At 42.4% G+C, this 71777-nt stretch overlaps 1 protein-coding gene across 2 annotated transcripts; it reads left to right on the forward strand.

Annotated features, from left to right (window-relative positions):
- Positions 1–10590: 10590 nt before the first annotated feature.
- On the forward strand, positions 10591–57136 carry KDR (kinase insert domain receptor). Of its 2 annotated transcripts, none has more exons than XM_058722562.1 (30): positions 10591–10972; positions 15406–15499; positions 17500–17696; positions 20927–21057; positions 21288–21456; positions 22047–22186; positions 22863–23040; positions 24468–24582; positions 24675–24838; positions 26988–27144; positions 28015–28138; positions 28679–28787; positions 29854–30195; positions 32282–32428; positions 32755–32886; positions 36545–36651; positions 37085–37220; positions 37592–37696; positions 39028–39141; positions 39718–39806; positions 40840–40993; positions 42895–42992; positions 45391–45513; positions 45665–45776; positions 45935–46034; positions 46435–46540; positions 47642–47793; positions 52872–52971; positions 53700–53785; positions 54907–55604. In XM_058722562.1, the coding sequence occupies exons 1-30, from the start codon at positions 10906–10908 to the stop codon at positions 54911–54913; spliced, it is 3855 nt and encodes a 1284-aa protein (XP_058578545.1). In that variant the 5' UTR covers positions 10591–10905; the 3' UTR covers positions 54914–55604. The 2 variants fall into 2 exon arrangements, with proteins under 2 accessions (XP_058578545.1, XP_058578544.1); XM_058722561.1 differs by having other exon boundaries at positions 10592–10972; positions 55559–57136.
- Positions 57137–71777: the final 14641 nt, after the last annotated feature.

Raw genomic sequence — 71777 nt, forward strand, 5'->3', positions numbered from 1 at the left:
AAATGTAAATATATACCATGTAAATGGTACATTTACTGTATACAAATAAATGTAAATATATACCGGGCAAAACCTCCCGGTATGGACATCTTGGGAAGACTCTGTCACAGTCACATGCTAGAAGAAATTCTGTGTTGCCCAGTGTGGCTGTGGAGAAGCACATGGCTCAAGACGCACATACAAATCTCTCTTTAAAAGTTCATGACTCATTGACTGAAGATAGGAGACTGGGTTGTATAATCTCTTGAGGGCCCCCATTGCTCTATGGGTTTCATCTCACAAGATGAATGGCATTAAGGAGTCAACTGACACACTGTCCCATAAGAATTATTGTTAGAAGGAACTCCAAATATGACCCAGCATTATTTCCTCATGGTTCTAATCTCTCATGGTTATGAGCTGAAAGACATGAAACATTTGATATTGGACACTATGTCAGGAAGAAGAGTCTTGAGGCACAGAGGATAGTTTGGGGTGAACATCTGAGATTGATTGACCCTCAAATATATTTTTCTAGAAGCCTAGTCAAGAGATGGTCAAAACTTAGATGGTCGATTTAATATAAGAACAAACTAGAAAGAACAGATATGTTAGAAAAGAGTAATCGACAAGAGTGTGAGATGTTCTGAATGGGGGAGTTGAAAGACAGGAAGTAGCTTTTGTGACTATTTACCCAGGAGGTGTATTTTATTGAGTGATGAACAAGTGTAAGAGTCTTCTCTTATGTGTAACTTTGGATTCATTCTGCCCTCACTCAAGCCCTGGTTCTACCACACAAGCTACATGGTATTGGGCAAGTTATTTAACCTCTCTGAGCCTTACTTTCCATATCTATGAAATAAAGAGAGTAATAGTACCTACCTTGTAGGTTGGTGGTGAGGATTAAATGAGTCAACACATATAAAGTGCTTACAACAAGGCTGACACATGGTAACTTAGTAAATGTTGATTATTGCTATGATAATACCATTGGATGAGGGGGATGTATTTCAGTGCAAGAATGAAAAGTCATGTCTTCAATTAATTGGAAGTTTAGAGAAAACAATTATGAAAACTGCACTAAGCCTGACCTCTATCTCACAATATGTTGGGGAAGACAAGACACACATAACCCAAATAAATCTGATGTAAAGTAGAGTATCACATACGCTACAACAGATACTGAATAATGGGTTCTTGGAGCATGAGGAACATTGTCATTTGGTTGGTTGTCTCCTTAACAACCATTCCCCCTTGCTCTTTAAAAATCCTTGAGATTTTTCTTTCAGAAATAATCCCTTCTCCATTTAAATGATATGTTTTGATGTTATCAACCCCACTCTGAATTGCAGGGGTGGACTCTAATTGATCTAAGCCTGCTGGCATTCTTCCTGCCTCCTCCGACCTGAATGTTCAGGTCCTCCCATCCCTCCATATCCATATGTTGAAATTCTTACTTCCAAAGTTGATGGTATTGGTAGGTGGGGTCTTTTAGGGGTGATTAAGTCATGGGGGTGGAGCTCTCATGAATGGGATTAGTGTTTTTATAAAAAAGATCCCAGAGGGCCCTCTCAACCTCTTCCACCCTGTGAGGTTGTAGCAAGAAGATAGTTCTGTATGAAGCAGGAAGTGGGCCCTCCCCAGACATCAGCATCTAGAACTGTGAGAAATAAGTTTCTGTTGATTAAGAGCAACCCAGTCTATGGCGTCTTGTTCTAGTAGCCTGAATGGGCTAAGACATGGTCCCTGGTAACTGGTGTAGGGATGTAGGCAAATAAGATGCATGGAGACACTTGCTGAAGACAAAGAGTCTCCTCAGTATTTCTCAAGCACTTCTGGCAAAGAACTTTCTCTTTCTACAGACAGTGTGTTGTGAGGATGTGCAACCATTTTTTTTTTTCCCCGCAACTATGACGAGACTCTGAGAGTAGGATTGAGAAAATCACAGAAAAATGGCAGGATGACACGCTGAGACTCTGAAAAAAATATCTGAAGCCAGTCTAACTTAATGCAACATGATCCTATACATTTAAGCTAGCTCAGGTTGGCTTCTCTGTTGCTTGCAACCCGAGAAGTCTTACTGTTTAGGCAAAGAGACAGTGATTCACATGGGCAGGACAGGAAAGGAAGGAATGGAGGAAACTTTCAGGGCCTGGTTTTGAAGGGATGCCAGCCTCCTACGGGCAGATACCGGAATGCAGTACATTCCAAGAAAAGAGAACACCTTGGGCATAATAAGCCTGGTGGAGATAAGAGACTATAAGACATTTTCTGGAAGTAGTCAGTGGACCCTGTCTGGCTGGAATATACAATATGTATGTGGTATACTGGAAGGTAACCTAGAAAAACAGGAAGCAGACAAAGAATGAAGCCTTTGAACACCAGGCTTAGGGTTTGGGGCTTTATGCTGTGTGTAAATGCCAACTGTCAAAGATAAAAGACAGCTAAACCTTGTGTTTTAGAAAGATAACTCTGGCAGCAGAGTGATGGATGGATTGGAATATTCCAGGACAAAGAAAAAATGGTCATGAATTCATGAATCAGGGCAGTCTGATGAACAAAAAGTGGGGGTGGAATATGAGAGACGTAAAGAATGCAGTCCAGATTGAATTTGGGTGGAAGGGGAAAGGCAGGGGAATATTCATGCCTGCAAGATATGAAGTATAAGTGTCTAGAAGGACTCTGCACTTGAGAAAGCTGGAGTAGAGAGACAAAGAGTTCAGTTTTGAATACATTGAATTTTAGAGACCAGTGGAACATACACTTGGAGATGTGTAGGAAGGGTTGGAGATGAGAGTCTGGAGTTACAGCAGGAAATCAGAGCTGGAAAACATAATTTTGCAAGTGATTCCCACAAAGGAAATAACTGATGGCACAAAGGAGGATGAGATCCCTGAGAAAGTCATGGAAAAGCACACAGGACAATGACCGAAGTAGATGTGGAGATTCCCTATGTTTAGGGTGGAGCAAAGGAGCCCACTTTCCTGAAGGGGGTTGGATGGAGAGGTAGGCATGTACAATATTAGGAACGTCCAACAAAGGTGGAGCTTCAGCAGGGGGTGGACAGGGGAATGGATGGTGTGGAGATGCTGGGCAAGGTCAAGACCTAGAAGAAGCTATTGTGCTTGAGGAGAGAAGGTGAAGGATGACCTCTGCTCTTTCGAGAGCTTCTCTGATGAAGGAAAGGTAAAAGTAATAGACCACAAAGTAGCTTTAGAGAAAAACAGGGTCAAGCTGTCTTAGGGTAAGAAAATGTATGTGTTTTTTGTATACAATCCAAAGACCATTTTAATGTCTAATATTTTCGATGTGTTGCTTTGTTACTAGACTCATTTTCTCCACATCTGGAACTTCTATTTATATTATGTGGTCAGATGCATGAAATGACTCCCTTATGGCCTTTCATCTGCCTATAACCAGCCTGACCAATTTTTGGATGATTATCAGTTAGATCTGAGTTTGTATTTTTTATCTTATTTAAAAATTTCCCTCTGTGTGAGGTTTTCCTTGGTGAGTTGTTTCTTTCTTTCCTTCTTTTCCTTCCTTCCTTCTTTTCTTTCTTTCTTTCTTTCTTTCTTTCTTTCTTTCTTTCTTTCTTTCCTTTCTCTTTCTTCTTTCTTTCTTTCTTTCTTTCTTTCTTTCTTTCTTTCTCTTCCTTCCTTCCTCCCTCCCTCTATTCTTTCTTTTTCTTTCTTTCTTTCTTTCTTTCTTTCTTTCTTTCTTTCTTTCTTTCTTTCTTTCTTTCTTTCTTTCTTTCTTTCTTTCTTTCTCTTTTATGTATACCAAGGTAGTGAAGTATTAGAAATGAACATTCAGAAACACTGTTCAGAGAATTTTTATTTGTGTCTCAAGGGACTACTCACCAATGTTTTGGAAAGTCTAGAGACTATATTTATATACAAAGAACATAAAACTTTTCTGCTGTCATGGACTAGCTCTTAATGCTGGTGAGGTGACATTACTGGGAAACACTCTCTTCTGTCAACATGTGAATAGGATTTTTCACGTTTGCAAACACATATAACTAGGTTGGAAGTGTATACATTTTTCCTGTGAAGGATGAGTGACTTGTAACAATTCTCTGGGAAACAAAGGCTTTTTTTTTTTAAATTCACTCTTCAGTTCTTGAAAATTTCGATAAGCTTTCAAAGGGGGAGATGGTCTTAATTCACTGGAAAATGGTTACAATCTGCAAAAGGCACAGACGTGAAATTCAAATCACACATTTCTTGCACAGAACATGCAAATCTAATAAACACTTTTTTTCTTTCCCTCATTACTCAAAATCAAAAACGAAACTCCAGTCACCACGGCTTAATAAATTAAGACCTTTTTCATTCTGTTTGTGTCTATGCTGCCGTTGTAGAGTTCTCCTTATGTCAACGACTCACTCTCTGTAAAGATAACTGTGATGGATACCCAAGAGGCATGTGATTCTAGGGAGGGGGAAAGCAAAGCAGAAACAAAGACCACCAGAAAAGAAAATGACAAAAATTATTTGGAATTTGTCCATGTTATGAGAAGTGAGTATGCACAGATGCTGTTAGGTGCTGACAATGCAAAATGAATTTGATCTAATTTCGGCTTTTGAGGGAGAATCATTCATATAAACATATGACTATATTATGTATGATATATCATATCATAGAAGTGCTGTGTGTACATAGGACAAGGAAAGAAATTTCCTAGCTCTGTGAATAACAAAATATTATTTTGTCTAGGACAAAGTATAAACTCAGTATAGCTCTGGATATATTTATTAAATGTATGACCATTATTTAAATGTGAATTTAAGGGGCACCTGGGTGGCTCAGTCGGTTAAGCGTCTGACTTCAGCTCTGGTCACAATCTCACGGTTCATGAGTTTGAGCCCCCAATCGGGCTCTGTGCTGACAGCTCAGGAGCTGCTTCGGATTCTGTGTCTCCTCTCTCTGCCCCTCCCCCACTCATGCTCTGTCTCTCTCTCTCTCTCTCTCAAAAATAAATAAACATTAAAAAAAAAAAATAAATGTGAATTTAAGAATTATCATGTAAGATACATACTACATACATAGCTAGCACATACAATTTTCACCCCATAGTTTCTTTGACAATAGCTCTATTTAATTAGACATATCACTGTAAGTCTGTAGTAGACAAGATATATTTTATTAAATAAGCATCATCATCATGGATTTCACCATTCTTATTAAAACTTAGCAACCATTCTTTTAAAGTTTTATTTTTAAGCTTATTTATTTATTTTTGAGAGAGATAGAGCGTGTGGACATGAGCGAGCAGGGTAGGGGCAGAGAGAGAGAGGAGAGAGAGAATCCCAAGCAGGCTCTGTACTGTCACAGAGCCCAACGTTGGTCTTGAACCCACGAAACCATGAGATCATGATCCGAGCTGCTTAATAGGCTGAGCCACCCAGGAGCTTCTTAACAACCATCCTTTTAAACTCAACTACCTGCTCAGGTAAGATTTAAACCCTGCCTATTTCTTCTGGGAAGATTTCAATCGAAGAAAACAGCTGAACAAAATACTAAAACATACCACTTGGGAAGGACATTTGAGCTGCGTAATGAAGGTTGAATAAAGGTTTCCTAGGAGACTAAACGATAAAAAAAATCCATGATGGAAAAGAAGTGCCCTAAATGCACAAATGGTTATGTATATAGGAATAGCTACCTTTCTTTAGAGGAAAAGATCAGTGGTACAGAGGTTGGGTAGAAAGTGAAGATCAGCCAAGCTGGGACTCCTGGGGTGGGTGATGGGGAGATCTAATTACCTGCCTTTCATTCTTTCTTGGTCATTTGTCTGAGAGTGATTCTCTAAGTCACCCTTGGCTTTCCATCTGCTCAGGAAAATGGAAGTGATCATCCTAGAGAGGCTGAGGAAGCCACTGGTGTTGACTGACTCAGCGTCATCCCTTGGAAGGGACCTGCCCTCAGTAAGAAGCTGTATCTATGTGCTTGGAGGGGTCTGCCTTAAATGTTTAATACCTCTCTGCCTTTCAGTTCTGATTCTATCATTTGTTGTCAAATTATAGAAGAGTTAAACCTCGTGAATCTCACTCCTCGCCCCTGCCACAAGCCACTATGAGAATAATTACAGCATCTTCTACATTGAGATGGCCTTCTTACTGTGAACATTAAAGTAAGATAATCCAAGGAAAGTACCTGGCACATAATAAGTGTTCCCCAAATCTCTTTCTCCTTCTCTTCTTTTAAAAAAATTTTTTTTTTTACGTTTATTCACCCTTGAGAGACAGACATGGCAAGAGCGCTGGAGAGGCAGAGAGAGAGGGGGACACAGAATCTGAAGCAGGCTTTAGGCTCTGAGCTGTCGACATAGAGCCTGATGTGGGGCTCGAATTCATGACCTGAACTGAAGTTGGACATGTAATTGACTGAACCACCCAGGCGCCCCTCCTTCTTTAAAAGCCCAAAAAACATCTTGACTTTTATCAGGTCATTAACTAATGGTGAGCAAACTATGCATCAATTGTTTGCAAACAAATAAGACAACTTTTTTGGCAAGACTTTTAGGAAGGCAAAGGAATACTCAAGTAGTTAGTTAAAAATAAATGATTTCTTGTTTTTACTTTTCTTCTTCACTAAGAATTGCTAATAGTGCTTGCTGCCCTCTTGGGAAGTTGTAAGGATAAAGCAAGGGATGAAGTATTCAGAACAGTGCCTGCTCAAAGGATGTGCTCAATGAGTGTTGTCAGCTTTTGTTATTTTCTAACTTCCGTCTCCGTGCTGTGTGAATTTTCAGTTAATTATTTGAATTCCCTGCATGCTTTCTACATGTAAAAAAAGTGTTGTATTAATCCTTATGTAAGATCTAATAAAAAACTATATGGGATAGTTTCAGGAGTGCACATAGACATCTATATTTAACTGGGATTTTTCCTTTGCAGGTGACAACTAATGAAATTCTGTTTCATGTTTCACAAAAAGGATGAGGAGTTTGCTTTATTTTATTAGGATGTAAGACTTTACGAATAAAGCCAACCACTGATAGGAATATGCAATAGGATATTGCATATTGCATATCCACTGATAGGAATAGCCTGCTTTGTGGTGCCATAGCCTTTTTCCCTCGAACATACAAGTTTATTTTGAGTTTAAGTTAAAGATATAAGTCACACAGACAGTGAAATAAATATAAGTGTGTAAGGAAGGTGAATGAGAGATGAAGGGTATGATAGTCATGAGTACTGACAAGCTATGAAATCAAGCCAACATCTGGCAAGGTCGTCACAGGCTCTGGTAAGTTACAGCATAAATGAATATTGGAAACAAATTAAATGAAGTAAACACGAGAAAGTGTTATGCAAATATGTAATCGACAAATGGCAGTATTTGAAAATAGAACATAGAGTTGATCTTGATTTATATTTTTTATCTGTAAAAGTAACACTTTCTCCTTTTGACAAAGTGTTATAGAAACATACGAAGTAAAAAGTGCAAATTCTCATCCATCTGCCTCTTTGCCTCAACCGTTTCCTAGAAGTAATGTCAAGACACCGACAGTGGAAAAGTTAGTGATAATGTAATAGATCAGGCATCAATTTGGTTATAGCTACTTAAAACAAATTTTTTTTATCACAGCAAATTTTAAGTATGTAAAAGTAAAGGCAGTAGTAAAATGAACTCATACATACTTGGCATCCAACTTCCACAATTATTAAACTTTGGTAGTCTTACTTTAACATGTGAAGTCCAAAATACTTGTGGTGCCAGAACCAAATTTGGCATCACAGAGTATAATTTATGTAGGGTGCTCTGGTGATACGAACAATGTATATTCTGTGTACACAAAACCCAAAGAAGTGGCTGGAATACAGAGCACTCCGTGATTAAGTTAAATTTGCCCTGGATGGAGCTACGTGATGACCGCTCATTTATGCTCATATTGCCTTTATTTTCACCATTGTCACTCTAGTCTCTATTATAGTGCTAGCACATAGTAGGTGCTCAAAAATGGCCATTGCAGATTAATGAGCCTTATTTGCAGTGTAGAGCTCTGTAGCATGATGGAGGCCACGCACTGTGGTATGACTGACCTTCACAGACTGCTTCCCACTGTATCAGATGCTGACTATGTGCTAGGTCTGGGCTCACCAGCTGTTAGGTCCTATTCTAAGTGCCTTACATGCAGTAACTCATTGAATTCTTACCAAAAAAACCAACAAAGAAGGTACTATTATCATCCTTCATGTTTCATAGGTAGGCAACCAGTAAGTGGGTCAAGATCACATGGATAGTAAGGGGGCTTAAGTCCAGTTAGTGTGGCCCCAGGGTCTGCACTTAGTGACGCTCTGCTGCCTCACTCCCAAATGTGTCCGAATCCCATCTAGGAGCACTGAATACACTTGGGCACTTTGATAGGGGGGTGGGTGTACCTGTACTGCAGGATTAACTCACAAAATCACTCCAGTGGTACCACATAATGGGAGGGTGTTGCCCAATGACTAGACCTTTTTCAAAAAAAAAAAAAAAAAGAGAAACAAAAAAACAGATTTTGTCATTTTTCATGAACATAAGGCACTTCTAAGTACTGTGTGGGAGGGAATGTGGTAGACTGATTTCATTGCAACCCTGCCAAATTCTGGTCTTGTGACCATCAAAGACGCATCATTTCCTCTAAGACTGCTAAAGGGGGCTATTACCATGGGCCTGCAGTTTCTGGTTTGCATTGGGAGGAGACACTATCTTCCTAAGTGAGACCTGGAAGAGGAAGTGTCATGAATTGTAAATAAGCCTGAGCCTAAAGAATTGTTTGGAGATAGAAATGGAAAGAAATGGCCTCCTTCAAACCAGTTTCCACCCCCCCTCCCCTTGCCCTCCCCCCACCCCCATCCAGCTTTGTCAGGTCCTGCTTTATTTGCTAAGTTTACTAGCAGGAAGGGAGGGGATTCTTTAAGGATACTCCTGACTCTGACAAATATAATTACCTCCTAGATTAAATATGAGTACATCTCTACAGTGGAGCATCGTGTCACTATTAAAAAGAATAAAATGGAACCTTATGGGTCAATGTAGAGTGAGCTTCAAGTTCTAATTTAAAGTGAAAGATGTCAACATGGTATTTATACCAGGGCCACCCTTGGCGATACACCTATACCTATATGTGCATAACATTTGCTTGGGAAAAAATAAAAAGGTGAAAGGCTTGCCTCTGCTGAAGAAGGGCTTTTCAGTCTCAACTTTTTCATATGATAAGAAATCTTAAGCATAGACATTCATTGTATTTCAGAATTAAAGTGTTTCAGTTGTGGAGTCTGCAAAGCAGAAGAGTAACTACAGCAAATATAAACATAGAAGAAGAAAAGCAACACTTCACGGTGTATATTTCAGGAAGCAGGGTTTGGCCTAGATGCAGAAATAATAATTCTACCTCTCCATCTCTCCTGAAGGATGGTGCCTTAAGACAGAGGGATCTGCAAGATCCCTATTTAATGAAGTTGGGGGTTGTTCGATGTCACTTGCTAAGTATGGGGAGGCATGGAGAGAAAAGAAGGAAAAAAATGTCTAAAGGAATCTGCCTTCTCCAAACAGCTCCACAAGGAGTCGACACATGCAGAGAGAGTCGTGTGAGGAGAGGTTTGGTAAGCTGTTCTGGATGCCCCGGGTCTGGGACCAGGGAGCATTCTCTTCATTGCTTCAGTGAAGCCGCCCTTCTTCTCCTGGGCCTATGGGTATTTTGGCTAGGAGCTCTGTTCTGGAAAGGGGCCTGCTCAAAAGCCCAGGAGGAGTCATGTAGTCCTTGTCAGGTAACACGGTGGACAAAAGCCCTTTCTCAAGGAGAACGTCACTCACTCACTCACTCACGGATGGGTGGCTCTCATGCCACGATGCTAGGGCCCTGGCTACCGACAGCTCCCTGGAGTCCTGATGCAGGTTTTTGGTGAAAGCCAGGGTCTCAAATTTAAATGCCTTTGGGGGCTAGGCTGGTAACTTAAAAACATTTGAAGCTGCCAGGTATAAGAGGAAATAGGGGGAACTTTGGAGAACTGAGCATGTGTATATTCTGACTACAGACATTCAGATTCAGATTTTTAAACTACAATTTTGCTGGCCAAGCAAAACACTCAGTACTGGCTGGAGTCACTGCCTGCCGGTTTGCGATCCTGCATTCGCCTGGGTTCTGTATCTGCTTTTCCCTGGTTGCTTCAACCTGCTGCTGCTGATCCACAGCCTGTCGCCCAGTCACCACCGGAACGCGCGGGCGCTGAAGACGGTCCCAAATTCTGGCGCGCCTCCTGAAGGCTCGGTGTCCCTCGCCTGCGCTCACGGCGCTGTCCCCTCCTTCTGCACCCCTACCCTCATCTCGGAGGGCCTCAACCTACCGAAGCTTGGAGTTTCTCAGAAGCCGTTACGGGCTACATTTTATCTCTACGGAGATAAACAACGGAGTTGTTGCACCTGGGACGTTCTGCCTCGGGCGACCCGGGGCCAGATGCAGTCCCAGGCCAGCGGGGAGACGGGGAGATGCAGTGGGCAAGGGGAGCCGGGGATACAGGCCCGGTACCCGGCTGAGAGGCGGGACCTGCGGCAGAGGGGAGCCCCGCCCCGGCCCCGCCCCTCAAGACCCCGCCCCCAAGCTCTAGAGTTTCGGCCTCCGCTCCCACCCGGCACTGAGTCCCGGGACCCCGGGAGAGCAGGCGGTGGATGGTTGTGTTTCCTCTGCCCGCGCGGGGCATCACTTGCGCGCAGAAAGCCCAGAGCTGTAGCGCAGCCGGGATTTCCTCTCCTCCTGGCACCCGCAGACGCCCCTGCAAGTCGTGGCCGGAGCCAGAGCACCCGCCCCTTTGCGCCTCACAGTCCTGCGCTGCGGCGCGTGTTCCACCTCCGCGCCTTCTTCGCCCGGCAGGCCCGGGGAGAAAGAACCGGCGCCCGAGTTCTGGGCAGAACCTCGCTCGGCGCGAGGTGCGGGATGGAGAGCAAGGCGCTGCTGGCCGTCGTTCTGTGGTTCTGCGTGGAGACCCGGGCTGCCTCTGTGGGTAAGGAGCCCACTCCCCAGAAGGAACACGGAGAGGTCGGGTGCGGGCGGAGAGATGGGGATGCGGAGAGGTCCTGGAGGCCGGATCTAACTCAGACTCAGAGAGCTGGAGAGTTGGAAGTGACTTGACACTTTGTGGTTTTTCATTTACCAATGAGGAAACTGAGGCTCTTTGGTGGGCCCAAGATGATCCAGAGAGCCGGTAGTCTCCGGAGCGCAGTTCCTTTTCCACGACTTTGGTCTGCGACAGGGGCCTCGGCTGGAGCAAGTCCTGCGGAGCCGACACACCCTCGGGCTTTCGGGAGGCGGGAGTGGGAAGGCGGGCGCCCTGGGCTGGCAGGGGAGAGGTGTTCCCGCAGGCGGGAGCAGGCGCTGGAACGCTGTCCGGCTGGGCGCACCGCACTAGCCCGGACTCGGGGAAGGAAGCCTTGCAGGGAGCGCAAGCCGGTTCGCTCGGATCTAATCGTGCACTAGGCTCTGCCTCTGTAGGAGTTGAGCAGGGACCCCGGTGTGCCGTTCCCTTCTGGCTGGAACCCACAAACACACCCACTTGTATGAGCTGCATTTCGGGGAGGGAAACTTTTTCCTTGCTTGGTGCGGGATGCCGCTCTCCTTGCAGAGAGAAGGTGAAATTGGGCTCGGACTCGGGATTGTGACAGCTTCCCAAAGTGTCTCCAAGAAACACTCACCTTCTTATGTAAAAGAGTGACATCTTTTAAAGCTTTGGTCTTTGGGATAAGCGCATGATCAGAAGTTCACGATCTGAAAACTTACTCTGCGGGACTCCGTACCTGGATACAGCGCCACTCGCCACTTTCCTTGCCACCTAAAATTTCAGTCCCCTTCAGGATTAGGAACACACATGCTCTTGGTGCAATGAATGTCTGTCTTTCTCTCTTCGCGCTCCCCGTCACTCCTGCCCGCTCTCTTCTGTATCTCTTTTCTGTAGCCACAGTTTGCGGATTTCCAGATTTCCACTCTTTGGAGGGTGAGAAAGGAGAGAGGGTGGAGAAAAGGAAAAAAAAGGAAAAAGGTCAAATGATTCAGGGAAAGTTCCTTATATTGAAATAAAAGAGTCTTAAAAAAGACACACTCGTACACTGTTAAGATCATCTGTCTATAGTTATTGAATTTTCTTGATAATGACTTGGTTCACCAGGGCCAGCTTCGCCGTGGACACTCATTTGTCCCTGACAAGACGTCTCTCTCCCCCTTTACAGTGTGGAACATGTGGTTGTTCTGTATCCCACAAAGAAGTGAGTTGCTTCTAAGCCTGGGGTGTTTCATAGCGCAGCAGTGTAACTGTAATCGGGTTGCCCTGAATATAATGATGAGGTTGCCCTTTTGGAGTGTGTGACTTACTTAATTGGATTGGACTATAATTGGTGCCATCAAATTCTAGAGACAGAGGCACTGTTGTTTTTCCTTCCTGTCTTTGAGCTGGAAGGGTAATAGCACACACATGAATTAATTTTGGTTAGGGGATTTGAACATAGAAGGGCTTTTTATGGACTAGCAACATATGCGCTTCTTAGAGTTATTTCTTCAGAATTTCTGAAGAGCAGAACTTAAACCTGCCAATGAAAATGAATGAAGCTTAAAGGAGCAAAACAAAATTGAATGTTGGTTGGTCTACGGATATGAATTTGAAATTATCATTATTGATACAGTCTTGCTGAAAAAGATTTTTGTTGTGTGCACGTCTCTAGAATAGTGTGGTGTTGTCTTAGCTTCCTGTGAATGGAGAACATATCTTTAATGAATTTTTTTAACATAAGAAAGTGTGGCTAGAGTGTGAGATAATCTGTGATGATAATTTATGAGAGATCTTCAAGAACTCTTGTTTTGGCTGTAGGGTGAACATAACTATTTAGAACTTTGCTTTTACTACCATTTTTTTTCCTCACATAAATGTGCCCAAATAATGGGCTCTTTCTCATTTGGATCATTGTACAAATTGTTTTAAGTTACTGTTTTCAACACGTTTCTCAACCTAGTGCTTTCCAGTCATGTTTGATATTTGTACGCATCCAACTGAGTTGTTTTCATTTTCCTTTTCTTAAACAAAGTGAGACTCCATTGTTGGGAGGCTTTTCTATTGCTTTTAAACACGTTGCTTTATTGTTTGTCTACTTTGGGGCAATTATTTCCTTCCATATTGAAAAATGCTATGCTGATTAACTGATCCTGATATCCCAGATCAATAGCTGTCCAAGAGTGTCCCGTAGACCATGTATGATCAAGTCACCTGAAATACTTGTTAAAATGCAGATTTGTAGGGCTAGGGATATCTTACACATCCTAAAGTTTAAGAATTACTACCCCAAACACAAGTCAGTACCAATACCAATTAGTTTCTGAGATTTATTGGTATAACTTAATTTCTGGGTTTTTTTTTTTTAAAACAAGGATATTGATCAACAAATCTACAATTATATCAGCAACTATTTTGCACATCTGGGTGAGTGTGTAGAAATATGTGTGATCAGTTGTTCATTTTACCTGTAGCTGTTCACACTGGGGTCCACAGATTCAGTATATTGGGTATTTGCACTCAGTATGTGCTCATTCTGTTTACTCATACTTTTTCATATTTGCTAATACTGTCTTATTTACCCAACAAGATCAGTGCCAGTTTAGGCTTAGAGAATCACCGGTTCTCTTTTGAAAATTATTTATTTATTTATTTTGAAAATTCTAGTGTAATTAACATACAGTGATATATTAGTTTCAGGTGTACAATATAGTGATTCAATAATTCTATACATTTCTCAGTGCTCATCATGATAAGTGTATTCTTAATCCCCTTTGCCTATTTCATCTACCCCCTACCGACCATCAGTTTGTTCTCCATATTTAAGAGTGTATGTTTATTTGTCTCTTTTGATTTTCCTTGTTCATTTGTTTTGTTTCTTAAATTCTACGTATGGGTGAAATCTTTGGTACTTGTCTTTCTCTGACTTAGTTCACTTAGAATAATACTCTGTAACTCCATCCATGTCCTTGCGCATGGCAAGATTTCATTCTTTTTTATGGCTGAGTAATATTCCTTTGTATATATACCACATCTTCCTTATCCATTCATCTATTGATGGACACTTGGGTTATTTCCATATCTTGGCTAGTATAAATAATGCTGCAATAAGCATAAGGGTGCATGGCTCTTTTTGAATTAGTGTTTTCATTTTCTTTGGGTAGAGACTCACTTGTTCTTAGCTGATGCGACTTAAGGACCATATTAAGATTGGTGCTTACCCAGCATCCATCACTTTTTAAGGTGGTGTTTTGGAGATCTGGATATTAGTTAAGGCCCTATCATGGTGGGCAGTTTTTCTTTCTCTGACAGTTTTTCAATACTTACTAGCTCTTTGCATTTTGTTCACAGAGAACTCTGTTTTTTCTTGTTGTGGAGTGACCCATGGTGAGAATCTGTCCCGTTGTATTTGTAGGTAAAGACAGCTTTCTTGTGTTACAAGCTTGGTATCAGAAAGCTCAAAGTTTTGTTTAATAAGTTGAGATTCCTCAATTGTAATTCATTAGCATCATACTTTTTTAGTCTCATTCTCTGAGGAAAAGTATATTAATGGGCATGTTACATGGACACTGGCAAATGTTTTCTTTTCCTCAGTTCTTCTCATCTAGTTTTAAATTTTTCTTTTTTTTAACATTTTTATTTATTTTTGAGACAGGGAGAGACAGAGCATGAACAGGGGAGCGTCAGAGAGAGGGAGACACAGAATCTGAAACAGGCTTCAGGCTCCGAGCCGTCAGCACAGAGCCCGACGCGGGGCTCGAACTCACGGACCGTGAGATCATGACCTGAGCCGAAGTTGGCCGCTTAACCGACTGAGCCACCCAGGCGCCCCTCAACTAGTTTTAATTTACCTACCATCTTCCAACTCTGGCAGTTCATTTACCAGAGGAAGGGCACTAGAAAATTGATAAAGGAAAATGAGACAATGTCAGGGGCACTCCTCCCCCCTTCAGGGTACATAGACGAACTGTATAGAAATCTCTCTAAGTAGTATTCATTAATCAGCAATTTAGTCAAATGTGTGCATCCTATGCTTTATAAGAAATGTCAGTGGGTCCTTTCCCAAGGGAGTGAGATCATCAGATGAAGGTTCATTTGGTTTCAATGTCCTATATCCTTTTGTAAGACCTTGAAGTTGGCAATGCAGGAAAACAGGAACTCCACCCTAGCTCCGTGAATTGCAGAACTTTTGTGTTGGTTTATGACCATCTGCCCATTCTTCCTGTTATGACACAGCTTGTGAACTTTTACTGGGAATGGTGAAAAGTAAATTCACAGTTTTACACAATGAATTGCTGAAGAGGCCTTTTAAAGTATAGAGTGTGCATTGTTTATAGAAGGTGTTTCCTATTGGGTCTGACTCAATGGCAACTACATTCATTTATTTAATTTGTTTCTAGGTTTGCCTAGTGTTTCCCTTGATCCACCCAGACTCAGCATACAAAAAGACATACTTACAATTATGGCTAATACAACTCTTCAGATTACTTGCAGGTAAGGATTAATTTTAGATTCAGATTTCCTGTGTTAAGTAACTCAGTGTTTATTGAGGGAAAATAATTTCCTTAAGCAGAATTATAATAGAGATGTAATTATATATGATGAGGTTTCTAATAAATGATTTAATAATGAAAAAATGAGAACGCACTTCTCCCACAATTTTTGTATGATTTTGCTGGCATTTTTTTCTGCTGCCCTCTGCCAACACACACACACATACACACACACACACACACACACACACACACACACACGCAGAATAGCACCTGGCATATAGCATATAATAGACGTTCATTAAATATTGGATAAACAAGTGGAATTGAGGACTTATCCTTAAGGGATGCAGTTGAAGGAATTTGGGCCCTATTTATTATATTCAGGATGGCTCTTGGACATTTTATTTTATGGTTTTCCGAGAATTTTATTTTATGATAAAATTATGACTGGGGTAGCAATTTAATATTCAGCCATTAATATTACTGAGTATGTGTTCTGCACAAGTAATGGACTTCATGCTTTGGCTTGATGTTGTGGAATGCCTCTCTTCTCATTTGGTAGCAAGAAGTCCTGCGCTTGATTTTTGCTAACTGGGGAAGCAGGCTTCTTTGAAAAGAAGAAGAAGCATTTAAGTTTGTCTTACAGCCCCTGCCCCGGAAGGAAAGGTAGAAGACTTTGGTGTTTAACGTAGCGACCCAGAGGCTTTGCAGGAACCTCTCAGTGTGTCTTTGGCAGAGACAAACAGGTGGAGAGATGGCTGGAGGGGATGCTGCCCTTTGAGAAGAGAGCTGGGGGTCCACAAAGAATCTTGGGCAGCTTACCGCCATTGAGAATGCTTGATGAACACCAGGTGTTCACCACAATGACACAGATCTATTTTAGACTGCAGAGGTGTAAAGGATACCCTTGTCCCCTTATCAAGGGTGGGTCACCAATACCCAGCCCTCGAGTAAAAAACACGGTAACAGTGCTATTTCTCTAGCTTTGCTATTTGAAGACATATTTCTTAGATTTTCCTTGTAACCATCCTCAATAACAGAGCTTATTTAAAATCCCCACAGATCCCTCATTCCCTTTTAAAAGTCATTCAGAAAATTTTTCTTATGTCCTAAAAAAGCTATGGAGTGTGTTAAAGTAACTTCATTAATGTAGCTGCAACTTCATTGAAATTTCAGATTCTTTGAAAGAAGAATCAATGATGTTGCATTCTTCTTTATGTGGACTGTCTTTCATAGGGCTTTGTAGGGAAGTGCTGCAGTGAAAATAACCTTTGTTTGAATGCAGCCTGCATAAGAGCTACGAGGCTCTTAGAAAGTTGCACCCTCTTCCTTCAGAGCCTCACTTCTTACCGTCCTGTGTGCCCACTCTTATCTGACCACTCTGGCTTCCTTACCATTCCCCTGATACTCCAGATACTCCTGCCCCAGGGTCTTTACATTTTCTGTTCCCTCTGCCTGGAACACTGTCCCTCCTTACATTCAAATGGCTTCATCAAGCCCCATCCCTCCAGAACTCTTAACTCTTTGCATATTCTATATTTGCTCCATAGTACTTATCACCGCCTTACATTTTATTTACACCATATATTTTACTTACTTTTAAAGAATTTCGGCTTTAAAGAGGTTTACTCACTAAGTCATTGCCTGTTTCTTCTAACTACACTAAAGTTCCATTACGGCATAGATTTTTGTCTGATTTGTTCACTGCTGTATCCCTAGACTTTGTCAACATGTGGCACGTAGCACATGTTGAATGAATATTTGTTGAGTGAATGAGTTAATTAATAGGAAACCCAGGAATTCTTATCAGTGATGTCTGAAGCTGAGTTCATGGCTTTTTGTCATTGGTGGCTCCAGCCTGTCATTGTTGGTAAAAAAAGGCTGTGAATCTGTCTGTTGAGTTTATAGATGTTTGAGAACCAAAACCTTCTGTTTTCTTAGAAACAGTCTCCTAGTGTGGCATTTCACATGAATACTTCCCTGGAATTAATTTTTCAGGGGACAGAGGGACTTGGACTGGCTCTGGCCCAACAATCAGAGTGGCTCTGAGAAGAGAGTGGAGGTGACGGACTGCAGTGACAGCTTCTTCTGTAAGACGCTCACGATTCCAAAAGTGATCGGAAATGATACTGGAGCCTACAAGTGCTTCTACCAGGACACTGACGTAGCCTCGGTCATTTACGTCTATGTTCAAGGTAAGTGGGTAAATGGAATTCATTTCCCAAGTTGATTTGCCAGTTATAAAACACAAGAGGCGCAAAGCAGAATTGAGTACAATGGAGTACAACAAAAGGCTCACTCCAAAGGCTGTCTGCCAACAGGAATACACAAAATTCTCTCTCAAGGCTTCCCCCGAGGGTAAGACTCACTGATTTGTTCTGGAACTTGGGCCCTGTTGACATCTCTGTTGCCCACTTGGTGTGGTTCTGATCTTTGTTTCTGAGGGAAATCTGTGTTCACAATTGGCTACGGGGATTTATACAAAGCCTTCTGTTGTTTGAGAAAAAGAACCTGCAATCCTTGAAAAGGAAGATTCAGGAGTGAGTTATGGAGAGGTTTCAATGGAGAGATAGGTTATCTAAAACAGGGTAGGAGATTTTCCCAAGAATGCACCGGGAAACAGCCAAGGGCGCTGAAGCTTTTTTTCTACCTAAGAACTTTTCTTTTCCCACTTCTACTTTGTGAAAAACAATTTTCATCCTCTTGTGCAAATGAAGACACTACCTCAAAGAGCGTTTCAAGGACAGTGTTTCTTTCCTTCACTTGTGTGGTCTGAGATCTTGGATGATGTGCCACATCTTTCTAGAGTTTGCAATTTGGGATTGACATCATGGAGGTCAATTTAACATCCGTGTAGAATAAAACACAATGTTACATGTATTAAGTATTTATGATATAAATGATTTTTTCTTTTGTGTTTCAAAAATCTTATACTACCTTAATTTTCCTATGCAAACCTAGTTATAATCCTGTCAGATAATTTTGGGGAAGGTAAGTGTTATGTAGTATTTTGCTTGGATATACTAAGTATTTTCCTTTACAGTGAAAATGAGCTGTTAAGACATTTTATTTATACATTTATATATATTTTTTATATCCCAGAGGATTTGAGGCAGGCGAAGATGGTTTAGACTTATTTTCAGAAGCATCTTTTACAGAACAGGAATTTCATTAGCTTTGGGAAACACACTTGTGTCTCTCCATTTACATTTCAATAGTTCAGTATGGTCAGTGCAATGGAAGACCGGAGACTACATCAAAATAACGTTATGTCACTCCTGGACTGCACAATATTTGAGAATTATTTTTGCCCAGTGTAAGCACAGTCCAAGGTAGATTTCTGTGCCCTCCTCCTTCCTTTGCAGAATTTGAGAGAGACAGGGCTCAGATCTTCGAGAATTTCTGGCTCCTTTTGATCTGGCAGTCTTGGGAGATCAGGCTTTCTCAGAAGATTGCAAGGATTTCCTGCTTTTAGCCTGTCTGGAAGTACTACAAGATGAACCTCTCCCATAATATCTCGTTATTTCCTTCTCCCCGAGTCAGGAAACCTGGAGACATGTGAAAATTCATTTCATGAGTTACAGTAAATATTTTATTTTGAGAGGATGGGTGGTTGTTTGGGTTTCTTTTGTTTATTTCCTTTTTTTGGAATACTGAAATAGAATTGATTTACTGAATAGCTTTATTCTTACGTAAGGGGTTAACTTAACTTCCAAAGACTTGTTCTGTAAGCAAGCTTGGTAATATTTCATAGCATGTGGCTAAAAGGTAGGTAATATTAAGAAGTAGCAATCTCTGGCACTGTTTATTTGTGCACTGCCTGTCTTTGAGTATACCATTAAATTCTGCTTCCTGTCTAAGTCTAATGTTCTAGGAGGTGAGCGGTCCAAGATTTTGGTCATGAGGTTTAACAATGAGAGAGAAAGGATTGAAGTATTCCCTATGGAAAGCCCTTTAATGCCCCCCCCCCCATCCCTACCTTACTTCCTTAGTCTTCTGACCCCATTCCCTCCAGCAATGGATGGAGCCAGGAAGTGGGTCTTGGCCTCATAAGATAATGGGTATGGCATGTGGTGGGCTGGATTGGCTGCCTTTCTGTGCTTTCCAGCTGGGAAGGAAATCAAACCTCTGCTGTTGCAGGGAATTAGCTGCCTTTCTCTCCTTGGTTTAATTAACTCTTTCTCTACTTGGACCAACCACCCTGAAGGGCCCCGTAAATGCTTGATCACATTTGTTGGGCATAGCAGTATGAACCATTATCTCTGTGAGATTTCAAGTGCAGTTTCACACCACAGTGACTCTATCTCTGGGGAACGGAGTAGTTTCCCAGTAGTGTATTAACATTGTATGAACCGGGGCGCCTGGGTGGCCCAGTTGGTTAAGTATCCAACTTCAGCTCAGGCCATGATCTTGCAGTTTGGAGTTCAAACCCCGCGTCGGGCTCTGTGCTGACAGCTCAGAGCCTGGAGCCTGCTTCAGATTCTGTGTCTCCATCGCTCTATGCCCCTCCCCCACTTGTGCTCTGTTTCTGTCTCTCTCAAAAATGAATAAACATTAAAAAAAATCAAGAAAAAACCCCCATTGTATGAACAATGTTTGAATGACATGAAAATCTCCTTTGTTTTCTTCCCACTTTTTGCCACGGTGGCTTTTTGAGTTTTTGTCATTGAAGATATTAATGACTGCTGAAATCTAAGCTAAATTCAATAACCATTGAACATTATTTTATAACTAATCTTATATCTAGTCTTCACAGTCTTAAAATACTCACATAAATTTTTCTCTTGAGTAATTGAATCCAAAAATGGTTAGCTATTTTCTGCTTATTTTAAAGATCCTTTGGAAGCCATTAGTTTATTTTCATGGTACTTAGACATTATTTGCCTAAAGAAAGACTATGAATTCTTTTTAACATCAGTAAAACTCAGTAGGTAAAGTGTACACATTTACCTTTAAAATTACTTTAAAGTTAAAAAAAATTACTTTAAGATTTATGTACTTGAAAAATGTTTAGTGTGTATGAGGAATGCATATGTGTATATGAAAGTATTTATGAAAAATGAAGTATGCTTCTTCATTTTGAAAAACATGGTACTGATCAATCTGTTTAAATGTGCAGCCTATAAAATATACTCCACTTGTTGACGATCCTAGGGAGAAGAGTCAATTTTATTCTGGGAGTTTTCTTTCAGATTTTTCACACACACACACACACACACACACACACACACACACACACACACACTGCGACAGCCACATATCCCTGGAGCTGGATAGTTGCCAGCAGACCAACCTGTGGATTCCTTTGCCTGGTGTGAAATGTCATTCTTAATCGTTCACTTCTCCGGTTAGAGTTTATGAACTTGAAACAAGACCAACTTTTCTAGTGAGTACCATTAACTAATGGAATTCGATTTTCTTTTAGATTACAGGTCTCCATTTATTGCTTCTGTTAGCGACCAACATGGCGTTGTGTACATCACTGAGAACAAAAACAAAACTGTGGTGATTCCATGTCTTGGGTCCATTTCCAACCTCAATGTGTCACTTTGTGCAGTAAGTTACATCTTCTTCAATCATCTCTCATATTTTCATAATAAGAAGGGCAGCCTCTATATAATATATTATCAATCATGTGTGTTAAAGATCCTTTGGGAAGGGCCAACATGATAATAAATAAAGCCGATTTGTATTCTTTACTGATGAATTCTTTAGTGATCATTTTACATGGTTTTCACTTTTGGGTAGCACTTCATTCAATATTTGGCATTTCTTTCTCTACCCAGAGGTATCCAGAAAAGAGGTTTGTCCCTGATGGTAACAGAATTTCCTGGGACAGTAAGAAAGGCTTTACTATCCCCAGCTACATGATCAGCTATGCTGGCATGGTCTTCTGTGAAGCAAAAATTAATGATGAAAGTTACCAGTCTATTATGTACATAGTTGTGGTTGTAGGTAAGTGGACAGTTTCTTTCCGTATCATTAATATTAGACATTAAAGATTGGCTTCCTATATTGAGATCCTGAAGATTAAAGTATAGGGGGAAGGACAAGGGATATTGAAAAAGATATTAATTCAAGATCTAGTATGGCGCAATTCATTATATCTGCTCTTCTCTACCAAATAAACCTCTGTGCAATTGAGTTTTTCGCCTCTCTTGCCAAGACCAAGGATGGAAAAGAGTGTTATTATCGGAGCGTATTTTATGGAAAATTCAATGTTCAAAGCATTGCTTGGCATCCGTTCTTTTAATTATACCTGTTTTACGGAAAATTCAGTAATTTACTAAAGCTGGCTTCATTGGCTTTTGACTACTCAAATTTTACTCCTTTTCTATCCACCGGGCAACATCTTTGAGATTCCTGCAAGTCTGCTTTGTAAGCCTCTGTGGGTGATTTTGCTGGGAGTTACCAAGTATTGCTGAGGCCCTCAGGGAAAAATGATGTGGCACGTTTTGAAGCTGCATCATTTTTGAAAAAAAATCCATGCAAAGTTATATTTGTTTTCCCCCTCTTTCTCTGTGTTTTCAATTTACTTGCTCCAGGGTACAAGATTTATGATGTGGTTCTGAGCCCCCCTCATGGAGTTGAGCTGTCTGTTGGAGAGAGGCTCGTCTTAAACTGTACAGCGAGGACTGAACTAAATGTGGGGATTGACTTCAACTGGGAATACCCTTCTTTGAAGGTAACACTAACAGTTCAAAGCCAGACCTCTAAATACTTTGATAATAAGCTCCAATGGAGTTTGCTTGAGAGAGATAGGGACTTGTCTGGCCAGATAAAATGTAAGGGCCTTAACTCTGTCTCTCTCTCTCTTTCTGTCTGTCTGTCTGTCTGTCTCTCTCACACACACACACACACACACACACACACTTACTTTAAAAGAACTACAGAACGCATAGCACCCATGGAAAACAGATGCAATGCCAAAAACTCGGTTCCACTCTGCTATAATCAGGCAGTGAAGATTAGTTTTTTCTAGGTGATTACATCTTTCCAGGTTGCATTATTTCTCTGTGCTCCAAAGTCTTTGATCTGTTTTCCCTTTAAGGGAATTTGTCTTTAAGAGGTGGCATGAGACATACTTCTCCTTAAACAGTGGTCATACTTGCTTGTGTTTCTGTGGTACCTGTCCATCTCATTCCCACTATGTGAGGCTTTCAAAATCTTAATTCAGTTGGTTGCATTTATTTCTCTTGAAACCAAATATATTGGTAGCCTAGATGGTGTTAAAAGTTCTGAAGTACCTCTTATTAGCATGAATCGCATTCACCAAGGGCCAAGACTTGGTCCTGTGGGTATCTAGAAGCTACCAGGGGATGTTATGCTGGACTTTGAAAGTTCAGTAAACTCTTTTTCAGCATCAGCATAAAAAGCTTGTTAACCGGGACCTAAAAACTCAATCTGGGAGTGAGATGAAGAAATTTTTGAGCACCTTGACCATAGATGGTGTAACCCGGAGTGACCAAGGGTGGTATACCTGTGCGGCTTCCAGTGGGCTAATGACCAAGCGGAACAGCACGTTCGTCAGGGTCCACGGTAAGCGACGCTGTCCTTTGGAATCATGCCATGCCTTGAAAAGCGAGATCGTCTAAATGATGTTAGGTCAGCTAGAGATTCCTGTTTTGTTCATTCAGAAGACATGTCTGAGCTCTTTCGAGGGAGGCCACATGCCCTAGAGATCAAGAGCACAGCTTGGGTTCAAATCCCAACTTTAATGATGAGATGAGCCGAGACAGCAAGTGCTCACTAACTTTTACTTGTTGCAGTGTTTGTGGCTGCCGTTACTACAGTATACTAAACAGAGTGTTGTTATCTACGATAGTTTTTACATTTTCATTTTATTTCGAGGCTGAGGGGCCTGTGTGAATAAGCAAGGGCTTTGCAATTGAGGAAACCTGGATTTAATTACTATCTGTGGGGCTTTGAGCAAAATAACTTCGTTTCTTTTTTTTTCGCCTTCGCTGATAATCATGTCACATAATAACACGTCAGTGTCCGCGGTTAGGTGGTAATTCATTTGGCACTCAACCTTGGGCCTGGGTAATGATTTTGGATTTTATAATACGGGCATTCATAGAAGGGCTGGAGCCGAGAGAGCCACGCTCTGGTTGACGTTTCCGTAGGATTGCTGCGTCTTTTATGTGAAACACTTTAGGGAAGAAAGGGCAGCAGTAGGGAGACCAGATAGGAGGCTTAATTGCATTTATCCCGGTGAGAGCTGGTGAGTGGCTTGGACTGAGTGGTAGAGACAGAAGTGGGGAGAAGTGATCTGGTTCTGGATATGGTTTTGAAGATAGAGCCAACAGGACCCACCCATTGACTCAATGGCTGAGGGGCCTAAGAGAAACAGAATGCAAGCTGACTTGAATCGTTAGCGTGAGGAGGTGAATGAGTGGTGGCTTTATTGACCGAGATGGGGAAGACTGAGAGGGAAGTAAGATTTGGGGCGACGGTGTTGGGTGTGTTTATTTGGACAGGCCCATCAAACGTCCGAGTGGAGATAGTTGATATATAAGTCTGGAACCCGGAGAAGTCAGGGGTGAATGGCACTTTATGGCTGAGCCTGGAGGAAGGTGCAGATAAAGAGAAGGGGTCCGAGGACTGAGTCCCGGGGCAGATGGTGGGTAGGTATCGGGTGCAAGGGGGACGGAGGAGAAGGAGCATCCGAGGTTCCTGGAGGACTTAGAGAAAACTTCCCAGGGGAGCAAATGCTTGAACTGAGACTGGAGCAACCAGTAGGCTTGCAGTGGCTGCTCAGAGAGAGAGAAAGGTAAATCCAGAGGCCAGTTGATGGGGAGAAGCTGGACCGTGACCAAGGACAGGCAGTGTGGGGAATCCCTGAATTGTGGCAACTCACACTCCCTAGATCATGGACTCTTCATTTGAAATGAAAAACCAAACCAAATGACCATTCACTGAAGAAGTTGACATTCGTAGGAGTAATTATTTTTCTTGTTTTCCAGAAAAACCTTTTGTCGCTTTTGGTAGTGGCATGGAATCTTTGGTGGAAGCCATCGTGGGAGACCGTGTCAGAGTGCCTGTGAAGTACCTTGGTTATCCTCCCCCGGAAATAAAATGGTAACTATTAGGAATAAAGGCAAAGCATTGTTCCCCCTGAAAGCAAACCCTTAAATTATACTAATTCCCGAGATTTTTTTTTTCCCCCACAGGTATAAAAATGGAAGACCCATTGAGTCCAATCACACGATAAAAGTGGGGCATGTACTGACTATTATGGAAGTGAGTGAAAAAGATACAGGAAATTACACTGTCATCCTTACCAACCCCATTTCGAAGGAGAAACAGAGCCACGTGGTATCTCTGGTCGTTAATGGTGAGTTTGTTCCGCTTTCCTTCTTGGCCCCAAACCGATTGTAAAGGGTACGATTACGGCTTCCTACACAGCCAGGCCACCAGTCCTTTGTCATACCTGCTGCTTCACTCACATCAGGAACAGGCTTCTACGTATAAAAATGATCCAGGGGCGCCTGGGTGGCTCAGTGGGTTAAGCGTCCAACTTCGGCTCAGGTCAGGATCTCGCAGTTCGTGAGTTCAAGCCTCGCGTTGGGCTCTGTGCTGACAGCTCAGACCTTGGAGCCTGCTTCGGATTCTGTGTCTCCCTCTCTCTGCCCTCCCCTGCTCTCTCTCTCTCTCTCTCTCTCTCTCTCTCTCTCAAAAATAAATAAACATTAAAAAATTTTTTATAGAAATGATCCAGAGCAGTAGAGTTGAGGTGAGGTGTAGGACAGCACGCTCTGGATGTACGTGCTTAAGAGGCCACGCAACTGAACTGTTCAGCAGTCACATGCAGCATTGATGTAGATGATACATTCAATGGCTGTATGCTGTGAAATAAGCACCCCTCCGGGAACAGTTGTTGTGTTGCCTTTGACCTTGTCTCACGGAAGTGTGCACCTGGCATGCAAATGTTTAAGAGCCTTTTTGAATTTTGTGGGAAGCTGCTACTTTGAGGCACAGGCAGATCCCAGCTCAGAAGGCTTTTGCAGGTTGACATTGGCTGGCTGGAAGTTAAAAAAAATTTTTTTTTTTTTTTTAAAAACGGGAGTCTAAGATCTATCTGACTCTGAGGCTATAAAGGGAAGATAAAAAGTTTTTGAGCTAAGGATGATTTGAACTTTGTTCTTTCAAGCTGAAAGTGTCCTGGATGGGGAATAAAATGGTATTATGGTCAAGGAAGTGTTTGAGATGCTAAGTCAATGGACAACAGGTGTCTATATAGCAGGACTTATCAGGACCTTTAATATGCTTATGTATGTTGCCATTCTCCAGGGGGAGAGACATAGAGTATTGAGGGCTTAACAAAATTATTTGAGCCGAGCATCCCCCTCCAACCCGAGAAATCCACTCATCTCTTGCTCTAGACACAGTTTGGGAAATGCTTCTCTGTTGGCATTCTTTGTTCTCCCTATGGGCGCAGCGCATTACAACTTCAGGATCTTCTCTTATAACGTTAGGGTGCTTCCCCACATATCCTGCCGCTGCTCTGTATGTCTGCTGAGGTTGACTTCATTTCTTTGCTGGGACATCAGCTTCAGGGAGTATTTTAAAGAAAATAGGTTGCAGAAATGTCATTTAGAAGCCACTCGGGAGGAGGGGATTTGGGGAAGGCGAGAAGCTAGAAAGCTCATAAGTAGGGTAGGGAGAAGCAAATGAGCACAAAACAAAGATGTAAAAATGGATAGTGTATAAGCCCATCTCGAGAATTCATGAAGCCACTAACCATTTGATTCACCTTAGCATTTACCCTGCCAGATAAAATGAACATAAAAAGTCAAAATTTGAGAGTATAATCCGAATCTTTAAGTTGATGATGATGGGAGAATAGTTTTGCATTAATGACTTTGGAGCCAAAAAAAGGAAAGAAAAAAAAAAGGGTGAGAAAAAGGAAGAGGGGGAGGGAAGAAAAGGAAGGAAAGGAGGGAGAGAGGGAGGAAGGAAGGAGGGAAAGAAGTGGAAGAAGGAGACGGGGAGGGAGGAGGAAGAGAGGTAGGTGATCTTGGACAAGTCATTCGACTTTTCTGTTTCATTCTTCTTATGTGTAAAAGGGACAATGATAGTGGCTATGAGGATCGAATGGATTATTCTGGCTAGAGCACTTAGAACGATGCCCGGCACATAATAAGCGTATTTACTGCGCTAGTCACAATGATTTTATGCCTTTCCTGTCCTGATCTCTTGAGACTGGGAGCACAGGGAGAGCTATCCACAACATGTAGGGATAACATGTAGGGATAACAAGGCAGAGAGAGGGTGGCCAGACTTGTGCAAAGTCCTCCGCTGGCGAGGAGGATGACTTTTGCTAGAAGTTCCGTGTCCTGTTTCCAAGTCTAGCTGTTCTTTGAGAAAGAAAATGGGAGTGGAATCATATGCTTATAGAAACATAGGCCTTGGTTGATGAAAGCTTCCCCCTTCTGCTCCTCCAAGCCGATTGACAATTCAAAAGTGACTTTTCCCATCTCCAGTCCCACCCCAGATCGGCGAGAAATCCCTGATCTCTCCGGTGGATTCGTACCAGTACGGCACCACGCAAACGCTGACGTGCACGGTCTACGCGGTCCCCCCGCCACATCACATCCGCTGGTACTGGCAGCTGGAGGAGGAGTGTGCCTACAGGCCTGCGTGAGTAGGACCCCGTCCTCTTTTGCCCTGCTGTTCTGCATTTCATGCAGCCATGCTGTGGTGTCATTCCATTCCCCCTGAGAAGGCCCTTCGTAAGAAAGTTCTGCCCCAAGCGGTGCTTTCCATCTTTCTCCACGTCTTAACATTTTAGGAGATGTCTTTCGTTGGTGTCCCACTTTGAGATCAGCTAGCTCTCTGTTCCTAGGTTGGCACACCTCTCCAAATGCAGGCCCTTCCCTCACATTGCCGATCGCCAATCTTTGTTTCTTTCCCTTACTCCAAGCAACTGGTGAATACCACGTCTCTCCTTATCTGGGAGAAGGTCCATCTCAGAGGAAGAGCTGATGGATGAGAGCCTTTGGCTTCTCAGGCCCAGCTTATCAGGTTCTAACACGAGTCCAGACATCCTTAGGAAAAAAAAACCCAGGCCACCCACTATCACCCTGAGCCGTTCACTTCCTGTTGTTGTTTTTGAGACGGCCTCTACTAGTTTCTTCCTCAGATGCTGACCATTTCCTACACAAAGGCCACAGTCCCAGGGAGATTGCTTTAAGAAGCCCAATGACTTCTTAGTTTCCTTGTCTTCCTTTGAACTAAATTAACTTGAATTGTCTTGTCGATTCAATTTATGAATGGAGGTTTGTTCCCAGAATAGCTGTTTCCCTCCTGTATCCTGAATGAATCTACCTAGAACCTTTTCCTTCTTTGCTGAGGCCTATTTTTATTTGGCGCCAAGTCTTGTAACATGGCAGGGTGCGCTGAAAGTTATTTCTAAGAACGTAGTAACCAAAGTCTGACTCCTTTCCTCGCTATGGATCTGAACTAAAGGAAAGTTAAGTCGTAATAAGAGCTGTTATTTCTTCCTTATAGCCAAGCTGTCTTAATGACAAACCCATACACTTGTAAAGAATGGAGAAATGTGGATGACTTCCAGGGGGGAAATAAAATTGAAGTCAACAAAAATCAATTTGCCCTAATTGAAGGAAAAAACAAAGTGAGTTTGAAGTTCTTTAAATTGAAAATCTCTCTCTCTCTCTCTCTCTCTCTCTCTCTCTCTTTGATGGAAGGGTGGGAGGATGGAGTGGAAGCATGGTGTAATCATACGTGAGGGATGTTAGAGATTGATAGTCACATTAATTGTACGATAAAACACTAACATATTAAGTCAGTTTGAAAACACCATTGACTGTTAGAAGCACCATCACCTTATTAGTATCTTATCAGAGAAAGATAAAACACATATGCTGTTAGCTCTGTACATCGATTGTAAGGTGATTCTGATTTTACGAATATGGAAATGAGAAAATGTGTGCAGTGTTAGGCTAAAATACATGATTTCCCTTTTGGTTTCCAAAGTCTATTTTTGTGTAATGTGTGAGCCACACCAGCATAATGATAATTGTGTAGATTTGAGAGAGGTCAGTGTGGGAGTATGAATGGAGTAGGCAGGTCTTACAGGTTGAATTTGAGTCTGAATGCATGTGCATGAACACAGCCTCCATCGTTTACGGCCTGGGGTTTTTTTTTTTCATAGACTGTAAGTACCCTTGTTATCCAAGCGGCAAATGTGTCAGCTTTGTACAAATGTGAAGCCGTCAACAAAGCTGGGAGAGGAGAGAGGGTTATCTCCTTCCACGTGACCAGTGAGTACTGCTCTCTGGGGGGGAGGGGGAGTTGGATCTCTTGCCAAGGGGGTGCTAAGCTGTCTGATAGTCTGTGGTCCTTGCCATTCTTGAGTGGCATGGTGGTTTTGGAAAAGGCCTTGGACTGACACCGGGGATGCTTTTGTTCGTAAATGAAGACTTCTCAGGGAGCTCCTGGGCTCATGTGAAATCAGCACAACTGACTCCCGTTCGCTCAGGGGAGAGAATGGTTTTACATATGTTTTTTTTAATTTTTAAAAAACTTATTTTAGAGTGCGAGTGAGAGAGAGAGTAGGGGAGAGGGAGGGAGAGAGACAGAGGGAGAGGGAGAATCCTAAGCAGGCTCCATGCTCAGCACAGAGCCCAACACGGGGCTTGATCCCATGACCCAGGGATCCCGAAATCAAGTGTCGGATGCTCAACCAACTGAGCCCCCAGGTGCCCCTGTTTCACATATTTTTAGCCACTAGTCCTGGGTACTAGTTATGTCCCCACCATCTGAGTCTAGCATAGTGTGTGGCTTCTTGGGGTTCAATCGGTGTTGGTGGGCTTGCTGCTGAGCAGCTGACAGCATTGACTGGAGGTAATTGTAATGACATAGGGACAGTTTCCTCCCAATGCTGCTGATTCTGCCTGTTCATCTTAGCTTTATGGATAAGCTTTAGCTGACTGGACTGGGTGAAATAGTTCAACGTGGGCTAATTCGTTGTCATAATTATAGCCTTAATGTCATTGAGTGTGATGTGTTGATGAGGAACTCATTTTTAAAATTCCGTGTTATAATTATCTGCTGTAAATAGGTCTTGGATTTTTTATTTTTGTCTCAAAAACTGTGTTTAGGGCTCAAAGTGGAGATTTGATACATATCTGAGGACTACACCTTAGTAAAATAACCTATTTTGAGGCCTGAACTGTCTCATGCGGTTGTTTCCCTGTATGACATCGTCTGGGATTGCGAGGGCCTCACTTTTCTTGGTGCTTTATAGCAGTCTAGGGGCGGCAAGAAGACAAAAGTGCGCTGCCCAAATTAAATCGCCATTTTCTAGCCATGGGTTTTGTATTTCAGGGGGCCCTGAAATCACTTTGCAGCCCGGCACCCAGCCGACCGAACAGGAACGGGTGTCTTTGTGGTGCACTGCAGACAGAACTACGTTTGAGAACCTCACATGGTACAAGGCTGGCTCTCAGGCTCTGCCAGTCCACGTGGGAGAGCTGCCTACACCCATCTGCAAGAACTTGGATGCCCTTTGGAAAATGAATGCCACCACGTTCTCTAATGGCACAAGCGACACTTTGATCCTGGAGCTCCAGAACGCATCCTTGCAGGACCAAGGAGATTATGTGTGCTTTGCTCAGGACAGGAAGACCAAGAAAAGACATTGTGTGGTCCGACAGCTCACGGTTTTAGGTAGGGAGGCAACTCTGGATCATCAAAGACTGTTGGAATGCCTTCAGTGTAGGGCTTTTGGGGACTGTGAGAAAATAACTATCGTATAAGAGCTTATGAAGTAGACGGGTACACACTCAGCTTATTCACTGAAAGTCCTTGAGGCAGAAAGAGGCGGATAGTGGTGAAATGATGTATTAAAAAGAGAAAATAGCATGGTTCCTGCCAGCTCTAATGATAGGATTTCATTAGGATTTCCGAGGGATGAGCCTAAACTGGGGAAATTTCTACTTTATCCTTGGACATTTATTTATTTTAGTAGACACATGTTCATGGAATGCCTACTGTGAGCTAAGAAGGTTCCAGAAATTCAGAGTGGTGAGGAGGTAGATAAGATAAGAACACAGGCAACCACCAGGCGGTCGTAGCACATTGAGGTCTCGGTGTCCATAGGGAGAGGAATTGTTTTGTTTTACTCCTTGTAGTAGCTCGTGTCAGAGAACACAGTGGCACATGCTAGGTGCTCAGTAAGATACCTACTACATGAAGAGTGTGACAATGGGGTTGTTTAGGGCCTGTGAGAGCCCATGGGAGGGGTGCACCACTCACTGCTTGTCCCTCTGGGTCATCCCGTGTAGTCCAGCATAAGATCAATGGGATGATAATTTTAGTGAGCAGATAGCTTTGTAAATTCCACATGGAGCCACTCTCCACACCTTATCTAACCTTGTGTCTTGCGCAAAAGCTATGCAGCCATGCCTCTGTCTCTGGGGAAATCAGACAAACTTGGGAAAGTCTCTTTGTGCCGACTCCCTCCATTTTCTCCTCTCTGTAGTGTCCCTTTCCAGTTTCTGGGATGTGTGCATTCTCTGATTTTACTGTTAAGATGGGGAACTGCCCAGGTGAATGAATCTATACTAAGGTTTTGGAGGAATAATGTCTTCTTCAGAGGCCTTGGCATATTTTAAGAGGTATCCTCAGATAGACACTAGGGTAGTGTTTGCTAGTGTTAAGACTTAGGTGTCAAAAGAAGGAATTTTTTGGGGTGAAGTCATTCCCAGGGCCCTTTGTATCTTATCACATATATGACCATCTTGGGGACCGGTCCTGTTTCAAATTAAAGGAAGAATTCAGAAAGAGATATGAAAGAGACCATGCCCAGGAAATATGTGCTCACAATGACCTGGTTTGCTTCTCTAAGGACTCCTAAGTCGTTTTCCTAAAATTATCCTTAGAAATAGAATAGAGCCCAGGACATTTGCTTAAATCCCAGTGTAGTTCACCACTGAGGTGATCCCATTTTGCTAAATATTGCAGTGGATTCTTTCAGCAAGATTGCTTTCAATTGCTTTGGACAAGATATTTCTATAATGCTTTGATGAAAGGGTACATCTGAAGTTTTGCTGTACATTGAAACAAATACCCATGAGCTTAATTTTTGAAATCTTTGACTTTCTTTAGGGATTATTGTCTTGCTTGTTTGTGTTTTAGTGGAAATGGCACCGGACTAGTCTTATAAGCTCATTAGTTCAAATGTTCACTGAGTTATAGGGACTTGGAGAAGTTGTTTAACCCCCTTAACTACAGTTATTTCATCTGCAAAAGAAGGTTAATATTTTTGTCCATCGTATGATTGATAATGAGCAACAGAAATAGTGTAAGTGAGTTTTGTAAAAAGTGCCAAATATACATAAGGCATTCTTTGTTGAATTACACTGAAGGTTTGCACTTACCAAGAGAAACATGCAGAATTCAAGGGTGTCACTGTCTCAAACTTTCATGGGAGGGAAAGTTTCCCCTTGGGGAAGCTGTGGCTAGTTAGAAGAAAACCCCATAAAGGTGACAACCTTTATTTTGTGATGTGACGACCAGCTAGAATCACTAATAAGGATGTCCAAAGTGATCTCTCTCAACTGTCCTGACTTATTTCTTCCATTAACTTTATTCAGTGGCCAAGAGTAATGTTATTAGCTTCTATGTATTTTCAGCTTAGTAAATCAGTGGTTTACTGTTTATTAAGTTTAAACTATAAGTTTACTGATGCTAAAACCATTTCAGAAGTTTTAACTACATGTTGTATGATTTTTGTATGTGTGTGTGTGCACAGAGCGTGTGGCACCCATGATCACAGGAAACCTGGAGAATCAAACAACAAGTATTGGTGAAACCATCGAAGTTTCGTGCACCACGTCTGGGAATCCCCCTCCACAGATTACGTGGTTTAAAGATAATGAAACACTTGTTGAAGACTCAGGTGAATAGACTATGTCTATCTCTGGTTGGTTGCAGAATTCTCAGAGATAGGATCTAAAACCCACCTTATGCCTTGATTTGTTTTAGGTAGGAAAAAAGCAATATTAGTGTCCATGGTTTGGCTCATTTCATAGACTCAGAATTCAGAACCTTGTTGAATTCTCATGGAAGCTGGGACTGGTGATGAGTCAGCAGTGCCTCCTGTATCACTCTTTGGAATTAGATGCTCATCCAAGAAAAGACATCATTTATATTTTTAAATTTTTTCCTAAACAACTCCACCACATCACATCATAAATGAAAACAACCATTTGTCTTTTCTTTTAGGTATTGTACTGAAAGATGGGAACCGGAACCTAACCATCCGCAGGGTGAGGAAGGAAGATGAAGGCCTGTATACGTGCCGGGCATGCAGTGTTCTTGGGTGTGCAAAAGTGGAGGCATTTTTCATCGTGGAAGGTCAGTGGAAATTCATGGACACATCGGGTGTTTTTAGAAAATTAGCTTGTGTTGTATATATGCTCATACACTTTGGGTGGGAGGATTATAGGTGATTTTTTTTGTTTATTTTTTTTTTTGAGAGAGAGAGAGAGTGCATACACGTGTGAGTGGGGGAGGGGAAGAGAGAGAATCCCAAGCAGGCTCTGCGCTATTAGCATGAACCTGACTTGGGGCTTGATCCCATGAACCGTGAGATCATGACCTGAGCCGAAATCAAGAGTCAGATGTTCAACCGACTGAGCCACCCCAGTGGGAGTATTTTGGTGATTTTTTATATTCTTTGTACTTTGTAAATTTTCTGCTCTAAGTATATATTATTTCAACTAGAAAAAATAATCAGTGTTATTTTAATTCTACTTGAATCATATTTCCCATCCTGGCAGTACTCACTATGGGAAAATTCTTAGCCAGGCAGGTAGAATATCCTCCTTTCCCTTGTTTCTTTTCTTCATTTGAATGGATCGATTAACTTGTTGTAGAAGTGATACCTCTATATTTTCTTGGGAAAACACTGGAATTACTGCTTAATCGTCAAAATCAGTGCTATCCAGACAATCACAAGGGTTCATAGTTTTCATTGGACTGCAGATAATTAAAATTGTGAACAACAGACCATTGCTCCAATGGCATGGAAATTTTAGGGTGTCTAAATGTGAAAGGAAACTCCTATGTGTGTGCAGGAGTGATGTGAAATCTGGCATTTTCCCAGATGGGAAAGGTAATTTGTGACAGAAAGGGGAAGAAAGAAGGATGGTGACAGAAGGAAAAACGGATGGATTTTTATGAACTCGTCCTCACTTGTCTCTCAAACTCTAGATTTTATTTCCCTCAATCTATCAAATCTTGCATCTTGGTGACTTGTTTTCACATTTGTAGGCTTATCACCATTTTATAGATTGCACTTGCAAATAAAGATTTCAAGTGTGTGAAATAAATAAAAATTTCAAGTGGCATGGTGCTTTTGTCACTTCCAGAGGGCTTCATGTTAAGGGCAGGTCCTAGTGGGGGCTTCCAGCTCTTTCTCATGCCCTGCCGCATCTCCCTGAGCTGTTTGCAGCGGGTTACCCCTGCCTAAGTAGGAAACATTGGCACAGAACTTACATTTACTTAGTTCCCAAAAAGAATAATACTGAGAAGGAGAGAAGTAGATATTTAATGTGTCGGTTAGTCTTCCTAATGTTAACATGGAGATAATATTAACATGGAAGTTATAATTACAGTAAAACCTTGAATTGCGAGTAACTTGTTCTGCGAGTGTCCTGCAAGGTGAACAAACGTTTCTAATAAGTTATTCAATAAGCGATTGTTTAACTTGATAAACGAGTGATGTCTTGCAATATGAGTGTCACATGATCACAACTGAACCAATGGTTCTTGAAATTCTCTTTGAGATACGCATGCTTTGGATTACAAGCATGTTTCCAGAATGAATTATGCTCGCAAACCAAGGTTTTATAGTGTATTAATTATTAATTATATTAATATTAATTATATAGACAATTGAATCTTTGAACTCTTTACTAGGTATAATGGACTTTAAAATCTGTGTGTATGGGGCGCCTGGGCGGCTCAGTCGGTTGAGCGACCGACTTCGGCTCAGGTCACGATCTCACAGTCTGTGAGTTCGAGCCCCATGTCGGGCTCTGTGCTGACAGCTCAGAGCCTGGAGCCCGCTTCGGATTCTGTGTCTCTGTCTCTCTCTGCCCCTCCCCTGCTCATGCTCTGTCTCTCTCTGTCTCAGAAATAAGTAAACATTAAAAAAAATTTAAAAAAAAATCCGTGTGTATAAAAAGAAAGCCACGAGGTGCCTGTTTGCTGAGTCAGTTAAGGGTCTGACACTTGATTTTGGCTCAGGTCATGATCTCACAGTTGTGAGACTGAGCCCAGGTTGGGCCCTGTATTGGTCCCCACACTGGGCTCCACGTCAGGCTCCGTGCCGGGCATGGAGCCTTCTTTAGATTCTCTCTTCCTCCCTCTCCCCCTCCCCCTTCCCTGCTTGTGCTTACACTCTGTTTCTCAAAAAAAAAAAAAAAATTGATAGAAAAAATTAAGAAAGTTTCTTCAATAGAACCACCGGAGAAATAAAATCTACTTCCAGGCATAGTTGGTACTTGTCCCCAGACTGTTAACTCTTATTCGGCTAACTAGTTACTTACTTGGACTTCTGCCTTTTTCAGGCTGCCTTGGGCCACTTGAACGGCTTATTTGATTCACTCTGCACTCATCCATCGGGAAGCCCCATGTGCTAATTGCTTCCTTATCACCTCTCTGCTAATCACTCCTAGCTCAAAAGCTCTGGCATTTAATTTCTCCCACTCAGAGCGTCCTCTGGAGCCCCGAGCATCTGCCGCTTCCTTGCTGACCTCTACCTTTCCTTTCGTGGGTGGTTTCAACTCATCTTGCCAGGCCATACGGGACGCCCTCATCTTGGATTTCTCTCTTTTCTTCACTCAGACTCCTGCCAATCAAGGGCAGGGTAGTGTAATGGTTAACTGGTGTTGGACAGACTTGTTTAATTCTTCGCCATTCCACCCACTTGCTGTGTGCCCTTGACAGAGTAGCTTAACCTCTTTGAGCTCGTTTCTCCATCTGAAGACTGAGAGTTGCTGAGAACATCAAGAGGGATGACATATTTAAAGGACTGAGCACCTAGGAGGTGCATGGTAGCCAGTACCTTGCTGACCACTTGTTTTCTTATATAATCCTTTCTCAAACTCCATTCAGATGAAAACTGAGACTCTCTGTGCAAAACCGGGTATTTATTCCACCCCCCGCCAAATAACTACTTTTCTCCCCTGTAGAATGGAATCTGTTTTCTTTCCATCGAAGACTGCTCTTCCTTCAACCCTTCTTACGATTTTTTTCTTTTAAGACATCAACATTTCTATCCTTGATATCCTTAATTCCTGTCTTTAACTTTAGAATTTTATCGTTGGAGGGGCGCCTGGGTGGCTCAGTCGGTTAAGCGTCTGATTTCGGCTCAGGTCATGATCTCACGGTTTGTGAGTTCAAGCCCTGTGTTGGACCCTGTGGTGACAGCTCAGAGCCTGGAGCCTGCTTCAGATTCTGTGTCTCCCCCTCTCTCTACCCCTCCCACGCTCATGCTCTGTCTCTCAATAATAATAAATGTTAAAAAAATTAAAAAAAAAAGAATTTTATCGTTGGAGGTTTTCATGAGCAGTGTTTTGGAAACTTTAAATTATCCGTTAAGAATGTTATAGACTCAGGGCACCTGGGTAGCTCAGTCAGTTAAGCATCCAACTTCGGCTTGGTCATGATCCTCCCATTTGTGAGTTTGAACCCCACGCTGGGCTCTGTGCTGACAGCTCAGAGCCTGGAGCCTGTTTCAGATTCTGTGTCTCCCTCACTCTCTGCCCCTCTCCCTTCCATGCTCTCTCTCTCTCTCTCTCTCTCTCTCTTTCTCTGTCTCTCAAAAATAAACATTAAAAAAATTAAAAAAAAAGAATGTTATAGATCCCTTCAAGTTAGATGCTTGTGACTATTATTATCTAGGATTTTTTCCAAGTTGGTAAACTTGAGATCTTGCTTTATTGTTGAACTTTGTCCTCTTATATCAAAAGGTATGAGTTTTCAGCATTCCGTTGTGTCTTTCTAGGTGCCCAGGAGAAGACGAACTTGGAGGTCATTATTCTAGTAGGCACAGCAGTGATTGCCATGTTCTTCTGGTTATTACTTGTCATCGTTCTACGGACCGTTAAGCGGGTAACAAAATCATTTCCCTTCCATCCCATGTACGTTGGTTTTCATGATTAATGAAAGCTGACTGGGGCTCTTTGAGTTGTTTCTTCCCATTGTTATTGGCTCAATGGGCACAATTTTATTTCAATACAATAACATTCTTTCCCACTTTCTTTTGGCTGGACCACTGGGCTTTAATTGATAGAAGCCACTAGAGGAGAAAAGGGCTTGGGCTGTCCAATGTAATTAAGATTTAAGTACTTCATTTGGAGCTCATTTGGGGGTTGAGGGGACACTGGATGCAGGATTATAATAGGACTGACTCTCAAACTCCATGAATTTTATTTGAAAATGAGACATCAGGAATGGGGCTTCCATAAACAACAATAATAAGCACACAAAAAAACAACAGCCAGACAACAGAGTGTATGTGACTGGAAGGAATAATGATTTCCAGGCCAATGGAGGGGAACTGAAGACAGGCTACTTGTCCATCGTCATGGATCCAGATGAACTGCCCTTGGATGAACACTGTGAACGTCTGCCTTATGATGCCAGCAAGTGGGAATTTCCCAGAGACCGGCTGAAACTAGGTGTGTTTTCAAGTGATATTAATTTGGTGTTGGGTTTACCAAGCCATCTCTTCCTCCTTTTGGACAATGACAGATATAGTCTATTCACATGTTGGATTCAGGTTCAGAATATTCATTCTGTCTGTGGAATTTGAGTCATCATCCTTTTGGTCACTTAGAAGTAGGGTCCCTCTACAATAATCCAAAGTAGGGCATTTGGAGAGTGAAGCGGGGGAGATATTATTCAATGATTAAGCCAAGACAAGGGAGTGAGCTGGACTCTCCAAGTTAAACTGGGGTGTGCGGGTGATCCGATCTAGTCGGAATCTCTGTGTCACTTTGATGCTGTAATAGTCTAAGTCTGTTTGGTTTGGTGTCGTTGTTGACTATAGGTAAGCCCCTTGGCCGTGGTGCCTTCGGCCAAGTGATCGAAGCAGATGCCTTTGGAATTGACAAGACAGCGACTTGCAAGACAGTGGCTGTCAAAATGTTAAAAGGTAAAAGCAAAATTACATGGTGATGTATCTCTCTCTGTTTCATCTGGTCTGCAGACGTAATGCAAGGCTTGTATCAGCAGCCCTGCAGTTAGGTGAGCCCACTAGCCAAGCATGTAGCCAGCTTATGCCTTTGTGCAAATTGGGGACAAGTTCCTCCTTCATAGCGTCCTGCCAGGGTACATGGCCTTCCAGGCAAAGTTGAGGATGGGTTTCAGCTTCATCCACTTCCCCACTTTGCCTGGGAGCCCATGCACAGCTGTACTTCGTGGCCTGACTCTAGGAAAAAAAAAAATACCTTGATTATGTAAAAATTGTTCTTTAATCTCTTATGGTGCATTGGTAAGATAATTATAGACCATGTAGAGACATGGAAAGAAACTTAATATAATAAGTAAAAATAGTAGAGTGCAAAAATAGCATGTCTCCTAGGATTGGAGTATGTAAAAGATTTTCTCCTATAAAAGATAATGGTTGCACTAGGGACAAAAGGATCATGGGTGACATTTTAAACATTAAAAGCCTTGTAAACAATTGTTAATCCTAATGGTAATGGTGTTCTGGCCTTGTCGTTTTAATTTGGGGAGGTGGTGCATGTAAAGCTCTTAGCTCCAGTTGTGATGTGCTTTCGTTGATGAGGCACACTGACCCTTGGCCCATAGGTCTTGTGCATTGCAAAGCCATCTCTCTCTCTCTCCCTCCGCCTCGTCGCCCTTGTGGCTAAGGGAGTGTGCCATTCTGAGGTGGCTCATCAGGGTCTGAGGTGTGGATCGCGTCTGTGAATTAGAGGGAAGTGTACAGGATCACTCTCGCAGTTTTAGCCTCATCGGCCTCATGGGCCAACTGGCCTTGCCAGCTGGCCCTTGTGAAATTTCCTGCTTGGCACCGATTGGCGGGAACTTCAGCATAGCCCCTAACACATAAGGATATTTAATACATGGTGTTGCTTCCTTACCAGGAAGCACTGAAATAATCAGGCCCTAAGAAGCATAGTCAACCTGATACATGAAAATCCAATTTTGTAAAGGAAAGAAAATCTGGGCGTGATTCCATTTGCAGATGTATTCTCTGCTTTGCAAAAGACTTCACAATGGATTCCTTTAAATGTCAAACATTCTGGGTGCACTTACAGTAAGAATTTGATTTAGAATTGGAAAATATAATTTATATTTCACTTTTAATGCACTTAATCTGTAAATTGGGTTGGTTACAGCTGTGTTGTCCCTGGAGGGTAAGTTGTACACATGCATGCAGTGTGTATGCATCAGTGGGGCACTGATCCTCTTAAGCTAATGCCCACATTTATGATTTCCCTGTTTGCTGTGTATTTGTAGAAGGAGCCACACACAGTGAACACCGAGCCCTCATGTCTGAACTCAAGATCCTCATTCATATTGGCCACCATCTCAATGTGGTCAATCTTCTAGGTGCCTGTACCAAGCCAGGAGGTGAGTATCTGTGGAGGGTTTTGGTTGCCTGATGATTCTGGCATTTAGTTCTCTGCTGGTGTTTCAGGGAAACCACTCAACTCCCATGGCCTTGATTTCCTTAACTTAGGATACTATGCCAGATTCCTAGATACGAATATATTTCATGGAGGTTTAATGGGTTCTATAAGTTCTTCTGGAACTTCCTGTGAGTCAAAAAATGCTGCCTCACTCTACTGCAGTTTGCTACTTGTGTAATAGATGTTCAGATGAAAAAAGTAAACCTCTCAAAAAACTTGAAAGCAAAGACCTTAAGAGTAGTTCCCCCTGAAATGGAGTCCTCTTAGGTGATTGTGTTGAAAAGCAAGAGGGTGGATTTTCTTCTGAAATTTTGGTTGATCAGGTTGTGGGATTGCCTTTTGAAAAAAGAAAAGCTACGCTGTAAGGGCATTGTGACCCACTGATTTCTGTGATCCTGTCCCTAGTGAAAGGTTGTAGCATCTTCTATGGTATTTTCTTGTTCATCAGTGTATTAAACACTTGATGAGATACATGAGCGGAAACATTTTTCTCTCTGACATGCTGTGCTGTCTGCAGGGCCACTCATGGTGATTGTGGAATTTTGCAAGTTTGGAAACCTGTCAACTTACTTAAGGGGCAAGAGAAATGAATTTGTCCCTTACAAGGTATGTCATTTCTTAACTCAGCTCTGGTCACATTGTAAAACGGAAGAAAACACAAAGTGATACAGGTTAATCTTCTTTTGTTAAAACCCCGTGAAGAACTTGTGAGGGGGCGCCTGGGTGGTTCAGTCAATTAAGTGTCCGACTCTTGATTTTGGTTCAGGTCATGATCTCAACAGTTCATAAGATTGAGCCCTGACTCGGGCTCTGGGCTGATAGCATGGAACCTGCTTAGGATTTTTTTTCTCTCTCTCTGCCCCTCCCCTGTTTGCTCGCGCTCTCTCTCTCTCTCTCTCTCTCAAAATAAATAAATAAATAAACTTAAAAAAAAAAAAAAGAACTTGTGAGGAATCTTCTTGGCTGTTGGAACCTCTTTTACCTACTGGGGAACATATCTTCTCATGTTTTATTTTTTTGTGATTCTAATTTACTGAGCCATTATAGATGGTGCCTGAGGGGGCAGGAGGAGGAGGAAAGGGAAGGATGGAGAGAAGGATGGCTTTGGATTATTTTCTCTCTCTCCTAGCAGTATTTGGCCCCATGGAATGTCAGCCCCTCTGTAAAGAGCACCCTAATGTTGGAAGTGTATCTGGGATAGACTTGAAACAGGCATTTATCTCTAAGCTAAAGAAGGAGCAGGGTGCCTGGGTGGCTTAGTCGGTTAAGCGTCTGACTCTTGATTTTGGTTCTGGTCATGGTCTCATAGTCCGTGAGTTCGAGCCACGTGTTGTGTTCTGCCCTGATGGTGCAGAGCCTGCTTGGGATTCTTTCTTCCTCTCCGTCCCTCCCTGCTTGCGCTCTCTTTCAAGACAGGTAAAAATAAACTTAAAAAATAAAACATAAAGAAGGAACTAAGCTTCATGGAAGAAAATTTATTATGTAGAACATTTGCCCAAAATTTCAGCCCAGAGATTCCATATTCTTGCAATTGATGTCCTTCTTGTCTGCTTTTAATAGTTACAATTATTTTTATAGTTTACTACATTTTAGACATCTTGTTTGCATTCAAAGAATTTGTTCATTTGCTTCATTGTAGACCAAAGGGGCACGATTTCGTCAAGGGAAGGAATACGTTGGGGAAATCACTATGGATCCGAAACGCCGTTTGGATAGTATCACGAGTAGTCAGAGCTCAGCCAGCTCTGGATTTGTTGAGGAGAAATCCCTCAGTGATGTGGAGGAAGAGGAAGGTACCTGTCATTGCTTTCTTCATACGTAACGCATGCTTTTGCAGAAAAGAGAAGGTGATAAGGTGTTATGAGGAATTTTGTCATGGGAAAAGTTCAGTACTCCCTAAAACTTGAAAGAGACCTGAATTTTGAGACTCCCACCATTCAGTCTTTCAAAAGTGAAGTGTGGAAGCCCTGAATAAGCAGCTGGCTAGGTTGTGAGGCAAAGCACAGAGAGCCTGAGAAATCTCAGGACCCCACGAGGGCTAAGCAGTCAACCATTAAACCAGTGCTTTGAAACTATTGGTTCAACATGGAGTAGCAGGAGGGGCTCAGCGCTCTGTTCCTGAGGGACAAAGGAGGCTCTCTGGTGGTTGATTAGCCTCCCCATTACCCTCAGCAGTTCAGCCCCATCCTGCCTAAGTCACCAGCACAACACAAGACTTTCAATTAAGTATACCCAACCTCTCTGAGGTGGTGTAGGGGTCACCTGCTGTTTCTACCCCAGTCCAGGTGACTTATCAACCATACTTCCTCAGAGGAGTCTTGGTAAACATATTTTTCTTTATTCAGTTATGCTTCCAATGATATTTTAGTGCTCTCTGGGAGTAGAGCTGTATTCCCAAACTTCCAAGACTTCTTTCAGCTCCAGGATACACTATCTGCTTCCCTCAGAAGGAGCAGAGACATCTCCATAGATATAGAGATGGGGCTTCCTGACATCTGGCTCCTCTTGAGGCACGAGCTTAAAAGAACCCAGTCGTGAAATAGTGGAAGAAACCTGCTTCCATTTCGCTTGACGCAAGGCTACAGATAGACCTTAAATCTGGCTTCTTCCTCTTAGAAGCCAAATGGGATGTGCCAAGCTGGAACTTGGCCTAGAGGAATGTGGAGAGGCTATCTGGACCTCATGCAACCTCTGTCCCGTCTTTCTCACAAAATGGTGGTCAGGGCACAGGAAACCCAAAGGATTGAGGAATTAAGTTGGAGTAGAAAGGGTGATGGCCTGGAATGTGTCCTCCCATTTCTTCATTTGGAAAATGGAAGGGTTTCACTAATTGTTCACTGAGCGCCCTCTGGCCCTAAGCATAAAGAATCCTTGAGAAAATGGTTCACAGTCTTTTTAATACTTACGAGATTATTATTTCAACGGAGTTTTCATTTACTCCGGTATTTGTCTCTAGGAGAGAAACCATGTCTTATCTTATCTGGCCAAAGTCAAGAGATCATGTCGAAACACCCATTAATGTCTTCGTGTTTATTTGTACCAGTTGCACGGAAGTAAATACCACCAGTTTACGCAAATCCATCTTTCCCTCGAAGTTCCCGTCATCTCTCATTCATATCCTTGGAGGGAAAAAAAGCATCCTCTCAGCCCTGTTTTAAAGTGTTTACAGCACTTTCTCAGCTTGAAAGTGAGAGAAGTAAATATATTTCTGGTATTTTTAGTTATCTGTTGTCGATTATAATCCGACCTTTGGCCTTTGTCCCAGGACAAAGCCTGGAGAGAACAGATTCAATGACCCTGAATATTGTTGTTTTATTTTTAGAGTTCTTGATAGGAAACTATTGTTTATCCCTCTGGGTACATGAAAAAAAACCAACAGTTTGAAACAGCAAACTTGAAAAAGTCCTCTCTCACTCCCTGCTATCTTTGCCAAATTTACCTCCCTTCTGCCTCCTGGATTTGCTGGTTCCATTTGACTAAGATGGAAAAACCAACATTTTTTTGCTAAGGAGTATGATGCAAGCTAATAATACTGGGATTCAGCAACCTTGCAGAAGATACAGGCATTTTCTCTCTGCTTCTGTTTCCAGAAGCTTAACTCCCAAGTTTTCAAATGAAGATTATTCTCACAAACTTAGAAACGCATAGTTTCTGGTGGCAATACTGATCTCTGTCCTTCTGCATCTTCCAACAGTTTCTGAAGATCTGTACAAGAACTTCCTGACCTTGGAGCATCTCATCTGTTACAGCTTCCAAGTGGCTAAGGGCATGGAGTTTTTGGCGTCACGGAAGGTAAGACTGCTCAGGGGGAAGCAAAGTGTGTCTTCAGATCACAGATTCGGAAGTAAGGTGTTCAGTGCCAGCCGCTGGTGTGTGTTTCAAACTGTAATTCATCGTCCACTCCTGGGCCTATTGGAAGAGTTCTGTTGGGGAGACCCCACTTCTGCTAACTTCAGGAGGTGTAGGGATTTCATGACATCAGTTCATGTGATCAACACTTACTGAACATCTACGAAGGGCAGGCGGTCTTGTAGGTACTAAGAAGACTGTGTGAACAAACAGGCAAGATAGGAGTTCACGTCCTATCGGGTGGAGCAAACGGTGAACAATGTAAACAAGTCAAATACATAGTAGGTTGGATGGGAATAAGCACTGTGGGGAAAAATAAGCAGGAAAGGGCTATAGAGTATACAGGACTGGTATGTTTGTGTGTGCATAGGCTTCTGTGTTTGTGTACAGCAGTTTTAAACAAAGTGAACAAGGAAGGCTTTATAAGAACGTGACATCTGAGCAGTGACCTGGAAGAGGTGAGGGACTGAGCCTTGCAGATATCTTAGTGTAGGAGAGTGTATTTTTAATTTATTTTACATTCATCACCATCCATCAAAAAGTATTTGTTAGTGGTATAATTAGAAACCAGGAAGGACAGGCCTTAGATGTGAGCGATTAAAAAAGCTAAAATTAGAAAAGTAGGCCAAACAAAGACTGAGGTGGGGACGTGACAAGTTACAAATATTCCAAAGGTTGTAAACACCACGGATTCCAGCCTCTGGAAAGGGTAGAATGGATGGTTTTATATTAAGCAAGAAAAATTCAAATTAAGTTTCAGGAAAAGGGATCAGTTGACAAAATGCATTTGCTGCACCCTCCTGGTGGGGGAAGAAAGACTTAACGTTTTTGTTTTTGTTTCTCAATTAGAGTGAAATCTCTAACCCATTTTTCTCTGAATCTGAAAGCTTGTCACAGCTTTTCGAGCCTCCAGATCTCAGATGTTTCTGTGGGGGGAGGTCTTGTCTCCTTTTTCCCAAAGGGAAGGATTTTCCTATGGAGAAAGGCCCTTTGCCTTTCTTGGAGATTCTGATTTTATTTCACTATTTTTTTTTTTAAAGGCCAGAGCCTGCCATTTGGTCAGGATATCTTTCGACTGGGAAGGGAATCGGGCAGGGGACCTTTAACTTTCCTCACATCTGTCGGCTGGTTTTTTGAACACCACCTGGTTATTAGAGTAAAAAAAGGAAGCTCTTTGGTTGGGGGAAAAGTAGGGAGGACTGCCTGTTTTTTGGAATCTCCTGTCTTGCTCAGTCATGCTTGCCAGTGTGCTTTTGAATATGCCTCTTTCATTAAAAAAAATTTTTTTTTAATTATCAGTTTTTGAGAGAGAGAGAAAGAGAGAGAGAGAGTGAGTGTGAGTGAGTGCACAAGCGGGGGAGGGGCAGAGAGCAAGGGAGACACAGAATCCAAAGCAGGCTCCAGGCTCTGAGTGGGTCAGCACAGAGCCCAATGTGGGGCTCAAATTCAGAATCGGGTGACCGATTGAGTCGCCTAGGTGCCCCCGAATATGCCCTTTTCAGAGGGGAGTACTATACAGACTCAAGGTGTGGGTGTTCAGCAATGCCTGGCTCCCATGGTCACTCCTGCATGGACTTCAGAATCCTCTGAGCCTTTCATTCATTTATAAGTGTTCCCTGAGACTCTATTTCCTCATGAATCTACCAGGTGGAGCTAAAGTTGCTCAGTAGTAGGAGGCTACATGACGATGTGGGATATCGGGAAGGGAGAAACTGAGCAAAGGAAAAGAGTAGAGAGAAAGCAAGAGGAACTCACTTTTCTTCTTTGGTGCACCTGAGAGCCAATTTGACCATCGAGAGGCTGAAATGTAGACCTTTATGATGATCCAACAATTTGAAAACAGGATGAGCCCCACGGGGCATGGTTTATCAGAGCTGCTCAGCTTCAGTTCCATGTGGAATGGGGAAACCAACAAAGGGCACCAAACCGATGAGAGCCCCTTGTTCCTGGTTTCCGTGCATTCATTCGAAATAACTTCCATTCTAGGGCCTCCTTAGAATAACAGGTTTTAGCCGTATATGGTGCCAGGCCAAAGGGATATGTGGATGTGACCAGAAACACATTCTTAATTATGTCCAAGAGAAGTCTATTTATGACTCCATGATCATACTATAACTTAATTATTTAATTCCAGAGTCTGGGGCTGTTTATGGAATAAGCAGATGTGTGTGTCTCAGCGAAAGTCAGACTTTTTTCCTGAAGTGTTGATAAAAGACATTAGCCCAGTGCTTGTTAATCAGTTAGTTTTCTGATGTGGATTTTTTTGAGCATGAGGTCACAACAGATGCAGAAGAGATCAGCTGTTCTGAGACCTAACACACACACACGATTCTTTTTGCAGTGTATCCACAGGGACCTGGCGGCACGAAATATCCTCTTGTCGGAGAAGAACGTGGTTAAAATCTGTGACTTTGGCTTGGCCCGGGATATTTATAAAGACCCAGATTATGTCAGAAAAGGAGATGTAAGTTTCAAAGATGAACCCATTGATCTGTTAAATTGCAGGATCCAAATTCCTCTTTGCAAGCTTCAGGACCTGTGTTGGGAACAAAGGAAGTTTTTTCTTCAGATATGTGCTAAGTTGGGTTCTGATTCCTTGTCTTCTACCCTCTTAGGCTCGCCTCCCTTTGAAATGGATGGCCCCAGAAACAATTTTTGACCGAGTGTACACAATTCAGAGTGATGTGTGGTCTTTTGGTGTTTTGCTCTGGGAAATATTTTCCTTAGGTAAGTCACTTCGTTTTGTCCCTCCATCCATATTCCAAATAGAATGATATAAGTCAGTGGCCTGACACATATATATATATGATGTTCAAGAGTTAGGCTGAGGGTTTTCTATAAAAGAAAATCAAGTCAAATAATGTCCTATTCCTATTTTATTCTAGGTGCTTCTCCATATCCTGGAGTAAAGATTGATGAGGAATTTTGTAGGCGATTGAAAGAAGGCACTAGAATGAGGGCGCCTGATTATACCACACCAGAAATGTAAGACTTTGGAAGTGTCTTTCTATCCTTTCTTTTCTTACAAAAATTCTCCCTGCCCAGAAGACTTTTCATGATACAGACCTCTTTTATGACCCAGTCTGTGTCCTACTTCTCCCTGGAAGTCTTCCTTGATAATCTGAAGTAGAGAGTCATCTCTTCTTGAAACAACAACCCTATATCGATACCCACCAGTTAGCTCCTATTAGATGTTGATTTATAGCATTTTCTGTGCATGATACTCCAAGTGTAGGACTCTGTGTTTTATACAGTGCGGTGTTACTGTTTAGCATCTGGGCTCATGGTGGACGTTTCATAGATGTTTACTCGTTCAAGTGTTTATTTTCAACATCAGATGAGGAAGACGGAGGCAGTTAATGACATTAGTGTTTTGCTTCTCTAGGTACCAGACCATGCTTGACTGCTGGCATGGGGAGCCCAGTCAGAGACCCACGTTTTCAGAGTTGGTGGAACATTTGGGAAATCTGTTACAAGCTAATGCTCAGCAGGTTCGTGACCTCCACCCAAGAAGCGTATACAAGGGTTCCTCTCCTCCCTAGATCTCACGGCCACCACTCTGTCCTCTCAGCCACTGAAAAAGGAGCCATATTCTTGCAGATCTGAGCAGCAATGATTTTTTTTAAATCTATAATTTCTCTTTTAGATAGATGAGATCCTAATGAGGTCCTAATCCATAACCTGGGAGCAGACCACTCGTTCCTCCTGATGTATCTTTTTGTTGTCTTCAGATGCTCTCCTAAAGTTAAAAAAAAAAAAAAAATCGTTGACCCACAGAATATCAACAATGGGTGGGATTTCAAGGAATTTAATACACTGTGAAGGCAAAACTGCATCTGAACCCTGCAAAATACAAGGCATTTTTCTTAGTAAAATCCCAGGCCCCCATAACTTTCATTGGAGGATTTTAGAATTGTTAACCTTTACCATTGGAAAGTTATTTAATCTCCAGTCAATGCCTCTTACCACCAGGAATGGAAGCCAATTTCCTCCCGCTTTTCTTTTGAACAGGTAGGGAACAATGGGTCAAATCTGTTTTTATCAGTAAACCTTTTGAACGTTTAAAGGTATCAAATTGCCCTTTATTTCTTTCTCTTGATGAAATAATGTTAAATTGTGCAACCTTTTCTCAGAAGACCCATTTTCCTGCACATTTATTGCTTTTCTCTAGCCTGTCATCAGATTTTCCATTGCCTTGAAATGTAGAGGCTAAAATTGGATGATCTGCCCTTTAAAAGACCTGGCTCGCGTAGGTAGGGCTTTGTGAAGAAATGATTCCTCAGCTCTCCGTGCTTTGCCGCTACGCGTATGGCCCCAACCTGCTTTGTCTCCCTTGTAACCACAGTCCTCTATGGCTCCCTTACTCATCTTGTTTTTATATTATCTCTTTTACCGTACTTTCATATACGTGTCCCTTTCAAGTGCCCTTTTGTTTTTGACAAACCATTTTGAATGTTGTCTTAAAGTTCTACAGTCAGATATGAAAGCGACCTGCCCGCTAACCAAGAAGCCCCCTTGGCCTTTGTTTTTCATGAAAAGGCTCTTGAGGGGCTGAAGCCATAACAATAGCATCGCTGTGTTTGTTGTTTCAGGATGGCAAAGACTATATTGTTCTCCCGATATCAGAGACTTTGAGCATGGAAGAGGATTCTGGACTCTCTCTGCCTACCTCACCTGTTTCCTGTATGGAGGAAGAGGAAGTGTGTGACCCCAAATTCCATTATGACAACACAGCAGGAATCAGGTACTGTATATGGTCAACATCCCCTAGGGGAGCTGGCATGTCAAGGTTCTTTGGGGAGGGGATGGAAGGAAGGCGTTTTCTAAAGCTGCTGCACCCCACTTCCACATTTAACCTTAGCCCCAAGGCTGCTATAAAGGGAAGTGCTCCTTGAAGAGGGCCGGGGTAGGTGAGTTTCTTCCCATCTGTGGTCCACATTGCTGCCATAGCTGTTCCCTTAGAATTCTAAGCCCTGCAGCTGCAAATAGCTGGAATGCCATAGTTTGTTAATCTCCAGAAAAAGAGGCCAGTTTTATATAGACATCTGTATTTAAATTATCCCCATGTACTCTTTTATTAATGTGAATTAAACGGCTTAGGAAAGATTCAGGAAGGAAGAGTTTTATGCATATATGAAAACACACTTGTGCCTCTCTGGCTAGGGTGCAGTCTGCCAGGGGGATGTGTCCTGAATTTGACTGGACAGCACATCTTCCGAAGCCCCTCCCTAGTCTGATTTTCAGCATTTTATTTGCATAATTGGACTTCTGGGCTTATTTGAAACACATGCACTGCAGTCCTCGCCTGATTTGTAAAGGGGTTCTGAAGGCAGCTTCCTTTCTTCTCTCTCCCAGCACCTGTGCATGAGGCAAGAGTCGGTATGGTTTCTGCCATATAATAGTCAAATTGTCTTTTACTAAGCCTGGGACGTCGTGTCTTTGCTTTGTTTCTTTTCCCACTCTTTTGGGTGTTTTCTTCCTATCACTGGACCCCCTGACAGCACAGTCCAGCCTGCCCTCTTGAGTGTGCTGTGGCTGCAGGGAGGGGCACGGAGCTCTAGGTCTGCCAGGCTCCCAGGGGGTGGGGGAGGAGGCCCCCCGCACCCCTTGACCCGTGGGATCCCACGGGGTGGCAGGAACACTGCCGGAGTGGGTAGAAGCTGACAGGCGAGCTGCCCGTTGGATCTGTGTCAAGAACTTTCAGCATTTCTCGAAGAACTTTTCCTTACATTATCGGATTTTGCTCACGGGATAACTCTCAGTGTTAGGCAAGGTAGAAACTATGATCTTTTCTTGATGTAGATGTTGGATGTGAGGATTCAACACAATTGAGGATTGCTCAGGGCAATCGCTTGGTGGAAAGAAAACTTGGTGGTTAAAGATCCAGATTTTAGAGGCAGGTAGAACTGGTTGGACCCCAAGTATGCCTCTTAGTGACCTGGTGCACATCTTCACTGGGACCCAGGTGAAGACACTGGTGTTCAAAAATTATTATTTTGAGAATTACATGGTATATTGTATTTCTAAGTGGCTGGCACTCAGAGCACTCAGTGCACGATAGCGATTAAGCAAGCTGCTTAAAATCGCATCTCCCAGACAGATCCAGTTCCTCTGATACCTGTCTGAGTCCTATTGTCTGCCACACCCAGTGGGACCCTCAGAGAGAAAAATTAATGAACTGAAAACCAGTAATTCCACTCTCATGCTTAAAAACCTTTAGTTCAAAAAGCTTGGGTGGCTCAGTCGATTAAGCGTCTGACTCTTGGTTCCAGCCCAGGTCACGATCTCACAGGTGATGGGATCGAGCCCCCTGTGCTGACAACATGGAGAGACCGTCTGTTTCTCCCTGTCTCTCTGCCCCTCCCGCCCCCCCCCCCCCAAAATAAATAGACTTAAAAAACAAAACAAAACAACACCAAAACCCTCTAGTTCAAGCTTGGCTGGCCTTCTGGGGGTGGTAGTTATTCCTGCAACACCACTGCCTTCTGCCCGACCAGAAAGCCATTTGATCATCAGCCATATTCCTTGGGTTTTTTGTGACCAGGTGGAGTGAGGACCTGAGCCGGCAGCCTCTTGGCTCGCTTGGACGCTTTGCATATGGTGCCAAGAGTCGATGAAGTCATGTTGGTGTAATGGAAGTGCCGAACGCAATGCCGGATCTAAGTCAGGGCTGCTAACACTTATCCCCAGAAGCATGGACAAATGTGACACCACACTCTGAGCCTAGGCCTGGCTCCGATTTTCTGTCTGTGATTTTCGAATTGGTCTTTTCCAGTCCAGTTTCTCTTTTAGCCAGCCGTAATTTGAAAAATAAAATGGAAATTGGAATCTTTTGTCTGCACCCCCTCTCAGCTGCCTCCACCTTTTTTCCTTTTGTAAAAACAAGACTCCACAGTCACAGTCGAATCATCGGGGTTAAAAGAAACCCAGAATGGAGGCATCTGCACATGGCATACCTCATGTTGAGGCTCTCTTTGGGTTCTGCTTCCCTGGGGAAGAGAATGAGCACCCCAGAGATGAGGCTGGGGTGCTTCTCGGCGGACTTGTTCTCTCTCCTTTTTCACATTTCCAGTCAGGTCGGAAAGCTGAGTGAGGAGTCTTTCTCATTCGTTTCCTCTTTATAGTTTTCAGTCTCATTGCATTATAAATAGAGCTGGACAGAGGCACTGCTGTGGGCACCGACCTCCTGATCCGTGGCCCCTTTAAATTATTTAAAAATATTTGTTCAACATTTATTTGGTGAAGAGGCTGAGAGGTGTGTGGGGGAGGGGAGAGTGGGACGGATCGCTGGTGTCTAGACTCAGCTTTGCCTCTAATTTCCCGTGTGGATCAGCTCTGGCCCCAAGTTTGCATGCCTTCTGCAAGAAAACACATATTAATTGGACTCATCTTTCTATGAGGGCAGTTTGGGGACCATCTGTGCTTGCTCCATCATTTCCCCAGGGAGTTTCACCTCCTACTCCAAGCAGCTTATCAAAGATTTCTTTTCTCTCCCAGAGAAAGGTTTTGGCACATACCATTTTTCTTCATTGTGGTTAATTGCTGGTGATGATTAAGCGCTCCTGTGGATTGATGTCTGGGACTGCCTCCTGGCTGGATGTTCCTGAATTTGGCTGTGAGATCAGATTGCTTGAAATGAAACTGTCCTTTCGCCACCTTCTCTCTGTCTGCTCCCCCGCCCTGTTCCCACCGCGTGGTCAGTGGGTGCGTGGGAGAGAGCAGTGCTGTGCACATAGTAGGTGCTCAACAAAGACTCGAGCAATCACATCCATTGTTCTTTTCTACTTTTTCCTTCCTGCTACTTTTCCAAGGGAGTCAGTGTGGAGTAGGGTAGCAAAACAAAACAAAACAATGGGCTTTAGAATCTGAAGGCCAATTTCATATCCCAATTCTAGCCATTTCCTCCCTAAGTCTCAGCTTCCTCAACTTTTTTCTAAGACAGCTGCATTTTTGCCCAAGCTTACCCTCTCTAGTTGATTCTATATCCTGAATATCTCTGGGATATGTCTACTTCTCCAAACCCTGTCGGCATCACCTTTCTTAGGCTGCCCTACTTTCTCCTAGATAATACGTGGAAAAGAGCCCCCTAATTGGTCTCATGGCCTCTGTTTTCACCTTCCTGTACCCAGAGCCATCTTTCTAAAGGGCGCATCTGACTTTGTTAGTCTCAGGCTTCAAATCTTTCAGTGGCTGCTTATAACCCTCAAAATAATAATCCAGATATTTTAGTTTTGTGATTTTGGACAAGTTCCTTAACGTTTTGATGCTTTGGTTTCCTCATCTGATCTTGGGATAATAATATCCACCCCTGACAGGTACCATTTATGAAGGTGCTAGGAGATAACAGTTGAGGAGCATTTTAGCACAGGCCTGGCATGTGGTAGATTCTCAGTAAAGGATTCCTGGATCAGGGAATGAGCAAATGAATGATTAACTATATGGTACCAATCGTTTTTGGCAATAGTCCGGACTGGACTCAGGAGAAGTGGGCTTTTCTCTCTCTCCTTATTTATTAGGTCCTCCTTTAGGTGGAGTTTCCTGAGGGAAGATGTCACTGGTGAACCTCATTCTCTTCTCTCCATAAGGGGAGGAACCAGCCTCCTGGGGCAGGGGAGGGAGACTCGATTTCCATTCTCCTCCTTTGGCTCCAGCAAGTCCTCACTCCACTTGGTCACAGAAAACACAAGGAATACGTAACATGTCCAGGAGCCTGCCTGGAGGGGATGGGCAGTATGCAGGGACGAGCGTGAAGAGTGAATTTGCTGTCCCTTGCTGTGAAACAGACGGACTTCCTTTCTCTCCACTTGGGCTGTCGGTGATCTTAACAGGATCACTCAGGACTCACCCAAAGCCACATGGTAGGGAAGGAGCACCCCCAGAAAACAGGTGATATGGTGTCTGACAAGTCCCATTCTTTGAACTCCTGAAGGAAGCTGGTATCCTTTGGAATTCAAGGAGGAAAACAAGCTTTGGCTGATAGAGCGTCGTTCCTTCTGAGAACATTTGCCACCCACCTCATCAGTCCTCCAGATATCTTTGTGAGTGAGGGAGAGAAACCTATTACCAACACATTTTAGAGGCAGAGCCACCGAGGCAGAGAAATATTCACGACTTTCCCAAGTATGTGTAGTCAGTGGTAGACTTTGAAATAGACACAATATCTCATGACTCTTAAACCACGCTGCCTTTTCCCAAAACCAACAATTCTGTGGGCTGAAAATAGGGGATTGTGAGACAGCCCGCCATCCCATCTACGCACTAAGCCTCAATTACATGCAGAAGGAGGAGGTTGTCTCCAGATCCTGCTGGGTTCAGTGTCCTTTCCGGAACCCAGGTGAGATTCAGTAAGATCTTCAGGTGTCTCCTCTGCCCGTCTTTCACTGAATGGTTGCTCTGTGAGCGTTACCTAGAAAAACGTTTCTGGAGATGGCCAGAAAGATGTGTAACACTCGGCAGTATGTTGAGAGCCCGGTGGAGGAACCTCAGGCCATCAGGAAGCCAAGCAGAAGGCAGTTGATCACTTGCTTTGCTGATGTTGTCTTTAGTCCAGCCCTGGTCCTCAGAAATATGATTCAAAGGAACGGGAGCTCATCTAGGCCCCTCACTTATATTATACTTTTAAATAGGCTTTTACAGGAAATTAAGCCTTCAGTGTGCGCTAGCAGAGAAAGATTTTTGTTTTGTTTTGTGTTTCTTTTTCCAAAGGATGTTTTGAAGGTTGCTATTAAACTTGTGGTTGAAAGATAATGAACTTAGGTATCACTTTTGGTATCTGCAGCCAAATATACCACCACTAAAATATAAATATTTGTTCTTTTGCAGTCAGTATCTGCAGAACAGTAAGCGAAAGAGCCGGCCCGTGAGTGTAAAAACATTTGAAGATATCCCGTTGGAAGAACCAGAAGTAAAAGTAATCCCAGATGTAAGTACATCTTTTAAAAATAGTCTTAAAAACAATACAAAGGATGAAATGTTAGCTAGATAAATATTAGCCTAAGCGTTAGAGTCTTGGGGCCTCATTATAAGGCTGTCCTCGAGGGTATGTGTCATGGGCTCATTATGGAGGTGGCACTGATCAGCGCCCCCCTTGCTTTTTACATAAGTACAGTCCCTGGCCCACGTTTCTAGACAGTCTAGCACCATGCACAATTCCACTCAAGTGTAAATAGTATCGTTGAGAAAAGAGGGATGGAAACAGGTCTCCTCAGCTGCTTCTTCCTAAATTCTTTTCTTCCGGGCCTGGGTTTACTACTAGTAAGTGGTTGTTCTCCTTGTAGCTTGTACAGTTTCGGGCTATGATATCTTTACCTCCCCCTGTTGAACCCTGGAGAGTATTGTCTGATAGATGGGTTAAGAAATCAATTTAATTGGAACTCCTGGGTGGCTCAGTCGGTTAAGCGTCTGACTTCGGCCCAGGTCGTGGTCCCATGCTTCGTGGGTTCGAGCCTCGCATCGGGCTCTGTGCTGACAGCTCAGAGCCTGGAGCCTGCTTCGGATTCTGTGTCTCCCTCTCTCCCTGCCCCACCCCTGCTTGCACTCTGTCTCTCTGTCTCCCAAAAATAAATAAATATTAAAAAAAAAAAAATCAGTTTAATTAATTGGTCAGTGTGCACACTCATCCATTGTGCCATCTCATTGTCTCTTAAAAAGGACAGCCAGACGGACAGTGGTATGGTTCTTGCATCAGAAGAGCTGAAAACCTTGGAAGACAGAACCAAATTAGCTCCATCTTTTAGGTAAGGCTCAGCCACATAGAAAAGACAAAGCTCAACAGGAATTTTTGGAAGGAACTTAGGACTTTTTGTAGAGACAGTTTTCCCTTTTTGTGTCTTTGGTAGGTAGTCAGATTTGCATCAGCTGAACCAATAAAGAACTGAAACTAATCAAACAAATAAATTACCTGGCATACCTAAAAAAGAATCTGAAATTAATTAGGGTATTTGGTCAGTTTTTATGAGAATTTATGAATACCAGGGTATTTTTATATTTATATGGTCAGTGGTTTGTATGGTACTGGCTAAATAACAAAGGTCATTGGATGCAATCCATCAAATTGAGATGATGAAAATCTTTGTGGACTCTGAAGAATTTTCAAACCTGTACATAAGTGAGTGCATCTGTCTTTAGAAGTATGATGTATAAAAAATAAGCCAGTATCTATTTGTTTGAGATACTTAAATATTATTGGCTGGCTTATTTGGCTTATTGTTATTATTGGCTAATTTGTGGGGAAAATACAAAATTTCGTGTTGAATATGATTTCCCCCATGTGGTTTTGTAGGAATTTGTAGTTGTTTTGAATAGACGTGTCTGCTTTTAACCTAACAAATAAATGAAAATCTGTGTAAAAATAGCGAGATGAAGAGCAGTTACCTGTTTGTGAATGAGCTCACTCTAGGTAAGAATAGAGAAGACTTTGATCTACTTGTAATTGAACCATTTTATAAAATGGGAATACCTACGGGTTATGAGGGATGTTCACTTAAAGAAAACAAAAATAAAATGAGCCACTGTGCAATTTTTTGTTGGCTTTAGGCCCAAGGTAAGAAATTGTTCGAGCCAATCATGTGTTTCACTCATTGATTTAAAATGTGTTTATTCAGCAGTGACTATGTGCCAGCTCCGATGCCATTGTTTGAGGCATTAACCTCATTTGACTGAGGTTGGATTGAAAGAGAAATTGTGTTTCTAGTTATTTGAAATAACTTTCAAACTATATATGAACATAGAGTGAATGAAATATTTTTTTGGTAGTTTTTAACACAGATAATTTGGTAAAACACGTATTCGGGGGGGAAAAGACCCATACCTCAGAATGGTTTGAGAAAATGTAAATCCTGAAGTTTTCCGCTTTTAGGCTTTGACATGATTATGGTTTGTCGTGATGCCATGCCACTGAAAACATTCTCTAGTTGCTGCTGAGTGATCCAGGCCCCCAGTCCTTCCAAAGAATGTGGTTTTGATGAGTAAAAAGCAGTTTTTGACAGTCTGGCTTGATTGCACACACACGCTTCAACGTATTCAAGTTTAAAGTTGCTCAAGAACTTTATTAACACCGTGCACATGCCTTGTAATCCCTAATTGACAGTGTGAGGAAAGCAGAAGTGGACTTTCAGAACCTCCCAATTTCCTTTCCCATCATGAAAGAGTCCCTTTGGCTCCTATCATTGTATACAAACCTGTCAATCTGCAAGGCCATAAAAACGTTCCATTGGTTGGAGCCTTTGCATAACTCAGGAGAACTGCCTTTCATCTCCTCGCAGCCTTGAAAGACTTGGACCTGAATAAGAGGACTTATCTGAAACTACTAGCTCATGCTAGTACCTGAAAATAGACATCGTCCGAGTGAACCTGATACGCTGATTAACAAGTGGGAAAGATAGGGGTCGGTGTCTCCAGGGAGATTACAGCCCCCACCCCCACCCCCGGGGTCGAGAACGGGGTTAGGATGCGAGGGGCAAGGACTGCCTTCTCTCCGCCAACTCATTTGGTTTCCATGTCTTCCACAGTGGACTAATGCCCAGCAAAAGCAAGGAGTCCGTGGCATCCGAAGGCTCCAACCACACGAGTGGCTACCAGTCCGGGTATCACTCCGATGACACAGACACCACTGTGTACTCCAGCGAGGAGGCAGAACTTTTAAAGCTGGTGGAGATTGGACCACAAGCTGGCAGTGCAGCCCAGATTCTCCAGCCTGACTCTGGACCCGCGTTGGGCTCTCCTCCTGTTTAAAAGGAGGCACCCACGTCCCCCACTCCTGGAAATCAAACGAGAGGTGCTGCTCAGATTTTCAAGTGTTGTTCTTTCCACCAGCAGGAAGTAGCCACATTTGATTTTCATTTCCTAAAAAAGGACCTCAGACTGCAGGGAGCCAGTCCCCTAGGCATTTCCTAAGAAGATGTTTGTGACTCAAGAATGTGTTTGTGTTTTCTCCCAGTGTTGACTTTCTGTTTATGCGTTGAGAAAGCATGTCTGATGCCTCTTACTCTGGGTCTCTCCGTGGGTTATAACAAAAGGAGTTCAAGGAGTGGCTGCATCTTTCATGAAGTGGCAGGACCCTGGCAGCTGACCCGTCTCTGTAAAACCAGAAGATAAACCAGGTGATGTGAGTGCTTTAGGTGTTGAAGATGGGAAAGACCTTGAGGGCTGAGTCCGTCCGAGAAGCTCTGTTTGGGACACGTATGGGTCCTCAGCCAAGTCTTACGTGTGGGGTTTGGGTTGGCAGAAAGGAAGATGTTGGCTTGCTCTGAGAGCGGACCGGAGCTTTCAGATGCATTGTGTCAGCCCTGGTGGAGGTGGGCACGGGGTCTGTTAGGAAATGTAAAGGCTTCAGACGAGGTTACTGGTTTTAGAAGGTTGCGTGCTCTTCCCTGTTGGGCTAAATGAGAACTCCTTGGGCTGTTTCCGACTCCTAATGAGAGTTCCTTCCGGACTCTTACGTGTCTCCTGGCCGAGCTCCAAGAAGGAAATGACGCAGCTCTGGCTCCTTGTCTCCCAGGCCGATCCTTTATTCAGAATGCCACAAAGAAAGGACATTCAGACGGAGGCTCCCTGTCGTGTGGAAGCGTTCTGACTGTATAAACCAGCTTCTGGTTTCTTCTGGATGAATACCCACCTATCTGTCCTGATGCGATATGTCTGAGCCTGAATGCAGTAGGTTCCGTATCAAGCTGTGGTGTCAAAGCTTCAGGAAGGATTTTACTCTTTTGTTCCTTCTCCCCTCCCTGACCCTTCCCTCTCTTCTCACCCCTGATCGGTCAGCATTTTAGTAATTTGGCCTCTACACTCTAGTCAAAGCTGATTTGGTTTGTTCACTCTCTGAATGACTGTTAGCCAGATTTCAAAATCATTTTATCACCAAAGGTTTAACCCCATCTCTTGTATTATTTAGGCTTCTAACACGTAAAGCTATTTCTACTGGTTTCTGCCCTTGTTCTTTCCTTTTTAAAAAAGAAAATGTATTTTTCATTTGGTATCATAGTGTGAGATGCTGGAACCATGACTGTAAAACATGCTGTGGCACATATATTTATAGTCTGTTTATGTAGAAACAAATGTAATATATTAAAACCGTATATTATATATGAGGAACTTTGTACTATTCACATTTTATATCAGTATTATGTAGCATAACAAAGGCCATAATGCTTTCAGCAATAGATGCCATTTTATTAAAAAAAAAAAAAAAACTGAAAAACTCCAATGAGTCCCTTTGCAAGGTTGTGTTTCTGTTCTTCTCATTTTGCTCACTTCTAAAGTGGAGGAGGGGGCGTCAGAGATAGTTGCCATGTGGTTTTTCATTTTTGCTTGTTTCCTTATTCTGATAAAGGATATTTTCATAAAGTAGTTTATATTTTTGAAACCAATAAATGTATTCTCAGTAAAAAAATAACACAACAGTGTAATATGATCGCAGCTATTTGGAGGGAAAGCACTTCTGCCTTTACCCCTTCCTCTTTCATTGCACAAATAATTCACACACATGTGAACTCTCATTATATTCTGAGCATTTTTGAGATTCTTAAAACATGGATGGAGAGATATGTTCTAAGCACTCTAACAGTATTTGTGGCCTTCCAGTAAACCCTGTGCCTGTCACTAAAGCCAACCATGAACATCAGAGAGTGAGAGATCCTGAGACAGGTGGCCAGACCCAGGCACTGGCGGGAAGGGTGGAGCCTATTTGTCATTTTCAATGGTGTTTTACTCTATACTTAAAGTGTCAGGACATCAGACCCAGTGCCGCCATTTTGAGTGATTATTTTACCTGAATTCGTTGTGTGATTATCTAAAGATCACTGGCATCCATGAGTGTCCCTACTCTTTGAGGTATTTTTTAATACAAGAGTTGTAATGTTTAGATAGTCAAATACACCTATCATTTTTTGTGGCTTCTGGGTTTTTTAATCTTAGTGCAGAAGTTTTTCTCAATGCTAAAATAAGTTCTCAATGTTCTCCTATCACACTTATGTCCGTGTGGCATTCATTTTTGTATATGGAGTGAGGTAGGAATCTAGCTCTGTTTTCTTCAAGCGGTCATCAATCATGGCAGGACCACATTAAATATACCTCTTGATTAAATAACCTCTTTTCCTCCATGGTTGGGGAAATACACGTTGTACCATTTTCAAACCCTATCATCTCATGGAGGCATTCTGTACAGCTTTATGATGGAGAAGAGGGTGGCCATGGGTGTCTGTGACTCCCAGGGCAGAGCTTACAGATGTGGGCTGTTGGCCGGGATTAGTGGGTTAGGGTCTCTGAAAGACTTTGTTTCACTATCCATCAGGCCTGACCTCGTCTTTCCCGTTAGGACAGTGTCATCCAGTAAAGGAATGGAAGAAGAGTCTAGGCGGTTCAAGATAGAGACGACCTCATAGGAAAAGAGAATTTTCTTCATTTTAGGAAAAAAAGAGATTCTGTTTCTCATAAGCAGCCCCTGGCACTGTCTCCAATGCCTGGAATTTGGATTCAGCTGAAACTTCACACTTTATAAAGAAATGCTTTCAGCACCTCAGGCAGAATGATTAGGAGGTGAGGTTTGGCGCTCTCCTTCCTCTCTCCTCTGTCTTCCGAGACCCTTGTTCTCAGCTCCTTTTCTCTCCTCATTTGCCCCTGTATTTAAGGGAACCTTGTGGCCTTTTAAAGTGCTTCCTTCATGGTCTTATTTTCAGAGCTTGAATTGGAGACATTGGGTGTATTTTAGGTACGGCTCCGTCCCCACTTGGCTCCTGACCCCTCTCCTTCTCTCCCTTTTCTTGCTTTGTTCTTCTGCCTCCTTTCAAACTCTGGCCCTTCACCTTCTGTTTCTCTCTTTCCACTAACCTTCCTCTGCTCTGCTCCCTCCGGCTCCACCCCCTGCAGCCTTTCTCTTACATCATGGCAGGACAGAGAGAGCTGTGGGGGATTTAAGTTCATTACCCCACTAAGTTTTCCTATGAAGGCACATTCCTTTGTCTTCTTCAATGAAAGAAAAGAAGAAAAGTAAAAGTCCCAAACCCACAACTTCGTAGTTAAACCTATTTTCCTGTTTCCCCCAGCAAGTCTTTTTACCTCTAGCTCAAGTATCAGTCTCCAAGATGATACAATGTAGGCAAACCCAGAAAACTAAAGCCTTTGAGAGACTGGCTTTTCAGATACATCTTTGCACATTTGCATGCCCTTTTCCTGTAGGGGCAGTAGGCGTATAACGTCTATGCTTTCTCCCATATGTAGTAAGCACCGCTCAAAGGGGGTTCTAATCTGTTTTTATAACATTGCATTTTCTTTTTCTTTCCTCTCTTTTTTTAAAATTTAAATTCAAGTTATTTAACATGCAGTGCAGTCTTGGCTTCAGGAGTAGAACCCGGTGATTCATCTCTTACATATGACACCCAGTGCTCATCCTGAAAAGTGCCCTTCTTAATGCCCATCACCCATTTAACCCACCTCCCACCCCCCACCCCCTTCCAGCAACCCTGAGTTTGTTCTCAGTATTTAAGAGTCTCTTATATGATTTCACTCATATGTGGAATTTGAGAAATATAACAGATGAACATAGGGAAGGAAAGGAAAAATAAGACAAAAACAGAGAGGGAGGGAAACATTGCATTTTCTACATGAATTTCTTCCACATAAGGGCTTATACATAAGTGAAAATCTGGACAGTCCTTTTTTTAAAATTTTTTTTAATGTTTATTTAATTTTGAGAGAGAGAGGAACAGAGTGGGAGCGGGGGAGGGGCAGAGAAAGAGAGAGAGAGAGAGAGAGAGACATAATCCAAAGCAATTTCTAGGCTCTGAGCTGTCAGCACAGAGCCCAAAGCGGGTCTTGAACTCATGAACTGTGAGATCATGACCTGAGCCGAAGTCGAGTGCTTAACTGACAGCCACCCAGGCACCCCTGGGCAGTCTTTTTGAAAGCAGTTTTAAGTCCAGTTGTTTTGGAATATGTTACAGAACTCTCTTAGGTGATAAAGAAATTAAAAAAGGCAAAAAAAAAAAAAAAGTCATTTACTCTGGGTTTGGTGAGAATACAGAGAAGTGGAAGAATCTAGGAGGAGGACCCAGAGAGAAGTCAACAACCAGGATGGCCAGAAGCTCTGGAGCGACCCTAGTAGAACATACCAGTCCCAGCAGAGGTCTGCTCAGAGATAAGGGCTCTGAGTTAGAAAAAAGTAGTCTAGGGACGACCACGGAGAAGGCAACTATTACAGTAAACTGTGATTCATATCAAACAAATATTAGTGAGAAGACATCAAATTGTGCCTTAGATTTTATTTTCTTCAGAATACTATGTGTGACCTCTGTGTAACTTCTTGACACAATTAAATTGAGTAGTTTCACTCAAATGCGTTTGTTTAAAAATAGGAATGAAAATCTGTGATTTGGTTTTTTAACTTTGACTTCATTGGTTTATTTCAAGGACTTTAGAACCTAGGAACAGGGTACTTAACCGATGACAAACGTGCTTACTAACACCAATGAGCGCATACCCTCATACCTTAATTGTTTGAAGCTCAACTTTTAGATACATCACAGCAGAAAAAGGGCAGAGAAGAAGAAAACCGGACTTCGCTCCAGTATTGTTCCATTCTTTGCTGTGTTCGTCCTCTCCCTTCTTCAGGAAGTGACATTTAGGGAGAATAACCTCAGGAACATGGGTGGGTTCTTCAGCATTACAGGTTCTCTCAACTGCCTGAGCCCATGTGGAGCTCACAGGATATGGGGCACAGAAGGACTCATCCAGAACCCTCTGTGCTATCATGGAGCATCTCTGAAGCTGACATGCCTTATCCCGACAAAGGAGGTTGAAAACATTCCATTCGTTGCCACAGAGAGAACTTGAATGGAAATGAAAACCCAGATGCAAAATAGGGAATTCTGACTAGATATAGGGTGAGCGATGATATCTCACCTTTGTCCCCTCTCGCTGACAAGAAAATTAGCAGATCGTATCTTGCAGCATATGTTGGCGGCAAGCAAATCGAACCCTTGCATAGAAATCAAGTACCAAGATTCAAGTACCTTGCTACTAAATTTTTAAAGCGAGTAATATTTTATTTATTTGTTTGTATTTAACTATACTTACAAGAAGCTTATGATGCATCCGATACTCTTTTTTTAAAAGTTTATTAATATTAACTCGTGTATTTCAAAAGGACCTTAAAGAAAGATGGAGGCATCACAAGGGAGACTGGGAGATGTGCAGATCACCTAAGCAGGCAGTGGTCCTAACTATTCCCTTAGCTACATGGGTCAAGAGTTATCAACAGGACCATCGAGAGGAGGAACCCCAATCTTATTCCACAGCTCTCTGCATATCCTTATGATCTCGCCTTAAATTGAGTGCAGTTCTCATTATTGGCACATTCTTTATTCAGTCCTTCTTGAGTAAAGACCTGAGTTCAAAAACTTTTTCAGGTATTATAATACATTGATTCCCCCATGGTGGGGGAGGAGGAACTCAACCTGACTTTAGAGTCAGGGTGCGCAAGAGGAAAACCAGGTAAGAAGCCATCTCACAGAAGGCTGAAGAAATTAGGTTTATATTTGTCTGGTTCGCCTCATGTTGCAAAATTTGCATTTGGCTTGTAAAGCGAGATGAGATTCTGATAGGGCTCCAGAATTCCAGGTTGGCAGGCATTGTATAGCAACACAGAAGGAATCTTTGGTTTCATCATAAGTAACATTGCATTGTCCTTTATACTACTGCTCTACATTACAAACTTTTCCAGGAGGTGAAAATGCAAAGTGCAGAGAGAATACATTCCATCACTGTTGTTAGTTTTACTAGGAATTCTTCAAGAGGGATTATTTTATATAATGACTTCTTCTTGGGCATTTCAAACTATTATCAGGTAACATGCAACATTTCATAAGCACATCTGTTTCACAGATCAAAGTGTACTCCTGCATAAACTGCCCTGAGAAGCTTTTAAGTAGCCTGTGCTTGAAGTCAATAGAAGTGAATTTTCTTTGTATTCAATCATCGAATAGATGATTGTGCCTTTCCCCCCCCCCCCCTCTCCTATGTGGTATGGTTGGCAACTTGCCTTGAGGATCTGTCACGAAGAGAGAAAAAAAGATCCTCATTCTTCTCTTATCACCTTATTCATCAGTGAATTTCTGTGTTCTGCCCAGCTTTCGTTCTCGTAGTCGTTTGCACCAGAGGAAAGCTTTTCTTCTTTGACTGAAGACCAAGGCACCAGGATGTCATGCCAGAAAACATTCCTGAGTCAGATCTGACAGAATTAGTTACTAATGTTAACTTAAAGTACAGTGAGAATTAATTTTGGATGACATAGGTATTACAGTAAGTTTAGTCATGACGGAACAGAATTTCTAGATAAATATATATTAATGGATTTAACTCTCATTATGCTTCTCTGCTTCATGGTGATAGATATTTCAAGTCGCCCTGCAGTCACTCAGACCCGAGTAGCTGGAAGAACAGAGAACTAACCTTTATCATCTACCGTGGGCCCAGCATGGAGCAATACACTCCTCAGATATTACCTCATTAAATCCTTGCCATAGGCCCTTGTGTTAGGTGCTATTATCAACATGTCACAATCGAAGATTGGCAGTTAAGATGCGAAGCCCCAGCAGGCAAGGTCATGCCAGGATTAAATCCAGGCTACTTATACCTTGGGGACATGTTCACATTTGAGATAGAAACTAGGATGGAATCTTCTATCTTGATGGAAGGCGGTGAGCTGACTCATCCTCTGATAAATCAACTGACCAAACGAAAGGTACATGTTAAGGTGACATGGTACCTTTAAATGTCTTAGTTAATATGTGCTGACTTCAATATTCCCATCTTTCAGGCAGCTTTATCTGTAAGATAAATCCAGGAGACAATGACTAAATGTAAAAGCTTAGTGTTGCAATAAACTTCTAACTGCCAGAGGAAAGAAAGTGCTTTACTTAGTAGCTGTATGGCCTTGGGTGATTTACTTCACCTCTTTAGCCTTATTTTCCTCATCTGGATGAGGCTTGAAGGAGATATGTGTGCAAAGCACCTATCACCCTACCTGATAGGTGGAAGGCATTCAATAAAAGTTACCATTATTTTATTCTTATGATGATGCTGGTGATAGGTAAGTTAGGTAGATTGATAACTTGTTGAATGACGTTTCTCAAAAACTTTTAGTTAATTTACCATCGACAAACTCGATGAGGGTCTAATGGTACTCACTGCTCTCCCTGGTACGTTATGTTTTAAAGCTTGCATAAGGATTCTCATAGCATGACAAACAAGTTGCTGGATGACAAGTGCCTGGGAAGACTGTAATGTGATAGAGTCAGGATTCGGAAAGAAGTCACCGGTCGGAATTGAAAGGCTGAGTCAAATAAGTCAATTTGATTTTTCTGCACCGTGTTTGGGATGGGGCACCATGGCTCAGCGACAGCTTTAAATTGGTTAACAAGTAACAGTTTGGCAAAATTGGTTAGACAATGAATGACCAATATGCTAAAACTCTGTTTGTCAAATGATCGGTTTGCCCGATGATTAACTCATCAAGCTATATGCACCACTAAACGCAAATCTTTCAGTATTACTTATAAAGTTGACAACAATTTATATTGAAGATTTGTATAGGTGATTTCTGTGACGCTGTAATGGACTGGTTGTTACTCTGTCTTCATAGCAGAATTTTGTAGAATGCTCAATTTTTGAAAAGTTGATGGGCATAGGCTTAAATTTCCCATGGATATATTTAACTGTTTTTCAATTATTCATCCAAACTCACCGATTTCAGCAAAGATTCTATTATATGTTGCCATTAATATGAAAATTCTGTGAAGGGATCCAAGCTAATCATATCAGTAGGAAATGATGAAATTTTCTTACCAATTACTAGAAATGCCAAATTAAGGTTTGTATGCCAGTTGAAGCATTGTTGAAATGACATTCAAAAGGAACCAGAAGAACTCAAAAGTGGCTGGCGTGATTCCATTATATTAAGAATGTTACTTCCATCCAGACAGACATTTTTGTCTATTTTGTTCACGGCTTTATCTCCAGGGCCTTGAAAAGTGCCTGACAATAGTAGGTTCAATATTTGGAATGCAAAGATAATATCAGTCATTTGGTAAATAGAATTTCAGCCAACTGGTCCTCAGCAAATTGATTTTTAGCACTTTAGCTCACACACCTAGGCACCAGCAGGGGCAAAAAAAATGCAGGGCTTTTTGTTGACTGTGTTTTCAGGGTATGTTGGGATTTTCAAAGAGGTGAGGAAAATTTTAAGCTGTGTAACTAAGCAAATACGTGGAGACCAAGGGAGGGAGTCACCCTGCTGTCTCCAAGCTGGTCAGATCCACTTGGATTCTGATGCTCCATTCGTGTGACCACATTTAAGAGGTAACTTGACAAGTGGTAGCATACCCAGAGGAAGGTTACCGGGATAATCTTATATAGAGAATGGTTGGGAAACTGGATATAATTAGATTGGAGAAGATTTAAGGAATATGCTCTCTTTTAATATACGAAGAGGCTTTCGTGGAAAGTACTCTGACTTTCTTTGGTCTTCCCAAAGGGCAAATTCACTCAATGGATAGAAACCACGAGAATGGCAGGCACTATGTTAGCAGATTCCCAGTCATATGCCCTTTCCTTTGTGCTTCATGGATTCTCCCTTCCCTGGAGTAAGTAGATATTGTTCTGTTCTGTAAGGTTGTCGGAGAGGGGTTAAGAAGTTGTAAGGAGTTAAGGGATCAGAGCACCAGTTGGACAAGGTGACCTCCAAGTTCCCTTTCACCCCAGTGTATCAGAGACCAAGAAGCAGTGCTCTCAAGTAATACAACATCAGTTTCCTCGTTCGTAAAATAGAGATAATAACACTGCATATCTCATAGGGTTATTGTAAATGATGTAATGGATGTAAAGCACTTAGTTCAGTGTCTGGCACATAGTAAGCACTCAACAAATGGCTGACCTATTATTCTGAATCGACGAGAAGGAATGTACTATATCTCTACCTTTCTTTTTTCAAGGGGTGATAACCAAGGTTTTAGTCTCAAATGGTTAAGGTGGACGCTTCTAAGAGCTTGCAAAGTTCTTCTGAGGGCAGGGAAGTTATTTTTTTGTTTTCAAAATAGCTGCTTCCACAGATGACGCCAAATATATATACAACACTTCAGTCTTTGCCGTGGACTCCAGACTTCTGCTTTGTTCAGTGGTCCGGGCGGGATGGAGACAGGAAGAGGCACTGAGACACAGTGGCCAAGGAGTTGCAATCCAGGCTGGGTTAAGCAGGGAAGCAGTCCCATGAGTCACAGGCTGGAAAGCGCCGGCAGGGCCCCTCTGGCTCCTGAGCTCCTCACACTGGGAGACATTTCCTGCTCTTTGCACTCCCAGGCCCTCCCCTCACCCAAGAGTTCCTTAAGACAAGGTCTTTAACAGAATCGTTACAACCCAAGGGAAGGAGTGTTTTTAGCGTCTGCCAAGGCTGGGAATCTCCCAGGCCTTGAGAAAACTGTGTGAGGCCAGATGATTCTCCTATTGGGGCCTGCATTGCCATCTTGGCCAAAGGAAGATGGGAGCATTCCCTTGTTTCCTCAGGGGTTGGAGAGGCTTAGCTAGCCTGTAAGTTAAAAAGCCAAGTGTTACTACCAAAGTAGTCCTTCCACAGCACCCTTGGAAAGGGCAAAGACTTCACTTTGACTTTGGATAAGGTACCCCATAATCCCCTGGGATTTGCACACTCCAGCTCCATGTTGCATGAAGGTCAAAATAGGAAGCCCATGTCACCTGGGGAGAGGAGCTAATGTGGGTCATCTTGGTCCAGACTCAACCTTTGACAGGTTTATGGAGGGTGGAAGGCTTTGGCCTCCCAGCTGGTTCAGGGGACTCTGTTCAGTCCCCTCTTTAGGCCTGCAGACGGATTAGGCTGCAGACTTTCCTGTGGTCATTTGGAAACTGCACAGGACCTCTAACATATGGCCCTGATAAGGATCTCCCTCTCAGAGATAAGGAACTGTTTAAGGGAATCTGGGGAAGCCTGGGGACTTGTTTCCATAAAGCTGGACAATGTAAAGTGTAATCCCTACACCGATGTAATTAGCTGTTAAGCATATTAAGTAGTGAGGAAGGGGTGCTTTTCTGGTTTACAAATTCATGCGAGTCCACACTATCCACACTGGGGGAACTGAGGGCAGGTATCTTTTCCTGCCAGATCATTAGAACTGCAACCTGATGATGGACCAAGAGGCTGAGCTGCTGGTAGCTGCAGGCGACCGCGAGACTCCATTGGACCTGGGGAGCCACAGCCAAGAAACATGTTTCTGTAATTTATAATACATGCAACATAATACGTGTAATTTATAAAACATGTAATATTACGTGTTCCTGTAACACTGGGGGTCCAGAGAGTCATCTCTGAAGGAGGTTGCCAATAAGTCATACCAGGGTTCACTATGGCAGCCAGCTCACTTAGTGTTTTCTGCTCACCCAAGAGCGGTGGCCCTGTGGTTAGGTTGCCAGATGGTCGCGGTGAAGGCTGAGAGCCCCACCAGAACTGTCAGTTGGACGAAGCTACAGCCTGTCAGATGGAAGTCTCATTTGTGGCCAGTTAGCTCCAAAATGTGATCTCGCTGCATGTCCTGATGGCACCTCCATGTTCCTTCTGTTGATTCAATATAAATAATAACACCAGCAACACTAATAATGGATAATTATCAAGAGCTTGCTCTGTGCTGGGCAGAGTACTTAGCAGTTCTATATCTATTATCTGCTGTATTTCTCATAACAACCCTCTGAGTTACGTACTAATATTATCACCTCTTTACAGATGAGGACACTGAGGTTTAGGTAAGCTAAACTTATTTGTACAAAGCTCTACAGGTAGTAAGTCGTGGATGCAGGTTTTAATCCCAGAAGCAGATTCAGAGCTAAAATTCATAACAAATACTTTAAGTCTCATTCGAAACCTCTCTCTGTAAGCCTTGTAGAGGAATCTGCCATTTTTCAGACTCCAGTTGATATCAAGTTCCACCAAAAATAAAATGTACTAGAAAAATATGTTGGTAGAGTCTATGACGATACGCTCTTCTATATCGCCTCTTTGCCTGGTCTAGCCTGATCTTTGGAAATTCCTTTGGGGATTTTCTGTCATAGTTGACCGAATGTTGTTTGGGACCTTTTTGAGATGATGAGAGAGCAAAGTGATCAGTGAAAAGCAATTGTAATCGTGTCTTTTGAGTGTCTTCAAATTTTATAGAGAGAGGGCACTTTAGGCAAATAACCAGCAGTTGGAGCGGGATGCTAGGGAGAGCCCTGCAAGCTAGAATTTGGGACTGGTAAGCAAAATCCAGAGAAAGTCTCTTTCCTTTGAAATGGCCCACTAGCCCTCCAATGGTCAGGCTCTCCGGAGGTCGTGTGCCTGGGGAGGATAAGATGCTTAAGGGTGGTGGTTGGCAGGCTACCTTTTTCGAGTTGACATTCTCTTTCTCTTCAGGCCTCCTTTATGCACCTTCCAATGAGAAATATTTGAACACTAAAATTGTCCAATCTGAGAATCCAATTTGTATTCACTGCAGAGGCAAAGTGCAATGTGACTGTTTAGTGACACAATTGCTCTCTTTAAGATGTTGGCTGGATCTCTGATCCACTGACTTGTGTCGGGAAATTCCTAGGGACCGAATCACTCTAAGGGGAATGATTTCTCTGAAATGTCAGGAGATTTTTCCCACCAGGCACTTAATTACAGTTTAGTCCCAGGCTACTTCTGACCTCCGCCACAACCTGCAGGGGTTCTCAGTCCACGGTCTTGGTCTGTAAAGCACTGAGTTCACACAAGGGGGCAGTGGGCTATCCTGAGCCTTTAGCACAACAGGTAGTAACAGACTTGGGATGGAGAGGAAGTGGCTTTGTGGACAGCAAGAACCAGGTGGGCCCGGAGTAGAGTGACCAGGTCAGCCAGGCTATGCCGAGACGAAAACACAGCTTACTCCGTATCTTATCAATTGCCATTTTGCGTGATTTACGACAGCCCAGTATTAAACGTAAGAAGTGCGTGTGGGGGCGAGGTAGGGCAGGCATGGAGGGAAATCTAAATGCCGAGGTACTCATTTCCAGAGCCTTCAGGAGATAACGTCCCACCAGGCGCTGCGTGGGGCACTTAGGGTAGCCTTGCCCTAAGGTGGAGTAATAATCACAGAGCGATCTTAACATTTTCTGATAAAGCTCTCCCTCTTGCCTACTGGCAGAAGCTGATGAGCATTACATTTGAGTTAAGCGCTAAAAGCAGCAGGGAGCCTTGAGATAAACCACTGCAATTATTAACTCGCTTGCTGTTTAATGGCACGAAAACCATCAGTAGTGTGGTAAGCCCGACCGGGTTCCCACAGTGATCCTGCCTTCTTGTGGGCCTGGCTTATTATGTTTTATTGGCAACCCACAGCTTGTGTTAATTGTGCGGCCATCTCCATGAACAGTCAGTCGCTGACAGGGGCAGGGTTGTCTCTACTCAGACCACTTTGCTTCCTGGTTAGAGAGAGCGGTGGGTCAGTCGGAAAGCTGCCATTCTCACTTGAGGCTCTTCGGTTCCTCCACCCCCTTCCCTCCCTGTACCCACCAACTGTTGGCACACACATGGTGCTTTTGATAACCTGTGCTGAGATTGGATGCCGTGGCAGATTTTATCTCTGAGAGCTTGTGGAACTCCTCTCTTAAGCAGGCACTATGTGTAACAGCCTTCTCGCTAAGAGTGATTTTACGAATATTCTTGAGTGAGAAAAGCTTTTTGAAGCTTGTTGGCAATTTATAAAAACAGAATGTGTGAAGATTCCAGAGCCCTGTACCTACCACAATGTACCAACCAAACACATAACATATTTAAATATTGTATTCACTTGATAGTTATAACTAAACTCGATAGCCACTAAATACAGTGACATCGCTGTGCGAAAGATAACTCTAAAAATAATTTTTGAAAACAAATAAACACTTTCATAAAATGAGCAGATTTAGCCACATCCTTGATCCTTAACGTGTTACAAGTAGGCAGTCACATGGACAGGCTCTGGGTGGGTTTTCTTAGCCCCCCCCCCCCCCACCAAAACAAAACAAAAACAAACAAACAAACAAACACAAAAACCAGACGTCAGTAATAGTTTATTTTAGAAGCAAAGTCCTCAGTCTCAGGAGAAACCTGTATGGGAAAACCCCCAAGCAAATCCTTGCCTCGAAGGTTTAAGGAAAACAAGGATGGAGATGTCCGCGAAGGTGTCTTTATCAGTCAAAATACGTTCAGGTGACACTAACAGAAAACTCTGATGCTGCTGGGTTTGCCCCTGAAGACCCTGACTTGACTTTAGAATAATCTGGGGATTGGGGCGCCTGGGTGGCTCAGTCGGTTAAGCGGCCGACTTCAGCTCAGGTCACGATCTCGCGGTCCGTGAGTTGGAGCCCCGCATTGGGCTCTGGGCTGATGGCTCAGAGCCTGGAGCCTGCTTCAGATTCTGTGTCTCCCTCTCTCTCTGCCCCTCCCCTGTTCATGCTCTGTCTCTCTCTGTCTCAAAAATAAATAAAACGTTAAAAAAAAAAAAAAAAAAAAGAATAATCTGGGGATCAGTAGTTTTTAAAATCTCCCTAGAGATTCTGCCACACAGTGAAAGATAAGAACCACCGGTTTAAACCACAAGAAATTGATTACCTCACATGACAAGTCTAGAGAAAGAGGGGGCTTCAGCAGCATTACGATGCCCCCGACTCCAAAGGACCCAGATTGTCTCCATTTCTCTGCCTTCCCATCTTCAGCGGCTGGTTCAGCGTTTACAGGAAGCAAGATGGCTGCAGCTGGCCCAGAGGAGTGTAAGACAGTGCTAGTGTAAGAAAGTGCTACTGTTAAGACAGTGCTAGTGTAAGAAGGGAGAGGAGAAACTATCTCATCCCGGGAGTCCCTCTTAGCAGTAAGCAAATGGTCCCCAGTGGTTCCCCACTCCCAGCAAGACTTTACCTGACAGCTCATTGGTCAGAGTTGGCCCATTTCTGAATCAATCACTGGCAAGGACCAATCAGGATCCAGCTCCCTTGGAACGGGAGGCGGGATGGTGAAGCCCAGAGCTTTGCCGGGAAGCCCCATGGTCCCTGTAAACCCGGTTTGTTACCAGGGAAAACGAAGTATGGATGAGTAGGAAATTCAGACTATACTCACTACGGTATATTTCTCTCTGAGTGATGAGGTGAACTAGAGTGACATGTTTGGCTTTATTTTTCATTTTACTACTTTGTTTCCCCGTCACAAAAGTAATGTATGTTCTTGGTGCAAACATTTTAAAATTCAGAAAATTGAAACCACATTGCTTTCTACCTGATAACATTATTAAATTTTGATTTCTACCCATGTATGTATTCTAAATACATGTATTTAAAATATATACATATGGTTCCTGTATATATAGTATATATATACATGTATATATATAACATACATGTACCATATATACATATATATCCTATATATATATATATATATATATACACATATATATCCTATATATATGTATATATCCTATATATATATATGTATATATAGGATATATATGTATATGTATATATGTATATATAGGATATATACATACATATACGTATATATCCTATATATACATATATATAGGATATATACATATATATAGGATATATATGTATATATATACAATATATATATATATGTATACAGGATACATATATATTCAGAGTACAGATATGATTAGAAGCCAAATATATATATGGTTGCAAGTCAAATGTTAATATTGATAGCACACACATGTATTTTTTGTGTATATGTGTGTATGTGTATTTTATATATTTACACATATATATGTGTGGATATAATGGAATTATAATAAGCACGGTGTTTTGTAAATCTGCTTTTACACTAAAAACATACGTGAACATTTCCTCATTTTATTAAATACTCTTATAAATTCTGATTTTTGATGGTCACAATATTCCATTGTTAAATGTACCATAACAGCCTATTATGATATTCGTTTTTTGACATTCGTTTCCCTTCCACATTTTCTTTATTATAAATAGTAATTCGATAAACATCATCGTGCTGCTCTTTCTTTCTTTGGGGGGTCTATTCCCAAAGGTGGAGTGGCAGACTTCATTCAGATTCAGAACATTGTTTAAAGCCTTTAATAACTATTGCCAATTTATCAACTGATATGATTGGTACAATCTAGGAAAGCAATTTAAAGAATGTATTAGGTCAATTGTATCGAAAGCCTTAAAAATGTTTACATCTATTAATCCTGTTCCTGGGAATTTGTCCTGAAGAAGTAATCTGAATTAAGCAAAAGTAGGGGGAGGCTATCCGTATAAAGATGTTACCGGCAGGATCCTTTATAACAGTAAACTTTTGGAAACACTCTAAATGCTTTAGAAACACATTACTGGAAGAATTCTTGAAATCATATGACTCTTATCTTCCTGATGTGGAAAAGTAACATCCAAAGAATTAGAGTGAGTTTCCTAAGGTCACACCCAAATTTAAGGTGTTCTGACTTCCATTTTGGATTGTAGCAGGAGACTTCTACAACTTACACTTTTCAAAAAGTTACAACCTTTTCCATAATGGATACTCAGCCCTTATTGACCGAATCTCTTTTTGGGGGGAATTAGAGAGAGCTTTACCAAAAGTTTACCAATTTTTTTTTGTTTGCCATTATTATACACATTCATTTCTTATTTCTGGTTTCAATTTCTTCTTGCATCCGTTCTTTCCTGTGA

This window comes from Neofelis nebulosa, chromosome 3 (genome assembly GCF_028018385.1).
Source record: "Neofelis nebulosa isolate mNeoNeb1 chromosome 3, mNeoNeb1.pri, whole genome shotgun sequence".
NCBI lineage: Eukaryota > Metazoa > Chordata > Mammalia > Carnivora > Felidae > Neofelis > Neofelis nebulosa.

Excerpts from the sequence above, each read along its gene's own strand:
- KDR (XM_058722561.1), top strand. The coding sequence starts at position 10,906 with ATGGAGAGCAAGGCGCTGCTGGCCGTCGTTCTGTGGTTCTGCGTGGAG. Across the intron at positions 17,697-20,926 it reads CATTTACGTCTATGTTCAAG|ATTACAGGTCTCCATTTATT; the intron begins GTAAGTGGGTAA and ends ATTTTCTTTTAG. Across the intron at positions 37,697-39,027 it reads GGCTGTCAAAATGTTAAAAG|AAGGAGCCACACACAGTGAA; the intron begins GTAAAAGCAAAA and ends GTGTATTTGTAG.